The sequence below is a fragment of the Melanaphis sacchari genome, unplaced genomic scaffold, assembly GCF_002803265.2.
Source record: "Melanaphis sacchari strain LSU unplaced genomic scaffold, SCAv2.0 Contig36_pilon_pilon, whole genome shotgun sequence".
Taxonomy (NCBI): domain Eukaryota; kingdom Metazoa; phylum Arthropoda; class Insecta; order Hemiptera; family Aphididae; genus Melanaphis; species Melanaphis sacchari.
The window spans coordinates 250,653-322,741 of NW_020271232.1; the positions used below are offsets into that span (position 1 = coordinate 250,653).

At 28.7% G+C, this 72,089-nt stretch overlaps 1 protein-coding gene and 1 long non-coding RNA gene across 3 annotated transcripts; both read left to right on the top strand.

Moving 5' to 3' along the window:
- The first annotated feature begins 6,679 nt into the window (after positions 1–6,679).
- Positions 6,680–26,842, top strand: LOC112597075 (phospholipase B1, membrane-associated-like). Of its 2 annotated transcripts, none has more exons than XM_025342998.1 (8): positions 6,680–6,786; positions 15,789–15,969; positions 16,505–16,781; positions 18,045–18,271; positions 18,598–18,757; positions 21,982–22,127; positions 23,179–23,347; positions 26,533–26,842. In XM_025342998.1, the coding sequence occupies exons 2-8, from the start codon at positions 15,853–15,855 to the stop codon at positions 26,700–26,702; spliced, it is 1,266 nt and encodes a 421-aa protein (XP_025198783.1). In that variant the 5' UTR covers positions 6,680–6,786; positions 15,789–15,852; the 3' UTR covers positions 26,703–26,842. The 2 variants fall into 2 exon arrangements, with proteins under 2 accessions (XP_025198783.1, XP_025198784.1); XM_025342999.1 differs by lacking the exon at positions 6,680–6,786 and adding an exon at positions 10,429–11,115.
- A 20,104-nt stretch (positions 26,843–46,946) lies between these two features.
- On the top strand, positions 46,947–51,570 carry LOC112597026. Its single transcript, XR_003114818.1, has 3 exons — positions 46,947–47,901; positions 50,193–50,469; positions 51,407–51,570. It is a non-coding gene; the product is annotated as an uncharacterized LOC112597026 (long non-coding RNA).
- Positions 51,571–72,089: the final 20,519 nt, after the last annotated feature.

Genomic DNA, 72,089 nt, shown 5'->3' on the forward strand with positions numbered 1-72,089 from the left:
GTTTAGCTAGAGTAAGTAGGTCATTTTGAACTAAATAAGGAATACCAAGCACAAAACAAGCAAATCTCTAAAATCGGGTTTTTTTCAAAATACGTTTGAATTGATCAGAGTTAACCTGCACATTATAAGGATCCCGAGTACTGATCTGTACTCTATGTAGGTACTCTAGAATAGGATATACTATCACACGATACAATGATTTCAGCGATTTTATTAGTTTAAATTCTTTAAATAAACGCAACGAACCTTGAAACTTTGAACGCTCCACTAGAAATTATTAAGATTTGTGGACTAGGCTTCAAGATAATCTAGAACAGGGGTCGGGAACTTGCGGCTACTTAACATGTAATCTGTGGCTCTTTGGAAAATGCATCAATATAAATTATATTATACATTGTCTGTGCGGCTCTCTGGACATCATGGTTTAGTAACTTAAAAAAAATGAAGAATCATTGATTTTATGACCTATCTTATCACACCAGTTGGCAAAACAATCAAGGCTATTTTGAAGACTAACACAGTCATCATTTGAGCTTATTTTCATAAAAAGCTTCAAATCATCTTTAATTTGAGTTAATTTGAACCAATGCCCGGTATTTTTTAGATCTCGCGCTTAAAAGATGGGTAATAAAAATAACGAAAATCGAACATCCGCGTCGAATGTTTTCATATAGCAAACATCGAATATATTTTAGATTATTCACTTTTACCATCCATAATATTATTCTATTTGACGAGGACAAATTTCTATCGACTAAGTACGCATTTATTTTTATCACAGCATCAGTTACAACCGTCGTGATGCACATGAGTATGTATGTATATATATAATGATGTCACATATACCCATGTATGTTAAAGTGGGTTTATGAGATGGAAAAAAAATACAAACCCAAAATAATACATTTTTGTGAAGCATATATAAGGTACCTTGTGAGTTGTGATTGAGTGCCGCGCAGGCGTAAGAAAAATATAACGCCGTATAACGATATATCTACATGTCATTACAAAATTCATTAAAAAACTATCAGCTTCTAAAAATCGTCGTACACACCCATGTTTTTGGTCGGACGTCTATAATATGTAATACCGTAAGCATTATAAACAATCATCACGATGTTAACGAAGGCGGTGTACGGTGTATTATAATGGTTTTGCTATCTCCACGTCCGTGTTATTTGAAAACCGGAAAGTAAATAGTAAACCGGCGACTACGACGACGTAGTGTCTCGACAAGACGCGGTTATTTATCAGTTATCAAGCGTTATTACACTGGGAGCTATACTGCAACAGTGGCCTCTTTCCCCGGGCAACGCGGATAGTCAAAATTCTTAGTATGAAAACACTTTTTAAAGAAAAACGAGTCAACTATCATTGTGTATATTATATATATATATATATATGAAAATAAACAGCTTTTCGAAAACACTTTATCGTCGAGACTATTTGAAAAGCCAACACAAACGCGTAGACCTATAAAACAAAAGCTTTAAGATAGTTAGAACCCGATTTGTACCGGGATTGTCTAAAGATCGAAAAAAATCGATCAATGACTCACCGCATCGGTCTTCCGTTAAAATTATCAGACGCGAATTAACTGTTATCCATTAAAAAAAATATTTATTAATTTACCAAATAAATGATAAATGCTGTGTATATGTTTAAATTGTAACCGTTTACTGGCGAGTCGTCGTTCACTTTATACAAACCGTGCTATTGTAATTTGACAGAATCAATGGTTAATTGTAAATAGAAAATTAGAATATTAGGCGATCAAGCTTTTGAGAAGGTCAAAATAACTATTGAACATTTTGAAAACCGTTAAACAAATATACACGACTAACTAATTTACTAAAACTTCCAGAATTATGATTATTGTGAAGGGCTAACCATAATCACAGGTGCGTCTATGATGCATACACATCGGTTATTCTGCATATTACGATGTGTCATCTACAGATCAGTATAGATACATAATATTACAACGTAATATTTATAAATCGCGGTATAGGTACATATTATATAAAATTGAAATGTATACAAACTGTATTTGGATTTGTCGTGAGCATACATTATAACAACTGTAGTGATGTATAATAACTCACCTTTGCGGAGATGCATATCTTACCTGCTTTATGTGAGTTTATTTACATATAATAACTTTTAATATTATAATGCTGTAATAATTTTATGCGGTTATTGATTGAATTAAAGCACACATTAAATCAAATATAGTAATATATATCTACATTTTTTTTTATTTGGTAATAGTTTCTGTTGAAATATTTGTAAAATTTACGTGATTTGTGTACCTAATATTATGGTATTTTTATGTATGACACGGTGCAGTGAAGACAGTTGCGACGTAGAACGTCGGATGCCACATATCACACAACGTTATCATTTAAATGCATATTTCACAACAATTTATTCTCAATATATTTTATATACATAGTTATATAGTCGTAAGTTGTAATAATTATTACATAAATGTTATTATATACTACTGTACATAGACGTGTGGAGTATATTTTAAAATTTAATAGATTTATATGATTTTTTTTTCTTTTTAGAAACAAACACTTACTTATTTATGAAAATTTATATATTTTATATTAAAGCGTTGTTGTAAATTTTTTTTAATGTTATACCGCCTTCCCAAAAAATATATATCTACTTAATAAAAATACGTTGTAAACCCATGGATAAAAAATTGCCACCTGCAATTGTATCATCTTAAAGTTAATCGATAACCTGTCGGAGGTGAGAAAGTTACGTACGATAACTGCGGTTTCTATGGGTTGCTCCATGTTTTTTGTTTTGGAAGTAGAATATTATCATTAATTCATAAATCTTTGTTAATAATATTTTTATCTAACCAAGACTTAATGATTCGTCAGAGATTTTGTAATTATATTTCTAATTTTCGGGGAGGGGTGAATGAACTGCGAAAACTAACAACGCTTTAATTGTTTTTTTCGTAATGTGTTAGAAAAATATTTTTTTTAGTTTTGATCAAACGAATCAATCCTATGTAGTATTTAAATTAGTCTAGTAGATAATATGACGAGTGTCTAGAAAACTGTCAAGAATCTCTTGACCCCCTCAATCATGGATGATACAAGCGTTAATGAATACTTAGATGCGATAATTCAAATCATAACCCGGAGTCGGTGCAATAAATCAAAAAAAAAAAAAAAAAAATAAAAAACGAGTCTACACTTGATGTGTAGGTACACGCACCGCTTGCGCTTCGCACTATATCGCGTGTACGGTCATAATTATTATTATCACGTTAATTGTTATACTGTAATGTAACGTCCTAACGAAATATTCTCGTTAAATCGTAGCGATACAAAATAATAATAAAATATATAATGTATAATAACTATTTTCGACTAGTTTTTATTTATTTATTTATTTTTAATGTTATCGCAATACAATAATAATGACATGATAACGTTTAATATGTATATGCGCGACCGCTGTCGTCGTCGTTTCAACAAAAATAATATGCACGACTAATTTATTGGCCGTACTATTAATTATTTAATTATCACGATGTGTACACATACGTATTACGATATTTTGCTCATGCGATGTTTGTTTACGAAATACTAATCACCGGCCGTAAGTTTTTACATAGGTACGCGATATTGTGTCCTATTAGATTACTCATTTAAACGCCCGTCTAATAAGATGTGTAAGTGCCCATATTATACATAATATTATATACACACGAATAACGACCACTATGGTAACAAGTCCATGATAATAATATTGTGATTTGTGACGATAACGATGATAATATTATTACATACGTGCACGCCGATGCTATATTTACACACCGGCCCGGACCGTCGGGCATGGCCGCATGGGTCACGCGAAACTGTGTCGTCCGAGTCCACGTTACAGTTTCGGCGGCACGGGATCTATCGATCGCGGCTGTTGCACCGAGAACTGTAGCAACGTATAATAACACCATGTACATATGCTGCACACCGCCATCGCAAGACTTTTACTTCAATTTCCCAATCGTGTTCGCTAGACGACGCTATATTACCAGCTATTTCATATAAATATACATAAATACGTAGAATATATTATGTACACACTTTTTCGAACGTTTAAGTCATGGGGAAACTTCGAGCTGCAACGTTGCAGTTTGTAGCATATTATTGTAGTGTATGCATAGTTGCGTTGTTTTGCGTAGATTCGCATCATTAATAATATACCTATTACCTATATCATTATAATGGTAATAATAATAATAATATGCACTATTCTTTCGAAACGGCGAAGGGTGCATTCCGCAAATGTATACGGCTGTACCTATAAGGTATATATATACAGGTCGCGAGTATGAACCCGTCCACATTATAGTCAAGACATTATAATAATATTGTGTTGTATTCGCTTTGAATTTATGGTTTTTGAATTCCAAATCGTGTTTATTCGAATTTCAATCTACGATAAAACCGCAATAATATTAATCAAAATCGTTCGCAGAAGAACGCTCTTGTCCGTCGTACGTGATCGAGACTTGACGATATATACAGTGACCAATCAATAGCTAATTGGTAAGCACCTACATAATATAATAATATTATTATATACTTGTAGTGGATATATTATATGAATGTTTCAAGTTATCGCGTATTTTTGTTATTTGAATTTGACACTGCAGCGCAATATTATTATTGCAGACTGCAGTGCCAGTAGCACAATTTTCTGCTGTAAATGTTGTTATTTTGAGCGTTACTATTTCTATATTCAAATCATTTCTACTTTCTACTCGATAAAACATTTTTATTTTATTCCACTCTGTAATCAACTAGATGTGTTACAAATTTAACAAATTCAGTAAGCACCCAAACAAAATACAGAAATTACATTTATAGATTAAAAAAAAAGTATAAATTACCGTGTAATAGGCAGATTTAACAGTAGCGTTTGTAATTTTTTAATCTGACCATAGCCTATAGATAGTATTCTTTATAAAAAAATAAATAGATTGTTGTGTAACGTTTGTTTTTATACAAATAACGTTGATTGTAGTGAACTTTATTTTTATATTGTGTGGTGGCAGCATAGTAGCACACTGTCTTAGAATTTTTAGAACTTTTAGTAGTTTCAGTTGAAAATAATTAACGTTTTAACTTTACATTTGCGCACTCGCCGTAATGTCGACTGGTAGACCAACTGTCAAAATTCAAATATCGATACGTCCGTTATTTAGACTGATTGTTTCATGTTTTAAAGCTAAAACCATCGAAATAATGTTCAAAATTAATTGATACACAAATAACGGAAATCTACTGTGTAGGTATTCATTCGATATCGGTCACTTACTGATGGTGATTTTTACCCGGAGAATCGATTCGTGCCCTGGTTAAACACGTTCCTGACTTCCATTATGTACCTAATACCTACTGTAGTACCACGGTTTTAATGATTTTAGAAAAGATATACCTAGGTATAATCAATGATTTTCTATGTGGAATAGGTCATCACTCATCAGTTACATTTTTTTATGATTGGATTTTAAAAAGCTAATACGATTGCATTTTAGTAAAGTAATCTTTTAAACTACACGTGTAATCAGATCGACAACTAACCTCATTTGGTCGCTATTCCGATCGCAGAACTCCGTCACTCGCATTTATTATAAGCCCTCGTGTATTATTTTTTATGGTTTCATTACACACTACACGGCCATTTTGGTGACGATTTTCGATCTCCGCGTTGTGAATAATATCATGGTCGACATATACGTGGGACATTTGGCGAAAGTTTTTAGAACTAATACGTTTTACAACTTTTAAACGTCGACTAGTTGATTATAGTAAAGACTTAACTGGTTTAAATCGTAATTATTGCGTCAACTTCACTCCTCTCACGGTTGATAACATCCAATGCACAGTTAAGTAACACATTTTAATATTGGTGCCATGCATCGATACCGCGGCACAAGAATAATGATTGCCGTCAACTATTGTACATATCTTATTATACATCGTATGTTTACTTTTTAATGTTACCGTGACCCATTCGCGATTATAATTATTAATTTGTTAATTTAACCACGATACGTTTTTTTTACACAATGTTTTGAGAGAATATTAAATCGGGTTTAGTGTTGTTATTATTTTTTTGGTCTTATATGCGTTCGCGGTGTATTTCAATGACGTACACGCGGTAACGTTGGTACCGGATTTCGAGCACTGGACGTTATGGCGCGCACAAAAAAAGAGTTGTAACCCGCGCGTGTAGAATAAACTCCTCTAGCGACGCACAAACCCGATTTATCCTTTACCGGATTACCGGAAGTCCGGCGTGCACACGCGCCCGGTCGAACCGCACCCCGCGGGTCGAAACCGCTAGCCCGCAACCCAGCCCGACGACTCGGTTCGACGGTAGCGAATTCATATGCCATTATTTTTTATTATCATAAATGTTTTATCGTCATTTATCATGATTGTAATAATAATTATGGAAATTTTTTTCTTTCATTCGTAATTGCCCCCGTCCGATCACTCTGCGACCAACCGGCCGGCGTCGTGCGACCGACGCACGCGCACACTCCCGGCCCCTCTGCGTACCATAAAAGTCCGTCGACACCGCCCTTTCACCCACCCCGCTCGACCTTAATATTTTTGAGTGTGAATACGAGTCTGTTATAGTATCTGTTACCTGTGCGCTGCTATCTCTTCGCCGACGACGTTATTTACCGTTCGACTCTCATCGCGAGGACCACGCTTCATGGTCGGCTTGGATCTCGATCTGGTAAGTACTCGCACAGCGGTTTTTGTACACAAGTTTAATATCTGTTTATTTAATTTTTACGACCCGTACCTATTATTTAATCGATACATGTATTATACTAACAATAATAATAAAATAAATGATCGCCTTTTTCGCGAAACATAATTAGGTATAAAATTGTTATCGTTGTCGCGAGTAATTTTCAAGCGATATCTCATGATTACACGTGCAGATTATGCAGTTCCGGAGTGCCTACATTTTTTTAACACGTCTGTCTGACCGTTTTTCTGCAAGGTTAACCTAACTTTCTTGATTGCCACGAAAATGCTTTTTTTTCATTTTTTCATTGGTGTAAATACAGCTCATAATCTATTAAGAAAATAAAATTTTTTCTTCATTAATGCGGTCTATCTATACCATCAAATGATAATGCACACAATGTGCAACGCGTAGTTATTTTTGGCGTTTTAGCGATACAGTGGTTTTTTTATCGTTATAATAAATGTTATTGAATATTCGATGAGGTTCTGCGGTTCCAAATCACGTCCGTGGGATATCGCGTAACTATATAACAATATAATAATGCAGTTATCGAGATCAACACATATATTTCGCATATAACCTTTCTAATGTAAAATTGTATTTTAATTTAATTATTACATAAAGAATACGTTATTATATGCGTAGATCGTATACAATCAATTGTTAATATGTCATGACCGTTTATACGTACACAGTGTTAACCCATACACCGTGGCACATAATAATGTAATGTTTTATTATTATTAAATCGATTGGCCGAGCCGTATAACACTCGTACGACGTACTTTTTTTTTGCAATTTATGTTTACACGTGTATACAAAAAAGTGAAAAACGAAACGTCTTTTGCGATCAGGAGTCTAAAAACTCCGTTACCGCGGCCACTTATACAATATCTATAATGAATACGGAATAGGTCATATTATGTCAACGACGATTGTCGTTACTTAAAAGTTTTCGAACTCGTAATATCTATGTATAAGCGTTGTTTACAACCACTACAATGTCTGCAATCGTTACATTCTTATAAAGTTGGGCGTGGGAAGCAATATTGACGAGCTTTTTTTTTTGTTTCCCTTCGTTTCCGATTTTTTTTTTCACTTACGATCTACTGTATAGAAATATACATACTCTCGATTTTTAATCATTCGAACGAACCGGTTTCGGTGGATAAGATGTTGAACCAAAAAATAATACAACATGCATGATATATGCACCACTATAACATAAATATATTTAGCTGCAGCGCCGGACGGAACATAATACAGACTTACTATTGTACATGTACAGCCAGTCAAAACCCGTTTTTCCTTTAGTTCCTTACAAACCCCCTTCCCTGACCGATGTATTAGGGAATATATATTGATCAATGGTCATCGTTTAGCGGCGAATAAGAACCCTATAGAATAATCGCCATGGCCATCTGCCATGATGTAGCTGACATATAATATAATTCGTCGGACAACCGGATAGAAAGTGAAAAAAAATGGAAATCACACATTATTTCTTATATTCCGGTTTTTTCCTTATTAATATTAAAATAATAATAATTATTATTATTAACCTAACCTCTGCGCACGGATCCTAAACCCATTAAATCATGCGTAATGCGTATTGTAAAATACGTCTGGGCGCGCTACATGGATGCGACAATTTTGTGATATGTCGCTTTTCGTTTTCGTCTTTGTAGAGAATACTTATCACTTCTTCGGTCTTCCAGTGTATAATATAATAATCATAATCACATAATTACACGCAACAATTATGACCAAATCGAGTTTGCGTTTGATTACAGCAATATGCTCAACGAGTGCAGGTACAAAAAAAAATATATATATTTCTGTACGATTTCATTCGCGAATTTATCGGTAAACGTGTGCAATTATACAATAACTGCTTTTCTAACACACACACATATAAATATATATAATATACGGCACGGTGGCGGCGAGTATATAATATATATTATACCTATAAATATATAATATAATGTATGTATGCCGACGACGCGGTGATCTGGTTTCGTCGGGTCATCGTTTACATAACCGCGATCTTACAAATTATCAAAATTATTATTATTATTATTATTTTTCTTAACAGACCAACCGGTCTGACGTCATAAGTACATAATATAACCCAACGAGCATAATATGTTTAAGGTAGGTATGGCGAGCATATTTAAAGGTTTTTATATACACGTGACAGCAGATACGCGGCATACCTACCCGGACTCGGTAAATACAGTATATTGTACAATAGTAGTATCATTTTGTAGTGTAATGAATATAATATTATTACAATCATAATTAAGTACAAATGGTACAATCCTCACGGTAAACCGTACCCGTGCAAACTTCTTATTCCTCGCTACCTCCGGGCCATACTTTGAGTCGCGATATTTTCGGGAATTTGTGGCACAAAACTTTCCAAACGTATACGTCGCATAACGTCGTTTGCATAAATTAACACTTCATAATAATTACACTACGCATTCCGATACAATATTATATTATTATGCATAATAAACCGAACCACCAAATTCGTAAATATATGTATATACGTATAAAATATATAATATGCATCTATTTTCAACGAGTTTAGCGAGTTTCGTTTGAGCATATACATATTACATAAGTATATGTAATATTATGACACATATGCCTATACTACATAGATCGAAATTTAAATGCTATGTGATTTATTATTTGTTGCATATCAACAATGTATCGCATTTATAATTTGTATTATCTATAATAGTACCTAAATATTTTATTTTTATAGCATAGGTTTAAATATTAAAGTATATTATAGTATATTAATTTTTTTCGATAAAATTTATGTTTGACAACGGTCAAATTCACTTATGTAAAAAACTATAAAAATATATTGGGGAAGTGAACATTAACGATTTAATACCATAATTTATTTTTATGTATATTAGTACATTATATAAATTAACTTGTCAAATGTACCTATAAACCAATCTAAAGTTTTGAATTGGTTATCTACTTTTGGTAAATTGTATAAAGTATAAGTTCCTACACGTCGAATGCATTTCAAATATGGTTATAGATGTTATAGTCAATATCACTTAAACTGAATTAATTTCGTTTATACTATGGTACCAGCCGACTACCGAGTTATTGCAAAAGGTCGTTGGGTTATTTTAATTGTAATTCGATTGAGTTAAAATGTTGGCTGTTATAAGAAAGTGAGCATTAGAATTGGTACTTAAATTATTAAACTTGCAGACGATCAGAGATCAGAGAAAAAAATATTTTATGGTTTAGGGATGGGACATGAATTGAAACTATAAAAGAAATTCGCATCGCGTCTGTTTGAGATTAAATACAGCGGTGTTAATGGATGAGAGTGCGATGGGAATTGTGGCGGAAAGCATTTATTTGGTTGAAGACGTTATAACATTTAATGATGCGGCTAAAATATTGCGAACGAAGGGCGTATAGTTGTTAAATCCATTAGAGAAGTCTACGTGCCTACGTAGAAAGAAATTCTGCTTCTGATTATATATATATATATATATATGATACAAATTACAAAGCCAGGTTCGCACATAATATTCAAAATTATTTTAACACCTAACGCGATATTTTTGCATATGTTTTTTTTCAGTATTGATGGAATCGTAATAATAGCTAGTAATCACTAATCACTTGTTTTAAAACTATTGAACATAATTAACGCTGAAAATTTTATTTGCTACTGCAGTGGCTCACGCATACGAATCCACCGTTTGGTTGGGTTAGGTATACTTTTTTTTTTTTAAATATTTTTCAGGTATACTAACTTAACCTAACCTAACTTGATGTATAGTATTGGCCACAGGGCAATTATGCATCAAAACCGTAATTATCATTTTATTTTTGACGTGTACAAGCGCGTTTATTATATGATAATATTGTACGTGTGCGCCGCAATAATATTTTCGTGCATTTGTATATTTGGCCTTACTAAAATATGTTCACGTTTGGAAAGTATTGGACCGATAATATTTATGGTCTATGTATTGTAACGATTGTCGTCTATCGACATCGTACATTATTCCTTAAGTAGGGCACACGTTATTAAAATGCTGAGTGTGAGGAATGGCAAGCGGGGCCGACTGCTGACCTAAGGCTTTTAGGCAGCAGTTAAAAGTATATAACAAGGACGAATACGTGTAGTGTAAGAGAGTGTGTGCGAGGAGTGTGTGTGCGACACCAGGAGCAGACAGACGACCAGAAGACTCCTCAACGATCTGTGCAGCCATCCACCATCCACACTCACGGCTTGTCAATCTACCCGGATCGGTAACCTTCATTCTATTATATAAATCTTAAATTATCTGTTAAATATACGTTACATTTTATACAATTGTGCTTTACTTAAATAAGGTAACCCTGATCTAGTATATTAATATTACACACCGAGGTCGAGTCCCCGAGACCTCGTTAATCAAAACATAACTTTATAGGCAAGACGCGAGAGCGTCGCAAACACCTATGTGAAGAGGGGACGTTACAGTATGTATATACCGATTCCACTTCCGGTAAACTCAACAGGGGGACGAAAATCCTGTTTCTGATCCGATGCGTTATACATGTGCACGCATTATAATGTAATGCGGCTATAATCTGTGATATGCACACATGGTGCTTAGGTAAATTATACTATTATAACTATCTGTTAAATACGTCACATAAAATATGTGAATACGATACAAAATTGGCAGATCAAATAGATATCTGTAGTATTCTGTGCTTAGTTATTTTTTTCGTATTTACATCTGGAACCGGTTGATTGCTCGTGGAATTCGAAGAAGCAAATAAATCGTTCCATTTTTCATGATAATAAAAATATATCACTATAATAATATAACTGCCGCCGTAGATTGCAATGTCTCCGGTGGATTAGATTCGATGTCAAAGCCACAATCATGATTACAATGCCGCGCGATGATCTGCATAATCAATACTAGCATATATTAAAATTATAACTATACTATAGTGGTTTTCAAACTGTGATCTTTGGAACCTTAGAATTCTGCCAGACTGGGCTAGGCGTTCGTGAGCCGTAAGTACGTTAAAATTAAGTCAAATTCACTGTTATTATTGTTGAAGCCGAAATAACGTTTAATGTCAAATATTCGACAGACCGATATTACGGCAATTAAACGTTATCTCATTATTATTTTATTATTATCTGTATCTTCACGGTCGGGCCAGTATAACGACAGACCTAAATTGTGTGTTGACCTTTTAGTAGCGTCATAGCTAGTTAAAGTGTTCACATATATTACCTTTTATTAATCATGTTTATCAATTACTATAATTTTCAATATTTATACAATTTTTAAGTGTTTATGTTTTACGCCAATAAATTAAATACTTTACTGAAGTACGGTCATAAGTGATTTAAAACAAACCTCACTTCGGTCCTAACAATTATTTATATATCACGATTCGTAATAGTTTTGATTTAAAATCGATATTCATTGTTAATGGGGGGGGGGGGAAGTTCCCGTATAGATTTATCCAGAAACTCGAGGGCTCTGCGAACAAAAAATGTTGAGAACCGTTAATGTATAATAGATCCTAATGTGGAAATTACTCGGGATTCGCGACGGTAATGATTGATATTGTCGTGGTCTGTAGCCGCCGCCGACGTGGTCGCCAGACGGAAAATGACCGTCGCTGTTACGTATAGAAGTACGCGTAGACACACGACCGTGATAATGATTATTATATATACGCAGACTGCATACTATATACACAATACATGTTGAAGTTCTCACGCGCGCTCGTGTTGAGTGCGATTTATTTTTACCACGCGCGTAATTTGTCTTTGGAATATCGAAATAGTTTTGACTTCGAGTTTCGTTTTACGGTTAACGCATACCATATATTATGTATATAATAGTAATAATTGGTGTACACAACGAAATCCAATTAGTGGATACTGCGGTGGGGACCGTTATAATAATACTGTATTTATCATTGTTGTTGCAGTGCATTTTTATGGTTTTCTACGTTCATTGATATAGGATGATTTTTTTCGTCATTGTCGTAAACCGTAAATCTTACAAAATTGTTGGTCTTATTGATTCGATGATGATGTAATATCGCGTGTAATATAATTTTTATCTTAAAAATCCAAAAACAGTAAATAAACATAGTACTTACGTAAAATCGTAATCGTAATATTATTCATACCTATACCCAATCGACGATAGAAAACAAATAGTAGCCCTTTAGAATATGTGTAATATTGTATACTTTCGTTGATGTCTCCGGGGCTGACGGGCTTTAGGGTTTCGTTTCCGATAGTCTGACCATGTATTAATGGCAATCGGTGTGTTTCATTTATTTTTATTTATTTTTACGATCTTAGAAAACTCATTAGAAAGCTTGCGGTTTTCTACGTGCATGCGAATCTCGACCCCAACGGCGGTAGCGGTACGCGACGTTTGACAAGTGAACGTGTTTTTTTATATTTTTAATGTCTTCGACAACATTTAACGGCACTCAATTAATGGGCCATTCAACCATTACTCTTTATGCCTATAAAACGTTATACCGCGATACAAATAATAGGTACATAACCTCTTGAGGTCTGATACATGTGCCCAGACCGGTTCGGATTAAATACGACAATGCTACGGATATACGACAAATTGTAACTAAATATTACCTATACATCAATATTTTAAAGACACGAAAACTACTAGATCGTTTTCAAAAAAGTTATATCAATAGATTCCTTGACAGTTGCGTAGGATTTATGGCTTCGTTTTTCAATTCACATAGATTACATACATTTTGTTTCGGATCACGAAAATCAAATATGTTTTTGTTTATATAATATAAGGTTGTCATTAGTTATAGATAATTATAAATAGTTATTATCGTTAGATAAATTTTTATATTTTTTAATTAAAACTAATAAAGCTATATTCTATATAAATGTAGAATTGAGTATAAGACAAATAGTTCAGGTTTATTTACTAAAAATATTCTCTTTCCTTTTGACAAAAAACAATAATAAATATTATTAGTCAAGATATATTTAAATGACGCATATGTGAATTCATAGTTTTCGATCAATTTGCACATATATTATTTAGAATCTCGGATGAGTCCTAAGAATATTAGAATAGAAGTCACGGTCATTAAAGTAACAACATTATCATTATAAAAAGCAAAGTGTATGGTCCAGTCTTATAGTATCGAAAAATACTTGACTGTTATTGATGATTCAAAGAAGGTTTAGATAATAAATTTAATCAGTAGCTAGTTTTTGGGGTTGCTTATTTGATATTAATTATCTTAAAACATAATCGCATATTCGTTTAGTTTTACTTGAAATTGATTACATGTAAGAAAAATAGGTTACTTATTAGTTATTACTATACGCTCTAGGTGGATTATCCATTTTGGTCTTATTTTATCCCCGTTAATGCAGCTAGTTATTAATGTTTATATTTTATGCATATTACAGATAAAAAAAAAGTAAAGCAAAATTTGTAAACAAAAGCATATTGGTTTTTGACCAACATTTTGTAAAAAAATTTGTTTGGTTAAGTTAAGACTATTTAAATAAGCAACTGAAATCCGTTTTTTAAGTATATTATTTAACTTATATAATACATTTGGATGGATTGAAAATGCATCATTTATCGATGGAAAATAACGATGATTATCCTATGAAATAATCTTATTATTTTAGGCATCAAACAATTCAATTTATTCGTGGAATAGAGAGCATGTCTTAAACCACTCATTTTACTGTAAGGATTTTAAAATAGATATGTTTTTAGAAACTATAGTGTATCGTTATACTGATGCTCTTGTCTCTACGACAGATTTGTATAAATATTATTGCGCGTGCAATAACGTCGACCCGACTATGGACTTTTGACAGATGACTGTTTTTGACGATTTTTTCTCTTGTCATTTAAAATATTATAAACACTTATAACACATGCGTGATTTGGCCGAGTATGTGACGCCAAAACGGTAATGCAATGATGTATAATACCTACACAAATTACACGAATGGAATCAGAATTTGGAACGAACTGAGTGGGACGCGAGTTACGCAGTCGGCTTTTGTCTCCTCGCTTCGGGTCCGCGTCGTTCCTGTATAAATAATATATAATATAATATATTATAGAATAAAAATAAAAAATGCGTTTTCTTGTTGTAAGAACGCACGAGTATGTATTTCACGACAACTGCGACACAAATAAACGTAATTAGTTGGCAACGATTTGGACAACTACTCGCCCAGCGTGCGATGTATTATTTACACGGCTTTATTATTATTTTTTTAGATTTTTAGTAACTAAGCCACACTTGTTGACCGAGTAAAAAAGAAACGGAGAGTAAACCCATCTTTCATAACTAAATAAGTACAAACCAACACATAATAATAACGTCGTTGGTACTGCTGGTAGCCATTACGAAACATTACGACGATGTTCGCCTAGATAATAATAATATATTTAACCGGAGAGGTAACGCGCATAATCACCCATATGCGACAATAATGCGTATGTGTATAATAACATAAACTTGATATACATAATATATTATTCCACTCTAGTCATCCGTTGTCTGTCTAAGACGAAATAGAACGAAACATAATTAATATTACTGTGTACTAAACGTGCGAAGCACACGACATGATAATGTAATTTTAATAAATACACTATTGTGATCGTTAAAAAACCGCGGCCGTTTCAAAAGTTAAATGAGTACCTACTATATATTCTAAATTCTAATGTATTATGTTTGATAAAACCACAGTTCTATATTTTTTATTATGAGATAATAAATGAGATTCAGATATGGTAGCCGCTGCTGAGTCAAACGCAGTTTTAATAATATATAGTATGATATGTGATTTTTACCTATTTATGTAGTTTATATTATGTATTTTATTATTTATTTTTTTTAATTAGTTTTCGTTTAATTTGTCACAGTTAGATTAGAAAATGGACTTACGAGAAACGTGACCCACGATGAACGACGCCATCAAACGAAACTATGTTAACCAATAGCTACGTCTTGATTTATTTCTGCGCGGTCACGTGGTGCACCGCCCAAAAGCTGACCTATCAACAGCTTTTGCCCAACAGAAACAATGGCAGAAACATCCGAATGGTACGCTTACATGTAAAATATAACATTATGCATACCGCATATCATATTATAGCGATTTATACCGAATATAAGTACATGCAAAAAGTTATAAAATGTATATATCTATCAATGATTTTTTTCTTCGGTACCTAGTTAAATTATTAGGTACGTATAAGAAGTGACCAGATTTTGTCAAATTTATTAAGTTTTAACAAAACAACATTAGCGTAATCCAATACAATTAATTACTGTGGTACCACAAAACTATTATGTTAGCTAACGAGAATATTTGGAGAACTGACGATTTTAGTTGAATTTGACTTTTTGTAAATCGATAGTGTAACTTTATTTTTCATCGATATTTGCAGTATAGAAAAATCAGGCACTCACAAAAAACAAGCAGTGACTAAATCAAAGTTCATTATTAATATAATAAAAATATTTATTTTTTAAATGTGTTTTATTTACTTATTATCGATATGTTATTATACTGACTTCCGGAAGCGTTAAATGGCTGTAATTAATTACGATTAATACTTTATGTTTACTCTTACAGACGCCAGCCGTGAGCGAAGACATCGTCATGACACCTGGACCCACGGGAATCAGGAGGCAACCGTCGTTTCCGGGATCGATGCCGTTCCCGTGCAAGAACATGACGTCTCCGGGAATCGGCAGAAGCTCTGTTCGGCCGACCAGCGTGCACAGGCTCCGGCCCGGTGACATTGACGTAGTGGGCGCCATGGGCGACAGTCTGGTGGCCGGGAACGGCGCTCTCGAGGAGTTTGCCATGGGAACGCTGATCGAGTACAGAGGAGTGTCTTGGGCAGCAGGTACGGAGATTCACATTAAACATAATATAATATACTCGATATACATATATCATGATACTTTATCCATATTTATACATAAACATGGATACAATCATGACAAATTAGATAGGTATCATTACAGTAGTTGTACTAGTTTTGCGTACTACGCGCATCTCCTTCGCCTCCGGCCATATCGTAGTTCTTTATTTCTGATTGGTTGATTTTGTTTTCCATGTTATTATTAGATATTATAATCAACTTTCAATTTTTGTCAATTTTTTTTTAGCAAAAAACACTAGCTGAAACACAGAATAATTATATTATTCTATTTATAAATACAATATATTATAGTGATTTTTTAAGAACGTGTTGACTAAAATTGAAATAGGATGAGTTAGAAATAATTAATAACAATTTTTACAGCTTTTGAGGACTATATCGTGTTAAATAATATAGAAACGATTGTTACTAATTTTTATTCATACTCATACCGATTATATCTAACTGAAGTTGAAATTCAAACTCTTGAGTTATTCTGTAGCCTTGTATGCTATATATGTAATAATACATGGTTTAGATATACGTTTAGTTAGATTTAAGTTAACGCTCAACGAGCTTTATAAATTCTGCTTAGAATTAGGAATTTTTTATTTTATTTCATTGATTCAGGTGAACACCGTTCTAACTACCACAGACTATAAATGTTGAAACTTTTATCTCTGTTCTGGTGTGCTATTTACAATCAAACTTTTCATATTTTTGGTAGATCTTACAGAATCCAGAATTTAATCTAAAATTGTTTGGTCTGTATACAGAAAGAGTATATCTATTATAGTATTATATATTTAATGGTTGTGTTCAAGAACTTGGTGCAAAACTCAAGATACTCTATCTTTAGAATACATTTATTCATTTTTGGTTGAATTTATTTTTGTACATTCGTTGTGTTTTCATTACGTCATCATATCCACTTTCCGAAATCCTGTGCGATGAATACATACAAGTAAATTACATTATTGATCCGAAGTGTAAATATTTTTTATGAATAAGTATTATTATGGAGTTAAAAACGATGCTTCCTCGCTTAAAACACGTATTTTTATTTCGAAATTCTTTACAATCATTAATAATGACGTGTTTGACACGGTTAGACTTAAATTTCTTACGTTGTACACTTCTGTAAGTATACGATAATAATAATAATAATAATAATAATAATAATGACGTGTTCGTATATAACACCTACCTACAAATTTCGTTTATGTGTAATAACCTAACCCGCAGGCGGCGAAGCAACATGGCGGAACTACCTGACGCTGCCCAACATTCTCAAGGAATTCAACCCCGGGCTGAAGGGCTATTCCGTGGGAAAAGGCGAATTTCTCGCGCCCAACTCTCACATGAACGTCGCTTTCCCTGTGTCGGCTGACTACGACGCTTACAGACAGGCGCAGTTCTTGGTGAAGAAAATGAAAAAAGACCCTGACGTGGATTTCAAAAACGACTGGAAGGTACATGCATAATATCATAGGTCGAGCACACTAAACTTAAATAATATACTACTTTAATTCAAAAAATCAGCAGTTATTATTACTATTCAATCAGTGCAATACTTTATGGTACATCTGTAAGGTTAGGTTAGTTCTAAATTATTATTTTTTTTTACCTTTGGAGTGCTGGACCTAATATAAACGCCATAATCAACATGTAATTTAAACATCGTTAATTTAACACTGTTATCAACGTACTTAATAAATTAAATGCGTATTAATTATTTATGATATTATATCATGGAATGTGCGAATAAAAATGTCTTTTTGTTTTTTCTGGTGTACAGTTGATAACCATGTTTTTCGGCGCCAACGACTTATGTTCGGGACAGTGTTACGACAAGGATGGCACGACTCCGTTGCAGCATAGTAAGAAACTGCAAAAAGCGTTAGACTACCTCCAGGCCAATCTTCCCAGGACGTTTGTGAACCTCGTACCTGTCCTAGGTGTGTTATTATAATATTCCTTTAATACTATGTAATTACGTTGTGTATGTAGATTGTAGGTATACAGAAGAGTGCGTGATTACGATAACACTATCATCATTGGTCAATAACTATCAGTTTAACGTATAGACATAGACGTGTCAATTTCGAATCGAATCCCTGGGATAGGATTTAATAGACGATGCGTGCCGACACACTCCCATTCCAAAATGTTTCTTTACCCGGTAGTCTGTTGCAGTTGAAATATAGTGCACAGCTCAGATAAAATTTAAGAAATCTAAACATTTTTATCAACTTGACTCTGGCCAAGGTATAATAACAATATGTTTGTCTAGTTTCAGTTAAAATGTATCTACTAGTCTAATGCATCCGCCATCAGCAGTAGGAAGTGAAAACAGCGTTCACTGTTGCACGTACGACGTATCTATACGAACAGCAAGGTTAAAGCGTCGATAGGGTAACAGTGGATATACGTGTTATAAGGGCGGAGGGGGGTACCGCATACTCGCGAAACACACTATACCGTAAACCCGATTAAATCGAACGGGTCGTTCGATCCAGGCATATCTACCTATAAATACTTATATGTATACGTGTGTGTGTTATTATTATTAATATACGCTCGTTATGAATGAGAGTCGCGCCAATTCACTTTCACGACGCAGACCCACAGAATAATACATGGAAAAAAAAGCACTGTCATCTTAACCGTAGTGTTTCGTTCATTCACCACGGGCGTCATTAAACAATTATATAACGTTTCAGACCCGGGGTATATTATATTTTAATTTAATAATGTATTATTTTTAATGCGACCGCATTACGTCAATTGTTTTTAACGTTAACCGTGGTTTATACTGCCAATCATTTTATACCCCTTTTTTTTCGGATCAATTTGTGAAATTCTACGCGTTATAAAATCGACGATAAATTGCTATTCTACAGTATCACATATTTTATATCGTCAGTGTGAGATGCATGAGCGTATACAAACGGGAATGCATCGGTCGTAGTTCGTCGACAGATATCAAGTTTGTAGATAGTGTGCTAATTTTTTTCACTAATCAACACCATACACGCGGACAACTGCGATGCAGCACAGTATCAGTCGTAATGGGAAAATACGTTCATATTCCAATCGTATCGTTTCAATCGGAAAAAAAAAAACGTAAATCTTTTGGTATCTAACGTCGAACTGCAGAACTAATCATAACATAATACTATGAGAGTTACATTGTTGTTTCGATATTATAATAATATGATAAAATATCGCTGTTTTCAAAATGTCATATTCGAATATTTCTCTCTTGTTTCCCTTTTCTCTATTTCTCTAAAACGTCACAGATATACGAATAGGCATGACAGATCAACATAAATATTATGTTGAATAATGTTAGTAGTATAATATTGTGTCTAAACCTGATCTCTATTAGACGTTTGAAGGAGGCCAAACCCAAAAGTATAATAGTTTTCTATAATTATATGATCCTGACGGTCGCCAAGTTCGAATTTCCAATTATCATTGTTCATCGTCGCCACGCGGATTACTGGCGAGATCGATTATTATCGTTATTAGTTGACGACGATGGCGATGTGCATCGGTCGACGCGTGTTCTGTAGGTCGGTGATATTGTTATTATACTTATATTATTATTTCTGGTGTCACGTTCAGACATAAAAAATTATTTATTTTGACACTATCGAGTGACCGTTCGTCCTTTTTCGCCGTATCGTTGACGTTTTGAAATCGCATCTGGAAAGTGGGCTGTTGTATCGCGATACCGTCGCACCGCGGACAGAGGTGGCATATTATTACACATTGTGTAAATAGAATCACCTCGAAACGCGCTACGCATATGAAATGAACTTCCAAAAGAGCTTGTATCGGAAACGAAAGTGAAAGCCATTTCGCGCGCGCATTGTCAATGCGAACGTATTCGTGTCGCGTATAGTGGGTAGGTATATATAATATAATACAATATCATTGTTTTTAACGTACTGTAATCATGTACAATGTACACGAGTGAAGGAAACTAATATATTATTCGAACGGTTAAAACGTAATGTATCTCACGTAATTTATTAATATTAATAGACAAATGAAATTATTGCGGGCTGTCGATGATTACAAATGAATCGACTATTTCGTGTTATTTGTAGGGCCGACCTATTTTTTATTTTCACAGACTTGTGCCCTTTTAAATATTACTCTTATCTCTTTGAAATTTTTTTCAATTTATTTTAATAATATAATACAAACATTTGATAGATTTCTATTTGAATATCGACCAGTGGTTTTCAACCGGTGTGTCGCGGCACATTGGTGTGCTGCGAGCGCCTTTGAAGTGTGCCGCAATAAATCTATTAATGGAGTTAATTTTGAATATATATATATGTATTATATATAAAAATATATGCTTCACGTATTATATGAAATGGTGTGCCGCAAAAATGTTGTAGAAGAAGAAGTGTGTTACATTGTTAAAAAGGTTGAAAACCACTGATATAGACAAAACCATCATTATAATGTATTACCGATAAAACAGCAAAATAAAATGTATTTAATAATATATTTTTTAAACTAATGTTTCACATAAAACATTCTATATCTAGAAATATATCCCAATACAAGGCCTTATATCTAACTATTCTTACGGAGGTAACGTGATATAACATAATGCGTATACATATATAATGCATGAAACTAAAAAACTGTGAGCAATAACGTAATTGCATATTATATTTTTGGATTTAATAATTTCTAATTAAAGCATGGAACACTGACCGTGCATATAGTCACAAATGATATCGTATTATTTTACAACAGTTTTCTTATTTCTTTTCTTTTTACGACTCTGATATGGTGTGCAATGCTATTATGTGTTTTTCTTGCAAGTAAACGTTTTATAAACCACCTACTATGTTTAACGGATGAAACTATTTTCATATGTAGATATTGCGTCATAATAATAAACTCTATAAACTGTAAATTAATATTTATCAGTTATCACTTATCACTATTCGAATAATAGAGCCCATCACTAATACAAATACGTACACATTATAATATTTTATACGTTCAGACGCACGACCACGCATAATGTGTATAGTATAATATTATTAGCATATCTGACGTTTCGTTTTCGAAATGATGTCTTATAATAATAATAATAATAATAATAAATCAATATTATAATAACTGTTTTTCTTGTTTATCTGTGCAGACGTGTCGGTTAGCGTGCGCGTGAAGAGGTCATTCATGTGCCATATGCTACACAGATTCTTCTGTACTTGTTTCCACCAAAAGGGTAACGAAATGGATCAGATAACGCAAATGGTTCGAGATTATCAGACTGCTGAACAGATTTTGGTTAGTTTATTCCAAGAGTTGTACCCTATGTTTGGAAAACCAGTTAAAATTTTGGTTTTTTATATTCTAACACAGTAACCAAAACCGGAAGAATAATTATCAACTACCCATTTGCAAAAGTGCAAAACCCAAATTAAAACCAACAAAATATCTAATTTTTTTTCAAATAACTTAGCACATATTTATATTGTGCTCTGTTGTACATATTTTACTTATATATTTTTTTTAAATAAAGAACACCAGTGTTACACAGCTATTATTATTGTGTTCAATATTGATCGTTTAGACTGTTTAGAGTGTGGCCGTACAAAAATTAAAAAATTAATATTATTTACAAATAAAATATTAACGATAATTATTGATGTAATAAGTCTTTATTTTTTTAAATAAATTAATAATTAAAGAACTGTATAGCTAAAATAAGAACATAATTTAATTCTATTAAAAACCTTAAAAGTTGTTGCCTGTATATTAATATTTTAAAAACTTTCTTTAACATTCATTAAAAAAGTAAAAATATAAAATGGGTAAAATATAATGAAAAAAGTTGATTTATTATATTTATTATCTTATAAAGTTCATCTTCATAAAACTGCTTATTAATGAGTAGAAATGTTGCAGTAAAAATATTATTGAAAATAATTCAAATTTTTAAATGTGAAGTAAAATCCAATCATTGTAAAAAAATTTAAAAATCGTTTATAAAATCATCAATGATCAGTGGCGGATAGAAATATTTTATATTACCGAGAATTTTTAAATAAATAATATGATGGTGCTAAGATTAGGATATCGGGGACATATGTGGGTCTACCAGGAAAATCCTGATTTCTCTATAAGCTTAAATCCACTACTGCTAAAACTGTAAAATTTTAGAAAAAACGTTCATTCAACTAAAACCGTTAAAATGTATTTCAGTTTCAAGTCCTGTTCCCGCTGAATTTTTAAACAAAAAAAAATTGTTTAAACATAATATTGTATTAACATATTCACCTTTATAAATTTGTTTTTATACATACATTTTTATATACCTGTTTTATTTTTTTTGTAGATCAACAGTGGTCGGTATAACAAAAAAGAAGACTTCACCGTAGTCATCCAACCGTTCATCAAACTGTTCAATGCACCGCTGGACAAGAAGCGACAGTTCGAAGAAGTCATAGACATATCTTTCGTCACCTACGATTGTTTCCATTTTAGTCAAAAGGGACACGCTTTAGGTGGGTATAACGCAGCGTTCGTCAAAAACGCACACGTCCAATATTTTTCACTCTTGCACTATACATTATACATTTATACAATAGTTGTCTTCAACTGGTTGGTCACGACCAAATTGGATCACAAAATTCTCTTATTAAGTGGAAAAATAATTGAAATGTATTTAATTAAATTATTCAAATAAATTAAAATGTTAATAATAATAATTACAATGATAATTTGATTAAAGAATAGATCATTTTTGTTTATGTAAAACTTATTACTCATTTTTTTTTTTTAATTTTAATACATATGAGAGTCACAAAAATCAATTATAACTAAAATGGATCGCCAAAAATAAGATTAAAGACCATTGATTTATATACTGTAGGATAGGTGGATTTCATTATCAGCTACACGTGACTTAACTATAAAATTAAGAATTGATTAACACTTAGACAGTGTAATTCTGTAGATGTGTATTGTTTACTTGCCGTGTACTAAATGTCTACTATATTAATAATATAATTTTCATTTTGTCATTCTTACATTCTATAATTTTTTGCAGAGTGTATCATAAATTTTGTGAGATGTTTCTTGGAATTACATATTTCTCTTACCTATATAATATATATGTATATCAATTTTAAATTTTAAATTTTTTTACATATTTCAAATATTAATAAGTATTATGTTTTTAGAAAAGAATTCTATTTCAGGTTAGGTCGGGTTAAAAATATAAAGGTTTTCATTCAAAAAATCGTAGTGTTATAATTATTTTAAAGTTCAAACTATCCTTTAAAAAAACAAAAATAATTGATTTATATTAATTTACAAGCACTTACATATTTTTATTAAATCAGAATAAGCTATAAATTTGTTTTGCGAATAATGAGGCATTTACACTATATACTAGCTGGCTATTCCTAACAAGCATCTATTTTTCTGTCCCTAGTACATTTTTTTCCAATTCATAAATAATTTATTTAAATACTAACTTAACATATATATTATATATATAAAAAATAAAATCATATTCGCTCTTGTCATTTCGGTATTGTCTATTGTTTTTTATACACATTTTTTGACCTACGCGTACTACTTGCACTAGGTCTATACGCTTTCAACGTCCTGAATATAATATGATAATTATTAATTAGATTGGTCAAAACCGAATTCACAGAATTAGAATAATGTGCAATATATAATTCACAAACGTAATTTTAAAAATGATTAAATTTTAGGTTTAGTATAGTAATAATAATTTGTATTGTTTTGATAATCTCATCGTATATTTAATGACTTCGAGTTTAAAAATCTAATTATTGTTGTTTATTATATATTATTGCGTTGCTATCGTAAAGGTTATACTTATACAAATTTACAATACGCTATTATTATAAAGTATAATTAAACTATTATCTAAAACTAAATGTTTATGTATCTCCATAAATACCATATCAAGGACATTTAAAATATGGGTTTAATTGATTTTATTTTTTTATAAAAATTGACTTTTGTAATAATATTTAATAATATTTTGACCATCTACACTCACTTTGAACATTTCAAGTCACCAATTGGTAGTAGTCTACGGACCCTCTCGCACGTAGTTGCATATTTTAATCTTACCAATCACTATTCGACATATTACGGCAATAAGTCGTACCTCACAAGTAGTGATGATCAAAATTAGTCTTGGTCTTGCGGTCTCGCAACTCTTGCGGCAAGACCAAGACCAAGATGGTACTAGTCTAGCAAGACTAAGACCAAGATTAGGCTTGCAAGACCAAGACCAAAACAAGACTATCACTGCAAGACTACAAGTCTTGCAAATTTTTTTTTTCCCCGAAAACACATTAGTTTATCTAGATTTCATTAACTAATAATTATTAATTTATAACTAGAATAATAAGAAAATATTTTTATTGTTATTAAATTTGATCAGTATTCGAGGAAATGGCGAATTATTAAAAAAAAGATTAGAAATAATTGGAATTAATATTACAAAATAACATTGTTGTTTCATACTAATTAGCAATTACTGAAAAATTAATTTATTTTCCCAAAATCGATAAAGACGTCAAATTTTCAAAAGTTGCCATGCTAATAGGAATCTACTTTGAATCGAAAATACTAATAATAATTGCATTATTAATGCACTATTCTTAATTTATAAATGATTTAGTTGTTTTTTTTTCTTTAATAAAATTTTAAAACTAAATAATAAAACAAAACTTATATTTAAAAGATGTTGTATACCAAAAATATTGAATGGTAAGAATTAAACGGTTGTCACAATTTTAAAATTATTAAAATTTTAATTTAACATCATTATTAATATTATAATTTACCACATTTAGTAACACATTTTAATTATTGTGGGTTGTACATAACAGTTTTATTTACTAATGTGGGTATGCACTTTATCTTAAATACAATGTTACTACTTAACTTAGTTGACATTAAGATAATTAAAAACTTTTTGTAAAAATAAAATGTACCTAATAAGATTTACACAAATGGTCTATAGCCAATATATTATATTAAAAGAAACTTAAACATTTAGTACTACTGTACTGGACACTGGTGAATAAAAGAAGAATAAAATTTTAATAATAAATATTATCATTATAACAAATATAAATATATAATCATTAAGCAATTTGATATTTGGAACAAACCATACAGTTTTTTTAAATATTATTATTTGTTAAAGTGAACATTAAAAAAACAACAATTTAATTTTTATAAACATTATATTGGTCAATAATTAGTAATTAGTAATAACCTATTTATATTTATTATAAATGTAATAAGAACTTACAAAGTTAATCATGCTGGTTAATTGATTCGTCAAATACAAATACGAGTAAAATAATATACCTAAGCATAATTTAAAATGCAAAGTTTTAAACGAGTATAATAAAAATTAAATTATTTGACTTGTTTTATGTAATGTTTGATTTATGAATAAACCATATAATATATTGAACCTATAGTTTCACCTTAGAGATCATAGCAAAAAACCTACACACAGCTATAACAGGTATTTTTTTTCTTATATATTTTGTGAAAATAGCAAGAGTCTTGCACAAGACCAAGACTGAGTCTGCAAGACCAAGACCAAGATTTTGAAAGTCTTGTTTTGATCATCACTACTCACAAGTATCATATTAATAGTCGGTATTTTTTTTTCAAATTCTAGCTGCCAATTTGCTGTGGAACAATATGCTGCAACCCGTTGGGTCGAAATCGGAGACCTCGATGGACTTCATCATGAAAGACTTCGTCTGTCCGACGGCCCGCAACCCATACATATTCACTGCCAACAATTCGGCGCCATTGGACTATCGAAACGATAACAGACTCAGATGAACAAACAATCGTTGAACGTCGTTCCGGTCGTAAAATATACGCGAATACACACTCGTAGATTATGAATACACATAATATAATTTATAATTATCGTTTTTAAATTGTTTTATACTGTGTATACATTAGTATTTTTTTAATGTTCTCTCAACGTTCTTTTAATATTATTATTATTATTATTATTATTATTATTATATTTTAAGAATCGCATATAATTGTATACTTGTGCGCAAGTGTGTACGTTACACCACGCTACGTCGGTCGACGAGTTCCGAGAGTTCCAGCAAGTTATTATTATTATAGTGATGTCACATAGATAATATAAAATAATATGGACAAATTGCATTTCCTCCCATCGTATATTGCAACGCGTGTTTATCCTATCCGTTCTGGAATTTCTAGCCGTGTTTGATATCAAATGCCAATAAAATACCAGTACCTACGCCCAAAACTTGTTTTTTTTATTATTATTTTCCCCCAAATTTACATGTTTTTCGTGTCTTTTACACAGCATGTGAACATGTGATCATATAAGCAATCACTGAAATTATCCTAGCGTATAATACATAATATGATATTATGATTATTTTTACGATGACGTTTATCGATATAAGATTACAATAAAAACATTTATTATAATATAGACTGTATTTTTATTATTTATTAAATGTTTCATAAGATAACTAAGCGTTTAAAACTGCAGATTTAGGTACTCGATTATTCCGATTCGTAGTTCGTTATAATCAGCGGTTAAAATGGCGTTTAAGAGAATAAAAATAAAATAAATGATTGACGAAACTATAATATTATAATAATTATAACAAGTGGTAATTATGTAATGTTTCTTTATCTATATCTATTTTTTTAATTATATATTTATATAAATAGACATAGACGTATAAATGCTATGTGTAAATATTTTAAATCATTATTAAAAATTAAAATGTGTAATGACTAATGACTAATAGTCGTTACCTATACGGTTTTATTTTTTATTAAATTGAAAAGTTTAATCGTTATAATAGGTGTAGTTACGGATAGATTATAATTCGTGTTTCAATCGACTTCAGTTTTTTTTTTCTCATCGCTGTTAAAGTCTCCGAAATCTACGCTGCGGCACACTGTTTACAGTAAACATTACAATGGTCTCGAAGTCTTATGTTCAGCTCAAAACGCATATAATAATATATACTCAAACGGGAGCCGAATAATCTACATTTTTTGAACTTACTATATAATACAAAAAATAATGTGTACATTGTTTGCTGTTCGTCTTGGACGATCTCCAAATGGAATATTCTGCGTATAATTGTGTGTGTAATACATCCGGAATGATCTGTCTCGGGAAAAACGCGCATGCATAGTCATTATAATATATTACATTAGGTAATTTGCATTGTTATTTGTACCTATATTACCGTCTGGAGTTGTCGTCGTCGCGTAGTCGGATCACGAAAAACAACATCAAACGACTGCGTAGACATAAATCGCGATAACATAATGGAACAAATGTTTTTTAAACCGTATTTATATATATTTTTTTTTTTTTTAGGTTTTCTTCGTTTTCCCGCGTTCGTCATAATATCGTAGACCATTGTACTCGCCATACTCGCGTACGAAAAAACCCGAGCGAACGCTCTCGAATGTTCTAGATGGAAAGAAAAACAAACGGCACGGAATGCATCTGCTACGTCGTCATAAAAACGGGCGGATTGCGAGCGGCCCGAGATTTTTCGTTAATTATTAAACACAGGACAATACCGGGCGCCCTTGAATGCGATGATCTCGTCCATAATATTATTATTATTTACGTACTATTATGTCTACGTTTACTCGTGCGGCGTTAGTGGTCGACGGCTATATTATATCGTGTAGTATTATGATATAGAGCCGATGTCGCGAGAATCCAGGAAAACGGTTCATGTGCCGCAAATGCGGATGTGAAAAATAAATCACACATGCAGCTATATAGGTAATAATACTAATACAATTATTATGACGGTTGGGCAATTTTTACTACATATACCTAATCGTCGACATCCGGGTATGGAATTACTTCTAGCCGCAGCGGAGATTTGCCGATTGCGCTTGATATGATGACCTTTTTACAATGAACCAGTTGCACTCGTTTATTTTCAGGGTTAATAGATCAACTGCAAACAAAAAAATAACCGTTGTTAATTAATAAATTAATATTTGAAACAATATTTATTGCATTTTGTATAAATTTAGTTATTTTACTTGAATAAAATCAAAATATACAAAAATTAGTACTTGGTACAAACACACAATAAAAATAAACGATAATAATTGTACATGATATTATATTATATCATCGTTGTGTTACTCCATATTATCCCAAACTAATTAGACCGACAAACATAATAATATAATAGGTACTAGCGTTAATGAAAACTTGCTTTTATTTATAATAGTATCGTATAACAAATACATATTTGATAATAATATTATGGTTGCGATGTTACAATATGACGTTTCATAAAAATCTTCAACATTGTTGTAGGATAGATTTTATTTTTTTTAAACAAATACTTAACTCAGCTCAATTACTAGTAAGTAGTAATCAATTTATTTATATGATGAAATTTTTTAATTTTAAATTATTTGAATAACCATAGTGTATATTAGGGTGGTCCTTATTTTTAAGCTTTCAAATGTTTTATAGAGCACCCGTCCATTTTATTCATTATTATAAGAAAATAATTTAGGTTAAATTTTGTGATGATATCTCACCCCCTTCACGTGCCGCAAAAGGGTTGAAAAATGACTGACGAGGGTTGATTTTCGGTTTTTCAAATTTTAACCAAAAACTATAAGACCCCCATAAAAATGTATAGAACTTTAACTATAGAATATTATATTACCTACAAAAAATATTCTTACAAAATTTCTCGTAAATCCTTTATTTTCCGAGAATTTGTTTAATAACCCGATTTCATATTTATTTGGAAAATTTGATTTTTCTATGGTTATTCTAATATATTTGACGTATGGTTGAAATTACGATAATGTTTTTTATATAAATAATGTTTAATATATAGTTTTCTAGAAATAAGTTTATAAGTAAAATTTGCATTAGACCAATAACTTTGTTTTACAGTAGGATTTATGAAATATTTTATTAAATAACTCTTTTTACCACCACGAAGAACCAAATACAGCGTAATTATTATTTTATTTTATTGATAAATAAAATGTTACTTCATAATATATAAGTATGATATATATATGATAAACCAATGTATTATATTAGATGAAAACATCAATTTTCTTACTTGATAGTAAAACTAAAAAATAAACCTTATTATTTGTTTACATACGACCATAAAATAATTTAAGAAGTACAATAATATCGGTACACTGATCATACAGTACAAATAATTTTGTTTTAGATGCAACTGATTCGCGTGCTCGCTGCAGCAATAATATTCGATATTAAGCCGTGATTATAGGTACTATTAACAACCTATGTTATTTATCTTTTTTTTTCGTGTAATCGTGTCTTTATTACGTGCAATATTAATAATAATATCATTATTACTATTTGCTCGTTCACATTCGATTTTTTAAACATCTCTTACGTTGGCACGCTGGCCTTGTCCACGGCGGACACACGCTAAATCGACGCGAAACATGATATTATTCTGCCACCGATTACGTCTTGTATAGCTATTGGGCAGAAACGGCGCTAGAGTTTGCGGGGCCCTGGGAAAAATAAATCACTACCTATGTTGCAGGGTCTTTGAACCTCTATCCACGGGGCCTAAATCAACATTTTAAAGTGCGGGGTCCAGGGCAACTGCCCATATTGCTCCCCTCCCCTCACGCAATCCATGCTATTGGATAAATGAAAAACATGTAAAATGTATAATATTTCAAAAACATATTATTCATTTATCATTATTTATACAACTTATTAATCTAAACCGATATATGACTTATAATGATTCAGAAAAATTTAATGATACCAATGTCAATCGCTGTATTATGATATTTTACAGATTCAAATATTACGTGCGATAGATAAGAGTAATTTCATTTTTAAACGATCAATATTTTTTTTTTTTTTAGTAAATCTGCTTTAAAACGAATTAAAAATGTCCTATCAGCGCTCGGGGCTTTTGCGTAAAACCCGTGTTACTTATCGGCAGAAATTTCATGAGTGCTTTTGACGTCACATTCATAAGTTTGCGGTATTAACCAACACTTAATTGGTCTATAAACCCATGTTATACGTTTTTACCTATGGTGTTTTACTCACCAGCTGGTTTTTCCAGTATGTATATTTTATACAGTTAGCTTTGTTATTGTTGTTGTTGTCAAATAATAATACATCATTATTTTATTACTATATAATTTAAAACAATATTATTGTTACATAAGTTATGCGCACGACCTTGTCGGGGAAGAGAGTGAAGAAGAGATGAATATTATTATTATCACTTATATATATATATATATATATATATATATATAAATTTACATATGAATGCGTTAATATTTATTTATATAATTAATTTAATAATATTATGTACAAGATTCGTTACCACCGCACGCCGAAAACACGTTGAAAACCCATCCAATTACTATAATCATAATTACCCATATTTGTGTATAACGCATCTCCGTGTTTTATAAAATTTATACGATGAATGATCTCGTATTGATAAAAATAGGAAATAAAATTACGATGTTTATCTGAATCGAGTCATAGGACGTCATAAGACGTTTTTTTATATGTTTTGTAAACAGCAGTCTGAAGATGCAATGTTGCTCGGTAATAGTATAAAATTAGTAACACTAAAATCAGATGAGGATATTTTTATTCCGTAGGTGCGATTATTCAGCAGTCAATGCTCTTAACCGGTTTTAACAAAAGCGAAGTTCCGTTTTAAAAAGGATTTTATTAAACCATACCATAAGAGATCTTGTTATGCATATTATTTTATAATTGGTACAATTATTAAACGATTATTTAAATGTATCAAGCTTAATAATCATAACGACTTCACCCCAGCAATTTAAATTTAAAAATACGTAACTATTATTTTGGAATGTATAGTGTGACTATATTTTAATTTTATATGTTTATAATTTGATTGTATTATCAATATAAAAACAATATTTTAAATGAAAATCATGTTGTTTTAGCCACCCAATTCTATTTTTATAGCCTATAATAAATATAGATGTAACGGATTGTGAATTTTAAAATACTTTTAGCAAGTAGATAGGTACGTAATTTGATTGGATTACGTCATGTCCGTTAAATTTAATTTATCGTACGACACTCATTTGTATTTAAGCTTTAAACTGTTTCTCGAAGTTGACCTTTGTACAAATTTTTTTCTCATATTAATATTAAAATTTGTGCATTCAAAATTTAAGAGTTGTAATGACATGTACCATAATTATTTGATAGAAGTTCTACCTCACGAAATAAATACATTTTATTTTTTATTTTTTACAAATAATTATTGAGTTTTTGCGAATTTCAATTTATTTACCATTATCGTGTTTTTCTTGTTTAAAAATTCAAATGTCCTTTTCACATTTTCTATCCACACCATATCTTCTCATTTTTGTATTTCCCGTTATTATAACTTTCTCGTGTACATAAAAATCAATAAACTAACTGTGGTGATATGATATACATGATTACATAATCAATTATATATTCACAAAATAAAATATAGTTTTATGCTTTCTTTATTTCACTAAGTTGAATAAATCTATATTTTTTCGTTGTACTTTAATATATGCTTATTTAGGTATATGATTATTATTTATTATAAATTAATAATACTTAAAAAATGAAAAAAATAAAAAATGATACCCGCGCAATTTTGAATATTTTCGCATTTGCAATTTTACATGGTTTTATTGTAGGGATTAACAAATTAGAATGGTAATTCATAAAAGCATAAATTATAATTTATTTATTTATCGAGATGATATAATATATTGGAATAACGAAATAGATAATGAATAATAATATATGTCATATCAATATGGAAACGATAGAAAGATACGTATTATTCGTATTTCTGATAAAATGTTCGTATTATTCAGGATCACACTTATTAAAATGGATACCTCTAAATTCGAATATTATCTTTATTTTTAATTGCACACATGAATATTTTCATTAGTCAACCTGTTGATGATTATGTTATAATTTTAATAAACAAATATTATACAATAGATATATTATGATTACCTATAAATGCTTGTAACGCATATGATTTATGTTGTTCCCTGTAAAAATTATGCTTTGTAATTTTGTACATTACATGAAGTACTGATACTGCAGGACAATGAATATATTATTATCTATTCTTCATAATCAGTTGTATATTATAATATTATTATTATTTTTAATAATCTAGAAATCTTATAAAGCTTTATTTGGTGAGTTAATTTCTATTATGACAAAAGAATCGTGAAATTATTTAAATAAATTAAGAAGCTAAAATTGAAAATCCACCTCTAGTATTATAGTTACACTATATATCAATTATTACTAATTTATTAATAAATAACGTTTAAAGGGTGTAATATAGGTTTATAATTTTATTAAGGCTCGAAAGTTGATGTCCTGAAAAAATACTAAATTTTAAAAATGGCTATTAAAATTTAAGTTTAAAAAATATACTCTTTAATCTAAAAATAATATAAATAATTTTTTTTTTTTGATAGTGCTTAACAGAATTTTATGGGCTTTTGCACGCTTCTATTAAACCTTTTTGTCTCTCACGATCTCTTGTCATTTCTATTGTTATCCTATCGTTTATTTCTTTTGTGAGTTTTATGTCCATAACTAAACTCTATCTAATATTTATAATAGTATATTTAGTTCAGTGTTTTCCAATCTATTATAAATATACATGAAAATAATTTTAACAGAAAATATTTTCTTATAAATGCCTAAATTATATTTTATTTGATACCTCTATAGAGAACTTATAATAATAATGTGAAGTCTCACTAATATTGTAGATTCTACAATTTAGATATCAATATATCATTAGTAAAGTTTGTATTATATTTTTATCTTATCGGTATATGTGCTAATGACTGTCGATGTGGTATCAGTCAATTTCCCATACAGTTGAGTAATAAGCAGTAGGTACTTATAGAAAATACGAGAGAAAGTACAAACGAAAAGTTTTAGTTTACGATTAAACATTCATTTTTAAATACTCAAATTTTGTATAATGTATATCAAGTTTTAATTTCTCTAATAAATAAATTTATTGTTTGTATAACCATATACGTTGATATCAGTCAACCAGTTCTATCAAGCAGTTCAATACAATACACCATTTTCTTTTTTTAGTGTTGGTGGGGGTAGGTCGTGTAACCAACAAGAAGTAAATTTATGGGTCGTTATTACAAAGAGGTTGGGAAACACTGCTTTAGTTAATAGATTGTAATACATTTAGTTTTATAAATCAGATATTATAATGTTAAATAATAAAATAAAACATAATTAATATCTATAGTATGAACACTTTAAACTACAATACAATTTCTACAAAAATGTTTATTAGTATTTTGTCTGGATCAGACAGCCAAAGCAATAGGTAGTGCATAAACGTTCCGCAATGCTTCGCATATCATATCTCGAGGATAAAAAAAAACATGTTTTTTTTTGTCATAAAATCGTTTCGAAGTGTTAACAACAAAAAAATAAGACAACGTTTTCATCCAGACTAAATCTCAACTGGTTTCACCATCGAGATCTAGCGAGACCTCATCAATACCAAGTTATGTCAAACTTTAAAACGTTATTTTAATAAACGTTACCAATTTTTTTGAACTCAACAAAGATGTGACTCGTAAGGATGGCCCAGAGGGTTTCACATGAAAAGTTAATAGATCTAATTTTACCGTACAAACAAACACATAAGTCGACTTCATGGCCATTAAATCGTATATTATATAGTAGACGCCAATTATAAATATCATTCATATTTTCACTGTTTCTCCCAACCTTTCTCTGTTGTACTACACGGACTACACCACCTCCACTACTCCATTTTTACTGTGGACATTGTAAACTGCCTAAGCAACCTTGGACATAAAGTTATCAGTATTTAAAATATACTTTATCGTACCAACAAATTGTACTTCCTCTGTTCGATGTTAGCCTAGCACGAAACATTAATAACTGAGAAATCTTCAAAACCACCAAAATATTTAACTCAATTGTAAAATTCGAAAACCCAAAGAGAAAATTTAGCACTACTGTCAGAGGTTCGGACACAAACTAAACTATTCCGATTTTTATTCCGGTTGCGTGAAATGCGGATCAGAAGAAACCACTGAAAACTGCTCTAAAAAAGAGGGGGGAGGAACCCACAAAATATGCAAACTACATTAAAATTCACACAGTCAACTATAGAGGATGCAAACACTACAAAGACATGCTCTAATTACAATTAACAATATGAAATCATAAACAATTTTTATTTAAGATCCAGAGATAATGCAATAATACTTAATAAATTATTCTTTATTTTTAAATATATTTTAAATAACAATGCATTTTTTAAATTACTAGTTATTAAAAATAAAACTTTTTATTTAAATAAAAATTACAAAAATGTTACTGATATAAAATTATACTTGTATGATATATTTATATTAATTATCATTTGGTTCTATAAATCTATTAAAATGAAATAAAGTATCGAATTACGAGTGATCTATTAATTTTTCTGCAAACAAGTAAATTAAATTACTCATAGATTAAATGTAAATAAACAAATAAATTACCGTCAAATTACTTAAAAATGTATTTTTGTTACACTAAAAAACTTTAAACTTGGGTAAATTAAATTACTCGCAAACGTGTATAATATAATAACACAGTGACTGTTGAGTAGGCTGATATTTTGAGCCATACAATTATAATTTATACAAGTGATTCGTCAGGTGCCCATAGAATAATATATATGTTCAACACACCTTGGCAAGTAAGCATAATATAATTTAAATTCCAAAAACGCAACTATAAGTTTATTGTGATAAGCGCGGTATATTGATGAACGCGAATTACGGTTCGAGGTTATTCAAACGAATCGCGTATCGATTAAACACGAACTTACAATATTTATTTTTTTGTTTAATTTTTAAATCACGATTATAACAACATGTGATAAAATATTATTGATACGATTGTTATCATTAATCGTATGCTAACGATGTATTTATAATGTACGCGTATTCGTGAGTATACGGCGTGAAAATTATTATTCTTTAAGTACGTGTCCTGATATTGTTTTCTGATTTTAAAACGCGAGGCTGCATAATAATTATAAATAGAAGAAGTTTAAAATGTATTAATTAGAAAAATGATTATCAACTGATTTCGCCTTATCCGTGTTGTCAGAAAAACGTAAAAAATATATTATAATAATACAGCAGGTGTGTTTTTCTTACTTTAGAGATGACCTAGGTAACTATAATTAACTCGATGAATTGTTTTTCACTAAACATTTTTATTTTACGTATAATACGAATAATTGCTATTGGTCGTTGTAAAAATAATTTTCTTTCGTGTAATATACAAAGTAATTAACATCAAACAAATTATTATTATTATTATTTTATTAATTATTTTTTACAATATTTCAACACATTAGGTGCTATTACAAGTATACATTTTTACGTTTAAATTACTGGTAAAAACAAAGGTATAATAGTTCGTAGTTGTAGGTTTTTTTTTATTGTTAAATATTTTCATCTTACGATGAGAGCTCTTCTGTGACCGTTTGGAGGATGTTTTGGGGCAGTCGAGATCGCAGTCGCCTATTTCGAGTTTTTCTTCCAAATTAAAAATGACGGGCTCCATTCGGGTTTTCAGCTTGGCAAGAAAGTTAGACAAATTATTATAAATTTCTAAAAGCTCTAAGTGCAGTATTTGATTTTTGATTGTCGCAAGGGTATTAGAGAGATATCATATCTGAACTATAAATTGAATATTATATTGCCATTATAGGCATGAGCAAAAATATGTTATGGTATGTACCGTGAAGAAAATTGGGCCACTTTCCCTAAAACGAACCTTACTAAACCTAACCTTATCATCCCCCGTTCTCTTCAAAAAATAAATAAATTTAATGCAAAATATCGATTTATTTAAACTGTTTATATGTACATACTATGTACGAAATCATGATCTTAAAACCTATACATTTTATAAAACAGGTGGTATTTTTTAAATATTTCATATTTATTGAAAAAATACAATAAATTATAATACAAATCTTAATTTTAGATGTGTTAAGTTAAAAATAATTATTTTGTTGACTTATAGGCAGTTGATCATTTTTTTTTTCTAAGATTATTTATCTGCATCGATTGAAAAACTAAGTTAACCAAAAATAATACAAGCAATTATATGTTCATATTGTATTAAATTTGAGAAATAGTTTTTGTAAGGACGAACATTATTCTATACTCATTTACAGTTACTTTTTGTAAGGTGATAATCAATTGTATTGGTAAATAGAACACATTATTATAAGTCATAAGTCATAAATCATAATATATAATTATTAGATTTTTTTATTATCAACCAATTTTAAGTTGTAACACTTCTTTTCACTTGATATATGATTTAAAAATAGAACACTAATTTGATTATAATTGTTTAACTAGATTTTAACATTTCATTAAATTACAACATAGAAGAACTGTATAAATATGTATATTCCTACTGATAATGATTTTAAATGGTAGATTTCTTCACGCAGAGGTCATTATAAATGTATTTAAACATAATAAATATTACCTACTTAATGAATTATACCACGATATAGTATAAAATCTACATTGAGTGGTACGATAACCATTTATATCTGTGATTGATGACCACTTGTTGAGTTCTTTTAGAGTCTTATATAAAATAAATACACAACCTATAAATAAGATGATTCACCGAATATGCAGCTCATCCAAATCGTATTTTTAAATAATATATTTATTCATATTTTGATTTTTGAAATTTTCATAAATAATTGAATAGCGAGTATTAAAACATTATACGAGTAGATTAATGAAACATTAGCATTACTTTCATAATTCAAAAAGTACTTAGTTGAACTTCTATGTAGATTCATATCAAAAATTGAAAAAAATTATCTACTTGACAATTTATTATAATTAAAAAAAGACGACTGTCGCTTGAAAATGAAGTAAAAATACATTAATAAACTTCTACAACAATGTGTAAGTAGATAATAATAAGTAGTGAACAGTTGGTATTATAATTTATAGTACACGTACACTGTCGACGTCGTATTATATATGTAAGTTATACACTTATTTTAAATTTACGTGAGACCTATATTATTATTTATCGCGTATTCGTCGTCCCGTTCTTATACGTAGGTAAACAACGTATTATAATATTAATATATACGCTCGAAAACATGTTGAAGTACTATGCTTGCGTTTGTTTTAAGCGGTACACAACTACATGAGACTAAAAAAAAGAATGAATTTTAAATTTCACTTCAAACGCTAACATCGCTGAATAGGAACAGCTCAACCTGCGCGTGTGAATCATTTGTTATTAGACAAAGTCGAGATCATTGTGATTTAAAAAGTTATGTTCCTCGAAGTCAATAGATAAGTAGGTACATACCGCTTTAATTTTACTAATTGGTTTTTTCTTTTAATATTAACAATTGTAATGTTTATTGTATTATTATGTACCCAACTCAACCAATATACAACTTAATATTATATAATCGTTTTCTTAGTATATTTTTACTTGGAAACATTTTTAATAGAGGAAAATAGTAAATGTTTAAATGTGATGCGCACCTTGTAATATCGTCGTAAGTCAAGAATAAGACAGCACGCGATAACGAATTCAATTCCGTAAGTCGTATTAACATAGTTACATAGTGCTCGATTTTATTTTATTAACTATAAAAGTAGAAGTTGTTAAATACTTAAATGTATTAATGTATAATGTGTTATACTTACGATGTTTTTTTTTATATTATTATGTTATGATTTATGGTTTATAATAATGATATGCATAAGACATTAAATTTACCGTAATAATTATGTAGCATTTTAAAGCTGCTGATGACTTTATATGTGCATTTACTTAGAAAAATAATTATTCGACTTTTTGCAATTTTTAACGCATATTTTAATATATTCATATTTATATTGTATGTTGTTATAAAATTTTTATTTTTATTACGACGGTGAAGTTATTTTATATTATTTTGAAATTACAGTTTCTATAAATGAATTCTATATCAAAGCATTATATATTGTATTTCCTATTTATTGGACAAGGTAGTCGATCAAGTAAATATATTATTATGATTACATTTATGGATACTATAAAGTGTACAATTACGTTTATTCTATACACCTATACGTTGGGAATGATGGGTATGGGAAAATTTAAAAAGATAATAAATTAATGTATATAATTTACTACCTACACTATTACACAGCCTGTTAAAACATTAGGTATAATTTAAAAAAAATCATCTGGCGTATCATATATTGACGTCATTGCTACGTTAGAATGTTGTCGAATATAATCCATACATATGTGACGTAGACATATAGAAATGAAATGAAAGTTTAGATTCAACGTTGCGCTACTAGTCGTAAACTTTCTCGGTATGGCTTAAAAATTGCAACGGGGCATAAAAAGCAATTTCATAAACAGAGAGATTCACCAAGGATGCGTTCGCTCAATTTTTCTTTTACAAAAATGCAATTTTGTAAAATTTAATTTTTGGAATTCTCAAAATTATTTTATGATCATACTTTTAAATTCTTAAGATTTTTTCTACTATTTATTTAGGAAGGAATGTCTTGTGGAAATTCAGACTTTTGTTTTTCAAATGTCAACCTCTCATTTGTAGTATAAGTTATTAAGCAGATGATTTTTCATAAAATTTTGATCTATTAATATCAAAATTCGAATGAGAAGTTTTTGAATTATTTAACTTAATATGCTAAGGACTATATGCATAGGCGCAAATAGGGTGAGGCGGGGGGCTTAGCTCCCCCCTGATTCTATTTAAGCCCCAGTATTTACTCTCATATTAAAATTTAATGTATTAATAATCAAATGTGGTTTTTGACTGCTCACTATGGCTGTACACAATATCGTCAATATCAATTTTTTTTTTTTTTTAAATATAGAGTTAATTTATTTATGAAATATTGGAAATATAAATATTTATCTAAGATTATAAGACTTATACAAATGGACAATTTATAGTTAAACGATGATGGTTATCGAAAATGTCTTGAAAGTTAATATTTATTTGGAAGTTCTTAAACTTATTGAATAGTAAACAAATCTTTCCAAATGATTATTAACTATTTAACATAGCAAAAACTTTGCTAATTTATTCCGCTACTTGCGAAAGGTTATTTTCCGCCATGAGGAGATTGAAAACATGGATGAGTTCAACAATGTTTTCCAAGAAAGATTCAGTAGCTTAGGGTTAATTAATATTGAAAAGGACATTAACATTTACACGTTATCAGTATTAAATGACTTTGCAAAATCCAACAGGAGAATAAATTTAATAGTGTAGTTACCTATTACCTAGTAAATAATAAATATATGTGTATTAAATAATATTTTTATTTGATGTGGGGGATTTACGTTGAAAATATTGAAAGGCTTGAGCCCTTGCCAATGTAACACCTTATTTGCGCCTATGACTATATGTGTATGATAATAGGCTCGAAAAATATAGGGGTTGCACTTAGAATTTATAAAATGATCCAAGTATAATAAATACAAAATAGATCTAGCATAACATATTTTTGTAAAACTCTTTTTTAAACGTTATCATTCTTATTATAAGAATTCTATTAACTACTCGTTAAAATATGTACATCAAAGTTTAAACAATATTATCCAATAAATAGTTTATAGTAAAAGAGCAAGATTATTATTAAAAAAAGAATTTTGTATCATCACAGGAAAATCCTTAAGTAGTAAAATAGATTTAAAAATATTTTAAGTACATTTAGAAATTCCAAAACTCAAAATCTTAATAAACTTGTTATTAAATGAAAAATGAGGCTGATTTTGTGTAGTAAATCACTTCGTATAAATTATTAAAATATATTATTATACGACGCGTTTTAATGTTTTCCAAACCATAAATTTATAGACTAAAATTATCAAGTACCTATTATACTATTTATATTAAATAATAATATGTTAAGTTCAATTAACCATTATTATTTTTGTTAAATTTGTACACAAGACAGCCTCAGCTGTTAAAAAAAAATGTAATTGTTTTTGCTTTAAATATTTTTTCTTACATTTTTCGATAACTGGTTTTTTTTAAAAGCATTAAAAAATTACGATATTAAGGGTGATACCACGGAGAACTTTAATAGCATACTATACTAAAATCCTAAAAATTATCACTGTAAGTTAACCTATGCATACGAACAAATGAAATACTTACATATTATTATAATGCTATTTTACAGAAATAAATGAAACATGTCCAATTATTACTATATTATTATTTATATATAGGTAGTTTTTATTTACGTTATCTATATTAAGATACACTGGAATAATTAAACATACAATTAGAGTGCTCATCAAAAATAAAACGATGTTAATTATTGTGGCGTATTTAAATTAGAAATATTTATTATAATTAATTGAATGTGAATATTCAATCAGTCTAATGGTTCTACATATTGTTTGGTTTTACTCCAGTTTTTATAAATGATAGAACTATGAATGATTGAGAAACGTATTACAAAATGTCAATAGCACGGTATGTATAAAATTAAACTAAATTTATGGTAATTTGTATATGTTTAGTATTCGTTTTTCATATACAGCCATACAAGGCGATTAACCACGCATTGTTGTCTATTTATCATTAAATAATGCATTTATTTAAATTCTAAGTAGCGTATAAGTGTTAACATGCCATTATATCTATTGTTAATTTTATTAAAAATTTTATAAACTAAGTTTTCCATAAAAGATAATATAAGTAAAATTGAAAAGCATTATAGCAAAAAAAGTAGCTGTTATTTAATATGAATATAATAATATACGAGAAAAGAATTAAACATACAATTAATCATAATTTAAAAATATAAAATTTAAACGCCGAAGTTTAGGTTTACGATCATAATTGAAATTAATATCATCGAATTTATTACAAGACCGAAACATTTGACTCTTAGTAGATTCATTATAATTGTAAGATTGACCGTGGAACGACCCATAAAAAGTGTTTCTTGAACTAGTATAAAAAGTGGGAATTGGCTAACCTATTTTTTCAAGATCTCTGGACAATGAATATATTGTTGTTTAAGACCTTAAAAATAAAAGACACGTCATTAAATTGACGTCTGAAAGAAAGTATATGTAGATCTAATTTTAATGCAAATTCTTTCGTGGAAAAAAATCTTCGCAAACTCTTAGGAAAAATAACTTAAAATTAAGGTTGAATACTATCTATGTGGCCTAAAAATCGAGATGAATGTGTTAGTACACCAAAATTGGAATTTAAAATAGTAGTTTCATAGTTACGATTTTGCATACAACATAAAATAGCTGTAATATTTGGTTAGCTTATATAATTATTATACTCAGATAGCTTGTACAAATCATAACATTTTAATATAAAAATCTCATAATGCAAATTACTTACTATAAAATCACCAGTTTAATAAATTGGAAACTACGCTTCTTCAGATTTTTTATCGAATGGATAATAATATATAATTAAAACAGGTAGTTTACATTTGACAAAAGGAATTTTGTATTGCTTCGGAACACCCCTGAAATAGCACAAATATACGTTTTAAAAATAACAGATCAATATAATAAATTATTTCTATCTGAACTTTATTCAATACATCAAGGTCACAATTCGTAGTTTTATCGACAATAATTTAATAATTACAATATAAAGCAATCCGCAGAGTATAATTATTATTGTACAACGCAGACGAAAATTAATAATGACAAAAGTACCTGTACGGCTTACGCATATGATAAGGATGATCCTTCATAAAATTGTTCAATATGTCATAAAAACACTGAAACGCAATTAATACGAGTGATATAAATTTACATATTATAGATTTTTTATGTGAATTCAATGACGATTTAAATATTTTTATATTCACTTCACTTCTTACAATTTCATGTGGTTAACCATATGTACTATAGCCAACCACGACGAAACATCATATTATTCCATTGTTTAATTTATGATTTCAATATGTTTTAAATCATATTCTATTATTATATTGCATTATTGCAGTTATACAATTCGAGAAAACCGATATATACCAAGCAATCCAAGATTACATAAAAATATTTTTTGCAATTATTCCTATGGATTTATTGTTTTTTTTTTTTTTTTTTTATTAAAATACTTAAACCATTTCTAGTTTACGTTATATTACGATTCCTACAATACGATACAATATAATATTATTTCTTAATCTATAAAATGTTATTAATTTATTAATAATAAAATTATTACTGTTTCTAAGTACGACTGATGTTTATTTTGCAACGTTTGTTTTATAGACCGAATTGTATAATACTACTATTGATACAATAATTATTATTGTACCAGAAAGCGATTATTTTAAAACTAAACTCTTATTTTTTTTAAAAGATTAGATTTTATTTTTATTTTTTTTTAGATAATTTTAAGTCATTAAAACTAATGGTTTAAAAAAAAATCGTTATATCTAATTTTTGAATTATTTTTTAAAATCTTAAAAAATTTAAATTACATAATATATAAATTAATAATAACGCTGTTTACTGATAAAATAACTACCTTGTATACTTAGTTTATAAAAATGTCAATCAATTTATTTTGTTATGAAAAGAAATTTTTTTTAGTAGTTTGATACATTTTTATTATATTTTATATTTTAAAAGTAATACCCTAGTTATATTAATTATGTCACAGTAATTTAATTAATTAAACAATAATAAAATTTGAAAATGAATAGTTTTCAAAAGAAATAATTTTAGGGGGATTGAAATACGAATAATTATCATTTTAAATATCACAGATTTTTAATGTCAGGACTTAGGTCGCATGTGCATAATAAAATAGGTAAAATATCTTGTTAATGTGAAAATAGCATGTGTGTGTGAGTCTATGTGGGTTTATTATTGTGAAATCCTAATACTAAATTGATAAACAAAACATGGCAGCGCTTTCTGTGGTGCATAAATTATTTATAACTTAACTTTAAATGTATAGATTTAAACGAGAGATATAAATAAATAAATTAACTTTAAGTTATTTGTTTGTTTTTCCGTTTTCGTATGAATAAAGCGATTACATAATATTACGTATAATTAATAATTATAATACTAAAATAAATCATGCTTATGTACCAAAATAGAATAAAAATTGATTATCATAAAAATGTATCGATGCATAGTTTTAATTATGGGCAACACGAAAACATTTTTGATCGGATTTATGTTATAAATATAGTTATATAATGAGTTGTGACATATCTACAGTAAAACAATATTATATACTAATAATAATTATTATTAAATCATCATATTAAAATATTGCATTCCTATATTACAGTGTATACTATTCCGTCTTTATTCTAATAATTTAATATATTATATAATATTTAAATCGCATTTTCCTCGTGATGAAACCTGGTGATGTCATTGAAAATGTGAAAATTTAAAATTTATAATTAACAAAATTACATCCAATCACATTATTTTTACTCTCAAACGCAAAATTTAGCTCCAAATTATATTTTACAATACCTTACATTTCGACAAAAATTTTACCTGTGCCACATACACCATATGTCCATATCTATATAATACCAAACTCAAACTAAATTCACGTTTACCTATCCTGGTACGCTTAAAGTAAAATCAAAACTAAATTTTTACGGAATTTTTTTAAAATAAATTAGGGTGTATAGCGTCTAAATTTAGGGTTCGGCATAAAAAGATTAAATTTAATAAAATCTAAATAACCTAAAATAAAATTATTGATTTAATAACAAAATCATATTTCTATATATCTAATCAAACACTACACTAAGGCTTTAAAATGAACACAGTGCTAGAAACTCGATTATTCAAACATTCTAGCATAAAATCTAATTAGCGAATGGTCAGTAACTCATCCTAAATTCTAAAAAAAAAAAAAAAAATGGTACTTTCTTAATCAGTATTTAAGTATTTGATGCAGCTCATTCCATCATGGCTTCATGTTAAACCTTATTAAATTACCATTTAAGCTTAATATACAATAATTGTATACATCGTTTATTCGTTTAATCCAACTAAAAATATATATTATGTATACGACAATATGTGATTTTTCATACTTTGAACTCTCTTTACGGTAGATATTTTTGTAAAAAGGAGTTACTTATGTAGTTATGTATAACTTTCGTCTTTGACGTATTATTATACATTTTTATGCAATACCTTTCTAGAAACAAGTAAGAACGAGTATTGCAAATATCGATTTCTAATTTTAATTCATTTTTCTTTTCTTTTCATTAAATATTTTCGCATTATGATTTTGTACTACAAAACAATATATTTTAAATGCCAATATGAGTAATATGAGCTTAATTGTATCCATCAAACCCGTTGACGACACCGATGGAATTTTGTGAGAAAGATTTTTACTAAAAAGAATATCAGATGACCTTTGCGTTTCTTTCAATATAATACGAAAGAAGAAACGTTCTGAAACCTTACGTACGTACATATTACACAGTTGTCCGGTTTCATAAATAATTCCGGATTTACAGTAATATCTATTGAAAAAAAAACTGCTTATTATTGATGTATAGCCATTAGGCATGCAAATTATAATTTATAAGTACCTTTGGACATATGCCCCAGCTGTGGCGCTGTGCATTTTCTTCTCCGAAAGTATGGTAATGCATGTATATTATTTAAAAAAAAAAAAAAGTAATGCGCTATTTCTACATGTTATTATGTATATATAGCGAGTGACTAAGAAGAAAATAACAATAATAAGAATCGTGTTTTCCGGAATACCGGTTTACAGTGGTTGTAGTCGAGTGGTTCACACAACTTCCGTTAGAAAACGGAAAAACCCAGACACTCCTGGATTCTCGAGTCACCAGGAATAGCGCGAGAAAACGTTACTTTCGCATTCGCATATTTTCGAATTGAACTGATTAATCATTAGTGTCTGATAAAACAACAACCATGTTTACAGAGGGGATTATAATAATAAACTAAGGAATATTGTGAGAAAAATTAATATCTTATAAATTTTAATGCACTTTTTTTCTGACATGGATACACCACGGAATAATACCGAATAATAGTACCATTTCTTTCACTAAATTCACATATTTTACTTGATGAGGTTTCTAATGATTTGATTGAGTTTTACCTAATATGTTAATAAGTTAAATTACCCACAATAACTTTTACGAGCGAAACTAAATTAATATTTTTATCATAATAATTTTGTGATTCTCGATTTGTCAAGTCTTAAAAATACTAATTATGCTCCAAAAAATATACAAATTAAATTTAAAACTTTCATACTATGCAAAAATATGTAAAATTAAATTTCGTATACTGCTTCGTTAGAGTATGAAACGAATTTTGGTGTAAACTATTTTTTGACCAATCAATAATAATGCACAAATGCATACAAGTGTGGGCTTAAGCTATAATATAATATCAGTGTACACTAATTTTACAGTTCACTTTAATAAAATTATAATAATTATCAAGATATCGTTACACGATATTATATTTTCATTAAGTAGTTAAATATGCGAACAGGTTATATCTATTTATTATTTAACAAGCAAATACGTAGACTCAATTAATTGTAATATTTTTGTGGAACTCGATACTTATTAATTGTACAGTTTTTACTAGTAATATCATCAAACCAACGGGAATTGGGATGATAAAAATCTTTTTTTTTTAACATTTTCATGTAGCTTGTAGGTAATAATAAATAATAATAATAATAATAATAATATTGATACATGCGTACAACTAACGATTAACGAGTCTCACCACCCAGCCACCGCCGCCGTTGCCGCCATCAACCACCTCCACGACCGCCGACGTCGGCGAGTGATTGGCGCACGCGCGGGCACACGGTCAATGCGATATTTCTTTTTATAAAACGGTTAGCGCGATCGCTCGTGGTCAGTACGGAGTTCAATGTCAATATCAGAGGAACTGCAATTGCCATCGCACTACCGGGTTTCGCAATCACAGTTTTTGGATATTCGGCTAACGCGCTAACGTAACATAATTTCCGTACGCGATATTTATTATTTCTATTCCCGTTACTACCGTTTTCCGTCGCGTGTATATTATTATACATTCACGGCAGTCGTTGTATCTTGAATAAAAATAAATTACGCGACAGTTTGTTTCGGCATTTGTCGTCGGTTTATAACAGTACACGTTATACATTAAAATAATATCAAGGCGTCTTCGTATCGTCCGTCCGACATGTACCCGAACCCATGGATCAGAAAACACTCGACCATCAGACAGGTGATAGACAAGCTGTTGTCGATCAACACGAACAAGACGAAGAAGTTTGACGCGATGTTGAACAAGAAAAAGCACACCGGAAGTAACAGGACGACGACGACGGCGGCGGCGGCGGCGACGGCGGACAAGCGACGCAAACATTAGCCTCGGCCGGGCGTAAAACGAAATTCGATCAGCGGTATTTTTTTTCGCGCACGGCCGTGTAGAGTAACGCTACACTCGCTATAAAAAATGTGTCCGTCCGAAAATGTTCCTACTTATTTATAATGTATTATTGTATTATTGTATCATACCATTTGTGACGCCAGAGAGACGCGCTGCGGCTCTTTCCACCGCCGAAAAATCCGAAGAATATAATTTAATATATACCTATAGCGTACATAATATACGTTTACTTACGTTACGTACCCTCGTATCGTGTTAAAACTATAGTATAGTATTATATAGCTATATAGTATAAAATAATCGTGGCTACAAACGAAGACACCGTGTTCAATATCAATGATAAATAATAGCTATTATATATATGCCGATTGTAAATATATTTATATAATATGCCGTACAAGTATACCACTACGTCTCACACGAGTTCACGAGGTAAGTCATGGACATTTTTCTCTTATTTTTAAAACACTCGTTTAACGGTTTTTACCCAAAATTAAGTACAATAAAAGAGTGTTGTATGTAGTATGTACACTGCAGCTACTACTTCAACTGCATTATTTTTTTTTTTTTTTAATAAATTGCACTAAATATATATACGTATATCATGTTGTGTTATGTCAAAATACAAAATAAATTAAAATTAAAAGGTGTTTAGTGTGTCTGATATTGGTCTGCTCGGTTTTCCGTGTAAACACATTATTAGACCTTTTCAATCACGTCCGTATGCTTGTGATAGCAGGGCGTCGGCCCAATAGCTACATCCGTAGAAGGTAGTGATCGTGATAATAAAACGTTATTTACAATAAATATTGATATTAAATTACATAGTTTTGTATAAGTATTATGTACACGTCGCAATCAAACCGAAACGAAAAGGTCGTCACATACGTGTGAGCAGTCGAGACACGTTGGACGTACGGATCTATCCATAACAACTGATCAAAATCGGTCATTTTTTTTAGTTAATAACTTATTATTATTGTGTAAACTCGCGAATATCCTGTAGATCCGTGCACATCATACAATGTTAAAAACGTCACGCTTGTTAAACTCCCGACTCGTGCATTCGTCCGTTTATTTAAAGCCCATTTCTACATTTCTATTCTTCCAATTGGTCTCGTTTTGACGATGCTTTAGAAAAAAAAAAATCCTGAGACCTTAAAACCTCGACGGAAATTTATTTATTGTAATACCTATACGACAATCCGTCACATTTTAAAATCAATTTACACCTGAATAATATTAGTAAATTTATATTATAGTTTTATCTATATAGTTTTACCATAGAATTTTTATCGTCGATTACGAAAATCAACGCTGATTTAAAAAACGTTTACATATAATATAATTATTATGCTATCTCGCACATGTATGATATAAATGCAAACGATGTTTTTCCCGTTCTCGCACGTTCGTTTTGTTTGTTAAAGCAAAATATTATTACAATTTTAATTAGGTGCGTGTAATCGAAAATCAATTAGTCCTGTACGTGGGTTCGGCGCGCGTTAAGTGAGGAAATGGATCTTCGCGAAAAATACGCGCCGGACCCGCGCCGATGATAACTTTTAATAATTATTATGTTAATAATAATATGATAACCATATTGCGATATGTATAATAAACGAACCGCGTTGGTATGCGCGCATTGCATATTTGACATTTTATCACGAAACCAATTTATGCGGTTGATAAGGACGGGTTCATATGGGATATTTTTAGTAATACACATACTTCTATAGCCCATTTACCTATATTATTTACAAGGGTTTCTATAATAAAGAATACAGTCCCGTCTCCGTGGAGGATCCCCGATGAAGACGACATCGCGGTCGTGATGGTCAAGGATTCTGTGACGAAAACCGCTAAAAATGCAATCGCGTAGATTGCAGGTCGCATTTCTCGGAGACCGTAGCCGGTTTTTTTTTTCTGTGCGGTTTCGATGTTTTTATTGTTTGAAAATTATCATGTAATTCTCTAAAAATGCGTCTTCCGTTGCGTTGACCTCTAGCGGAGAATGCCGCCGCCGCCGCCGCCTAGAAAAATCCAAATATTATACTCCACGTGTATCCATGTAATATGTATATGTGCGGCGTGTGTGTGTAAAAATGTTAAACTTCATAGAGGTAACATAGTTACGATTTCAAGTAAAAAAACTCGCGATTATCGGTGGTATATGAATCTTCGAGGTTCTAAATCATATAGCATAATATAACCACAGATACCTATCAAAAATATAATAGTTTTTAAATACCCACAAAAATATTCAAATTTTCTTCCATACGTGTTATATATAATATGTTATAACTTATAATACAATTATGTGTTCAACCGACAGATATTATATACAAACATACAATACATTTTTCTAATATTGATATTATATTATGTAGAATCGAGTATAAAAAAAATGCATTCCAGCAGACATATTAAATACAACGATTTCCGTTTAAATTCTTTTACTTTTACTTATGTAATATGTATTAGATTTATGTTGTGCGTGTTTTTTCTCTATAGTTTATCTATTTTGTGTTCCCTGATATATCAAATTAATATCTGTATCACTTTGCATGTTTTTTTTTTAAATGTCTCGGGTCACAATTCACGTATAGTAATATTATGACTGTGACCTTTTTTGTGGAAACTATTTACCTACTCCGATAACATCCATCACGATTGTTTTGATTGTGTTACTGATGTATTTTTTTGTTTTTTTTTTTTTGCAGCTATTTGTTGGTCGTTCAGATATTTAAACAGTACAACGTCTGGATTGAGATATAACCACATCGTTATATTATGTACTCACACGTTTTCTGTTGGTCCGCATTACCGTAAATTTAGTCAAAACGGATTTGGACTACATGTATAATATCATAATCACCATCATTGTCATCATCATCATCATCATCATCATATTAAACTGACGATCGTGCAGGTTGATTCGCGTTCCGTGGAAAAATGAACGACACATCATCTACAGCTATACGATTTACGTCAAAACAGGTGAGGATTGTTTAAGGCTATATTTATATATTCAATATTACTATATAATTATCAAACATCATTAATCGTACGGAAAAATATAATGTATGTTTACATCGATCGATACGATTTCGCTGCATTCCTATACGTTTTCCTTGTCATAATTATGTCTCATATAAATGTGACGCGTTATTGTTTTTAAGCTATATCTTTACTGAAATTTTGGTCAATGACAAACGGGACTGTCGTTGATTGTATAATTGTATAAAAAATTTTAAAAATAAAATAGTTTTGTTACAAATCACGTATTATAAAGTAAAATTCATGTTAACGAATATTTAAATAATTTCACAAATTGCAGCAATTTCTATATTCTTTCAATATCTTATATTGTCGACTATCACTGTGAAATTGTTTTATGGGTACATTGCTTTTCGGAGATTTCGTACGATGTTAAGTTATTAAATATGATTAAATTCCTGTACAAACATTTCGTATACGAAAGTCTGGTTTGAATCTAAAATTCGGAGGGGGAGAGTGCCAAGAAAATTCCCCAGTTATCCTTAGACTAAACTTGATACATGTATAATTGTGTATATAAATTATGAAATACATATAATATACGGCGTGGTGACTTTTCGGACGAATAGACGACGCACGCACGTGGACTAACCGAAAACAATGAGTCAATGAACGGGCAGACCTGTGTCTTTATAACAATATTATATCACCTTAGCGTATTTGGAGTTTAGATATCGATTATATGAAATTCTATTTAACCACAGTAATTTCAATAATATTATAAAACTATATAAGTATATAATTAATAATTCGTGGATCGTTCTCACGGTGTAAAGATCGTTTGGCGTGTAATAATTCACTAATTCGTATATAATCTAAATATTATTGTTTAACTTATATTTTTTATTGATTTTATATTTTATATGTTTATTTTCAGATTAAAATTGTATTTATTTATACCGTTTGATCAGAAAACCCATTGGAATTGCGAATACTACTTGAAGATGTAAACAACGACTTTTAATTTATACTGTTTTCGACGTACGTCCTTATGGCATTGTTTTATTTTTATTTTTACGTGTAATATTTGTATTATTTAATTAGTTTTATTGTATTTGTATAAAGTTACAATTTTTGATATTTTTATATAAAATATACATATAATATTTTTTTAGAAAACATCAATTTGTATTATGTTTATAAACAATTTAACGTGAACACGTATTACTTTATATCATTATTATTTAATATTGTTTCATAGTCGGTAGCGTTTTCCCAGTCAATCTTTGTCATTAAGTCGAAAACCAATACCTTTTGTGAAATTATTTATTTTATTTATCTTTGTGGACTTTAATAATAATTGTATAATTACATACAGAGAGTATCGAAAAGGTTTTACATTTTTCGATTAATATATACGCTACCTAACTTGTGTACAAAACTATAAAACAATACTTGTGGTACACTTACGGTGTAGTATTTTATTTTTGGCAGATGCCCGTTACACACGGTGTCTAGGTGTCTAACACACCCCTTCTTGTAAAAAAAAAAAAAAAAATTAAAAAACGTCTTTATAATAAATAATAATATTTAAAATGATTTACATTCATTGATCTAACATCCATTAGTATTCAACAATAAGTGACTTGATCTATATATAATGCAACGCGCAGTGTGCCCACTATTAATCGTAGTTTGTTGATAAACGATAATCAATATCTTTACGTCATTAATTTATACATTAGAATTTAGACTCTTAAATTGCTTTTCTATTCATCGATATCGAAGATGCAATCAAATGATGCATACACATCACTTATGTATAATATTTAGATAGCAAATATAATATTAATTGTGATTAACTTTCAGCATGAATATAGATAAATACTTGCTCGTATTGATTTAGAATAACAGTTTTAAAATTTTAACATCGTCTTGATAACCTAAATAGGTACTAGCTATAATAAGATTTTCCGATACAAATCATTAATATTACATATACTACGGGTATTATGTTAAGTTGCAAGAAATAAAAATATTCCATGTTAATTTTAACCAAGTTTTGAATTTATGATTTTCTACATTCAGATAAATAATTAACTGATTATTACCAAAGCATTATGATATATATATATATACATATTTAAAAATTACGTTGAATTTATATAACAATGGTAAGTACCTAAAATTGTTTTATATACATTCGAAACCCATGAAAGTATCATCGATCTACGCCAAAGCACTTACGTTCTATATATTATTATAATATTATAATTATTACACATTCCTTAAACAATCTATACGATAAAAACAAAACAAGAGAAATAATTACCAAAACAATAACGATTTGGATATCGACCGAAAACCAATATGTGTATCTGCATTTTGTGATTTTTTTTTTTTTGTCCGAGTATAGCATGATCGTAAAATTTTAAAACATCTTAATGGTAAATAGATATAGAATATAGATAATGTATAAAACCCACGCGTGTAATATTTTGAGTTATAGACTATTTAACATATTATTATATACATGTAGGACCGAAAACGTCAATGCCGTTCGTCTGAAAATTTTTAGACCTAACGAAAAAATTTCGAGGTTATTTCTTGCTAATACTTTGGACACCTGATAGCTGTCATATACTGCAATGATTTGTTAACGTTGTCTTCTCGATGGTAAGTGGAGTTCAACAGACATTATAATATAATATAGGCGTATATAAGCAAAGTTTCTATTTTTTTTTTTACCACACAGACTTACTGTAAGAATATAGTACACACATGTTTTTGTTTTCTAACAGTTAAAAATGTATAATATAATATTATAAATGTTGGTAGATTGACGATTACAGCAAGAAAAATTGCGATTGAATCTCCGTTATTCATATACATCATAGTAATAAAATATTAATAAATAACATGTTAAATTATTTCAATCTACGCTTTTTGTTTATTATATACTAATATAGTGATAGTTAACTGATATGCTCATACACACAAACGCCAGCGAGTGAGATTATACGTCGTCTGATCATTTACAAGATAAATGTATCATTTCGGAGTAAAGTCCTAAGGTTATCCGAGTCTGAGACGTAATGATAAAAATAATGATAATAATAATGATATTAATAATAATAATAATAATAATAATAAAAGTTCGAATTCGAACAAACTCGAGTATGAGAAGACTCAACAAATAAAAAAATATATCTATGTCCGGGAATTAGAAACAGTTCCGTTCAAACATAAGGAAACGCTTTATAGTATTGTAACAGTATCATATGATTTTAACAATATCATGATAAGATAGCTGTTTTTTAATAACGGATGGAACTGAACGTGTAGAGTTAGGTACTTTATTTTGAATTATATATACGCCTCAGTCGTGAGATTTTCTTTAAAAATGTAAAAAGTCAGTATAAACCGTCAAGGCTCGTGATTTCATGATGCTTATACTTTTTGAAAATAACATTCATTTTAATTTCATACTTCAACATGCAGAATACTTTCCTAATAATTTAAATACATAAAAATATATTTTCTAATTAGTATTAAATGAATTAAAGGCATTTTAATATTGTAAATGAGAAGAATGTCATATCATCTAAAAAAAAGAAAAAAAGATGTTCTACTACTCAGCCTCTCAAAACTTAAAATATTAATAAGTTATAAGTTATAACTAATTTACTACGTATCCGAAATGTTTGTTAGGTATATATATATATAATACATACGATTCTGATAAGAAACATTTTCTTAAGAAATAGAACTCAAAATGTATTTTTTCGTAAAATGAAATGTTATTTTATAATTTTTCAAAATATATTAAAAAAAATTTCCTACAACGAAAGTACAAGATAATATTTTTTCCAATGAATGAATCACACAGTAAAAAATATTTATAAATACATTCAGATCTAATAAATTATGTTGTTATGATATTTTTCAGTATATGAAAGCTAAATCATAAATATATAACGTTTTAATAAAAATAAAATTTTTGAAAAAACAGTCATACTTCATTGTTAACCATATGATCTGAATTATACCTACACAATGAATACCTATCTGTCCAGCACACACTATTATTTATTTATTTATTTATTTATTCCTATTATTTGCGTAGGTATTTTATATTAAAAACGAATTAAAAAAATATAACTTTATGTTTATATTTAATATAATATATTGTTAAATAAAAATAAATTTGAAAGAATTGCTTGCAAAATAATGTGATATTACGTAGAAGCACGTACATTCTTACTGCGCAAATTACTTAAAAGAATGTCAGTGCGCAATTTGTTTTCTCTCTTTAGCCCACGCGCAAAACATAGACATAGCGCATTACGCAGAATCATTTTTTTATGTTTTTGAGTAATTTTAGAGTAAAATCATCCATAACAAAAATTATAGAGAATAATATTTTTGAGGGAATGACATATCGATTTGTTTAAATATTGTGTCAAAACAGTTTTAAACATTATTTTAATTTATAATTTTATTTTTTTATTTTAAAAATTGAATACTCGGTCAAATAATAATAAAATATAAAACATATGTGTTAAACTCTCAAAATTATTATCCTCTATAATTTTTATAGTATGTGTTTTTACTGTATGATAAAAAAAAATAAAAAAAACATTAATAAAAAATTATAAATATATAATTATAAAAATATCAAAAAAAAATGATTCTGCGTAAATGAATTTTGTTTATGTTAGGCGTGGGCCAGAGAGAAAACAAACAGTGCGCTAAAATCCTCTAAAGTAAGTTAGTTATTGTAACTACGTAACATCACATTTTTTTACAAACGATCCTTTCAAATTAATTTTCTATAGAAAATAAATGTCTATGAACGATCCTGGAATGGAATATATTCATTATCAGGAATACCATAAAATGACAATTTTTTTAGTTATTTATTATTATTATAGGTTTTATAAACTTAATCACATCTTTTGATTTATGAATATTTTTTTAAATACGTAAAATATTATATTATAAATTATAAATTATAAAATATTATTATTTATCATAATATATTATATTATATTATAATGTCAATAACCGTTTTATTATATATCGTGTGCGACTCTAAAATTATCAAAGTTTAATCCCGAGACAATTAACCGTCTCAAAATATTTTATCTGAACATTGGGACAATATATTCAAAATCAAAACCTATTTAGTCGCAATCAAATCAGTTAATGAGGTAATCCTAATTTAGGGTCGGTTCTCCATTAATTTTGTCTATTCGGTATATCATAGTCCATGGATTCTGACTTGTAATTATAAATTGTACCTCGGATATAATATTGTAGGTGTGATGCTATAACATAGACTAAGGTGGTTTTCAAGTATTATTGTCTTGTATTCATTAAAGTATACTTCAATGTTTAATGTGTAGAAAACGTTTATTGGGATTACGAGATGTCTCAGAAATATAATTAGTTTTTATAAATTCATATGGCATGATTTAATAGTATTTATATTACTTTTTTGTAGTATTACCAATATTAATTATAGATACCTATATTTTTAATAATGATATTTTGAGTGTTTAAAATCGTTAATAATATCAAATAAATAGAAAAAAAGTTGATTTATCAAAAAAAAGAAAAAAAAGAAAAAAGAATTATTAACAGTTATAAACAATTTGTTAATTGGCACCAAAGTTTTTATTTGATTTTTGTTGACTACTGGATGGAAGACGATAGAAAATCGACAAATACTTTTATTAAAAATGTTTTTAGTTGGAATCTCTCAAACATGATTTATAAACAAATATAAACTATTCCATACATTTATTAATTATTAAAAATTTAAAGTCCTAGTAATTAATGTATAAAATATAAATAATTAGTAATTACATTGAAATACACAAATACACAAAATTTGATGATATTGAGGTCCAACTTTAAAAACTCCCTGATTATTAATAATTAAATATAATCATTAGTTTTCTTAGTTTTGTTCGAATTATTATAATCCGAACAAAGCTTAATAATTTTAAAAATTGTTATAATATGTATTTAAAATTCTAAAAAATCATGACTGCTGTTTAAGATAAATAAAATAGTACTTATATGTAATTCGATTTATTTGTTTTTTTGATATTTTAAAGAGACCAACGCCCAAAGTTTTTACGTGTATATACTCGTATATGATATTTAAAAAAAAATTTTTATAGTGTAAATCATTAGAACTTAATTTTTCTAAATAATTTTATATAGGAATTTAATATTTAGGTATATTATTTTTTATCAGCATACTTAGCATTTTTTTTAATGAATTATAGTTATTCAAATTTAAGTTGTTTTATAGTTTAAAAATATACTATTTAAGTCAGCATCGATATATTTGACCGTATATATAATCATTCTATTTAAATATTTATTATTGTACGATGTACTATTTAGGTTTGGTTGATAAAAACAAAGTTATACGAAAGCAATTTCATCTCGGTCCTTGGTAAACCAAAGATGAAAAAAGGGTTAAGTTGATAAAACTTAATATTAAGAAACAACATATCGTTTTAGTAGTGATTGTTCATAAATACAGGAATTAAATCAGCAACGGTCAATAAGCAATTTAAAATCTGACGAAATTATTTACCGTCTTACTAGATTACTTTGATAGGAATTTAATGTTTTACGTAGTACATATTTTATAGTTCATTTCCAGCTAATAAAAGAAATAATAATTTATATCGTATACATTATAATATGTGTATTATCTCTAATATTTATTTTAATCAATCTTTGTTTCGCTTCGAAGATTTGAATATTAACGCTACATGCATTTACACAGTTACACGATTGTTATTACATCATATTTATATCGTTAAAACGTCAAACATATTATTAATGGAAAATAAAATTTTTATCTGCTATGTAAAATTATTAGGATGAAATATTATGTTTATTTTTTGTTTTGCGTATTAGTAAATAAACTTGTATAAATAGTATTGATTTATTCATCTCCTATATAATCTTAATATGTTTTTTTATAAATATTGTAATAACGAGAAAAAATATGAGAAATAGATGTAGGTAGTAAAAGAAATGTATAACTGGAAGATCTGGACGATATACTCCTTCACTTAAAAAAGTGCTAGGAAAATATGATTACTCATTTTTTAAAATTTTTTTTTTATACAGTAAGATATTCCTAGCTTGCGCTATCTATATTTAGAGATATTAAAATAAAAATACATATTTTGACTTGTTAAGTGCGATAGCTAAATTTAGTTAAAATTGTAGGTTAAGTGATAATAACTAATAGTAATAGACTTAGATTAAATTAGAATGTTTCTTGAGGGAGCGCATGTAAACTCCGCCACAAGTACCTTTTTTTTTACTGTAAACTCCGCCAGAAAAAAAAAACAGGTAAAATTGGGTTCATGTAAACTTCGCCACTGAAAAAAATCAGGTAAAATTGAGTTTATGTAAACTCCGTCAGTGAAGAAAATCAATAGTAGTAAAAAATCAATATGATATATTATTAAAAAAAAATTATAATATAATATCATATCATATCGTTCACATTAAATATTTAAATCATAGTATAAAAAATCATAATAAATAATCCAAAATCATATTTTTTATAATAATAATTAATAATCGTCCACATTAAATATACATAAATCGTAGTAAAAAATAATCGTTATGTCTAAAAAACTGTTGCACTGATCTGGTAAGAAAAAAAAACCTGGCAGAGTTTACCATAGACCTATTATTACCTTTTTATCTCGACCGATATTCTGGCAGAGTTTACAATCGCCCTCTTGAGGAACTAGGTCATGCGGGCATCCATGTTGAAGGCGGCGTTGTGGAGCTGGTCTGATGTTGAGGTGGTAGTAGTGTAGTACATTGAGCCTGTTGAATTGTGAATGGATTCGAAGAAGCCTACAGCCAAGTGTTTGATGTGGTCTTGGAGGTATGGGATTTTGAGGTCTTTATGTATGTTTAGGTTTCTTACAAACCATGGCGCGTTAGTTTTCGTTCTAATGATCACTCTCTAGACACGTCTAATATTAAAGTCAAGTTATTACCTTCCTCCTGATCTTCGGAGAGTTTTCGCGAATGTGATCAAATTTTCATAGCACTTATAAGTGTAGGAGTATATGGTTCAGATCCTCCAATTATACATTTCTTTTTACTATATCTATTTCTTATATTTTTTCTCGTTATTACAATACCTTCACTAATCACTCGTAATCTTGTTTATATATTTTAAAAGGTATTTAATAAAATAATATAATTTATCTATAATTTTAAAATAGTTATAAAGTACAACATTCAAAAATAAAAACCTATAATTCTTCAATTCCTCAAAAAAAAAGAAGAATCTCGCGTGATCAAGTTATTGCAGTAATATGGTAATACATTTATTATTTATAACGGCAGACATTTTAAACAATATATTAATCATATTATTACCTCTATCTGCTATCATATATTTATAATAATGTGTAGAAAAATATGTATATCATTGAATTATTGACTTGTAAATTATACAGTACTTACAATAATTGCAATGTCTGTTTCTATATAATTAATAATTAAATAATAATTAACTATTAATGCGTTTAAATGGAAATGATGATGGATGTAAACATTGAACACGTATTACTATATTTTAGTCTAAAAATATTAATTAGTTCGTAATCAAAAGTATATTAAAAAATAACAAAACAAAAAAAAGATTTATTTATGTAATTAAATATTTAAATACAAAACTTTATAAAATTAACAAATTTAAACATACGTATATTAAAATTATATTTTTATTAAAAGCTTAAAAGTTATTAGTTATGAAAATGAATTGAAAATGTAAATCAAATGTGATTTAATGTATTGAAAACTTTAGGTATAGGGTAATAATAAAAAAAGGTCCATGTTTCTTTAAAATTAATATTAATTAACGAGTTAAGACATTCGATAAAGTCTTATATCTCAACGGAATAAGCATATTATTGTATGCATTATTAATTTTTATACTGTACCATTATTAATATGGCATTAGTGATCAATATAAATCAAGTAAGTAATGTGTTATAGATATATAACTTAAAAATAACCTTACTAAATTTAGTAATAAATATTGTTAGTTAGATACATTTTTTCGTTTTATCATTGATAACAAAATATATAATAAGTTGGTCACGACAGTATATATCAGACACATATTCATAACAAAATAATATTGTATTACTGTCTTACTGTTTATGAGTTTATATAATGAAATGGTAATATATGCCATCATAAACAAGTAATTAAATTGGTTCTCGTTTAAATGTCACCAAAATTATTAATGCCTTTCTACTGTGTTTTAATTGTGCATCTTTGGTTGTATTTATTTCTTGGAAATTCGCATATTTTGAATTAGATGAGTATACCAATATTATACCTTATCGAATTTACCTAATATATATATTTCATACATAACAAGTATTATAGAGCATATAATATATAGTTCTATTACTGAATAGACTAGACAAAACATTAAAACTAAACACTACATACTTTCAACACGATAGCTATTTTAAGAGATTATAGGTCAAGACAGCAAAGCTAATTAAGTAGAAAAAATATATATGATATCAAAAAAACAAAAACAATATATCTATCTAATAATAATGACTTGACAAAAATTTAATCATTTTCGCTTTAATATTACACAGTATTTAATATTATATATCATATCCATACAAATATAATAAATATTATTTTTTATAAATTATATTTATTATCAGATTTTGATTGATAGTATTTGATACAACTATGTAATAATTTACATTGTACCTTTACAGTGTCCATGAACTATAAATGGCCAATGGACTGTTATAATATTTCGTTTTTATTTACGCAAACAAAAAATTATTTATCAAGTTTCAATGTTGCTTTGCAATTTAATATTTCCCAAATGTAAGTCCCCCAATAAACTTAGATTTAAGTTATTGTGTTATTCTAAAATGACTGAAATGTGGACAAATGGTTTTTAGTATATTTTAGTTATACTTAGAGTAAATTTTCCATTTATCTAATTCTGTTTTAAGTAATTTTATTTATAATTTCAAGCGTTGAGTAACAGAAATTGAGCGTTGACTCGTTGTTTAATCATATAATTTGGCTATAGGCTTAAGGATTAAGCTGAATTTCTACTAAAACCGTATCGCTCCATGTTCTGTATATTTCATATGTTGGTAAAAAATTCCGGTAAAAAACTTTCTATAAGTTCAATATACTTACGTATTAAACTCTACCCAAGACACGAGATGGTCTGGGAGAAATACCCGTTCTCAAGTCATCGTGTACTTATGTGCGTTACGTCAAAACGCCTCTCCACCAATCCTACAGGCTACAACGTATAAATATCACAGGAATATAGAACTAGGAAATCACATATTGTATACATGTATATAAGTATGACCTAACCTAGCCGACCACGATCGTAAATTGAAGGTTCTAACGTATAATCATTGACTATTATTTCCGTTGTCGCACCAAACTATTATAATATAGGGACGTGCTGAAAACACATCATTGGTATCAAATACAAAACGAAACAACGACATCAAAAACATCATTATTTGTATAAAATGATCATAATAATCAGTGCAACTATATAATATTTTGCAATATAAAGTCGAAATAATTCTGCAGCTGTAAATTGATTGTACGTCAATAATTCACATGATTTCGTTAAATATATACTCTCACGGAACGTGTAACATAATTTCCGTTAATTTTTAAAGTCAAAACTGTCGTCGTTTTATGGCACGCGCGAACATCACAACTCATAAGTTTGAGTTTGTGTACACTAATACTCATTAGTGCTGTTCTCGCGCGGAAATCGTGTCTTCAAGGTTCCTGGGTGTGTAAAATATTATATTAAGTTTTTCGTATCGAGAAATTGGAGAACAATTATTTTTATAACGACCGGTTGGTGTTGAATTTAAATCGAAATACCCGTAAACAAATAATAAGATACTATGTTATAAATGTTATAATACGAGTGTCAAATATAGTTCCGATTTAAATTGACTAGTTACGTAATAATTTTTTTTTTAAGTGTTTAACGATGTCCTAAAATTACTTAAGGATAAATGTACTTTGATATGCATTTAAATATATTATACTATTATTATGCAATGCCACGTTAAAAAATTTAAGGTTTTATATTACCTATACGAAAAAAATATATCTCGTGTACATGAATTAACTAGAAAATATTGTGTAACTGTTTTTCTCTCTGAATCTTTTAAAATGCAATCTGTAGTAAATTGAAAATCCTACCGTCGCCAGGTCTTATAAATAAATAAAGTACAACACAAAAGATATTTGTAGATTATGACACTTTTCGACATCGATCAACTACAATATTTTAATCATGCTAAAGTAACATAAAAGAGGTCAAGCAATATTAGGTTTTGAGAGGAACGGTGAGTGTTTTGATTTTTTAATGACATATGTCTTTTTGTGGGGGGGGGAGGGGGTCTTTCATAGCTTTTTAGAGCAGTAAAAATTCTCAAGTTCCAATTTGTTTCTAAAAGAAAATTGAATTTAGTTTGTTTAGAAGGGACAAAATTAACAAATTCCCTATATTTTTCTTAATAATTTGAGAAAACTTTAAAAAAAAATAATTTAACAATGTAACACCAATTTTTGACAAATTTGATTATCTTATGTTATTGTTAATCAAAAACAAATAACCGCAGGCATCTGACATTTTTAATAAAAATTGTGATTATTATTTATATAAAACATGATGCAATTATTTTTTATCTATTAACTTATACTTGAAAATTTAGTTTTTTTCTACAAATTTCAGTGAAAGTTAAAGCTTGAGAATATAATATGAGTACAAGTGTTGGTCCGCAGTAAATTTTTTTTTAGCGTTTTAAGTAAAAATTTTGACAAAATTGAATATTCAAACTAAAATTGATATTTTTAGTCATTTTATTTAATTTGTTTAATATCATTCACAGGGATTTGAAACTTTTTACCATTACGTGTATTTAATATTTTCTATATGCTATATTTAATAAACTTATATACATTTAAAAAAATGTGTACTATAAACCCACTTACACTGTGGCCATGTAGGTCGGTAATTATTTAGAAGTTAATAACAGCTAATAATATTATATAATAATTACTGTATAACATAATTAATATAATGCCATTTGATTTTAACAAAAAAATATTCAACCTATCATTTCACCAACAGAGAAATAAATTACTATAGTAGCAATATCAATAAATCATAACACATGCTTAGATTTATAGACTGAATTCATTCGTGTTGGTTTTAGCATTGAATTCGAATTTGACATTCCCATTACAGTTATGCCAACGCAATGACATGGTATACTAGGCACAGCAAGCGAGTTCCCAATTTTTGTAAGGTTATTTGAAACCTAAACGATTTTAATAGGTACATATATTACATATTATACCTATGTATTATCAGAAAATTTCTTCTTTGATTTTTTTTTTTTTTTTTTTTTTTTATTTGTGATATATTACTTAAATTTTATATTATAAACTATAATATCATACCATGCTAGTAATTTACCTGTATTGAAAATTACTATGTCTTTTATGGTATTATATTAATTTATGGTCAAGTTTAAGGTGAAGTGTGGAAAAAAATTCGTAGATTATATTATTGCGCAGTTACATTATATACCGAGTGCCATACTGCCATGACCGGACTTGTGAAATCGATCAAAACGTGAATCTCGGCCACGATTTAGATACTATCAATTAATGGTCGTCGATTATATCTACTGGATTATCGTTGTACTGTTGTTGATGTCAAAATAATTATTGCAGGTTCATGGCGATAGAGACTTTTCCAGTTTATCAGGGTTGTAAAAGTACAACGCTGGCTAAAACGAGAAAACTTCGCGATGAAAACTTCTAAAACATACACTCCGAGTACGGGCGTGTAGCGACCGGAAGTCCTTGAATATCATCGAGTCGTCCGACTATAATACCCACATATTATTATCCCGGGGAAATACCTACGCTACCGTTATGGTTTATTATGAACGTGCGGTATAGGTAATGCGATTACACCAAGTATCACGCTACAGCGTACATTTATTATACATAATATTATGTGTATGTCTTAACTTAATACCAACGCATTATTTTCGCGTGATTGCTGCGCCCGAGTAGTACAATGTAATATTAAAATATATATTACATTTATATTATACACAATGAGATTGACTCTGCGGAATCATAATTAATTTTTGATTACTTACTCGGTGTTGTAAAAAAAAAAAAAATAGTAATGCAATATTGTACTAAACTATTATACTTGCATGTAATGCCTACGCATAAATAATTTCAATGGCGTATCTTACAAAGGCGTTGTGAGGGTGTCGCGTCTTATCATACCTACATAATAATATTATGTGTACACGACATTATATTTATCGAGCATGATTAGCCCTTTCCACTTTTTATCATATTATATCGATGAACTTATTCATATTCTGGTATCAAGAATCTGTAAATACACTTCAAGTCCACATTTTCAAATATTAAGATTATTATCTCGTTTGATAAGTTGTCTGCTGCACCGATATAAGCTTTTTTTATTCAAACAAGAGTTATTAGTTTTTACTGCGAATTGTTGAGTAGAACATTTTCACTGTACATATTTTTGCATCTAAACCGAAATTTTTATGTTTGATATACATAAGTTATTAAACTTTATATATTTAATATTTACTGACTATAATAACTGAGATTAAATGTTTAGTTATTAGTTTAGCTAGAACTTATTATATTCTCAACATTTTACAAATTGTAAAATTTAAATGGATTAATATTAAATTAATCACTATTCTCAAACATCGTAGTCCCCATTATGTCTTGTAAACCTATTATCACAGGACATTAGTCTTAATATAATACAAAGTTTAATGACTCAGGAAATAGTTAATCAACATTTTTGATTCAATCAAAACTTATTTTTTAATACTTAAAAATAATCTAAAATAATTCAAAAATTTTAAATGCCTATAAATAAAGCAAAATTAATCTAAATATTTTTAAAATTTCAGAAAGTATAGGTATTTATAATTTAATTAATGATGAAATATTTTATGTTTTTATGAGATCAACATTTTTCGAATAACAAAATATATACATGAATATTTAATATCAAAATTTGATTTATAATTGTTCATTATTGTAAGCCAAACCCGTTTATTTTTTAAAAAAAATACAATAAATGAATACACTTATAACGAATTTCACATCAAATTATGAAATCTTATATATGATGAAATTGACTTAAATTAGGTACACAATTAAATTATACAATTTTTGATAAATTAATAAATTTTAATTTTGAATGATTAAATATAAAATAAAATTATGACTTTGCATTTTCGATATTTTTTATTTGCTGTTAGAACAACTTACAAAAAACCTTTCATTATATTATTAAGAGTTTTTACTTATAAACAAAACTTTAATCGTGCAATATAAATAAATACAAACTAATGTTTTCTCTAATATATTTTTTAGATTCTCAGCGGATAGCGACGAATGTAATGACTAATAATTTTACAATAATTCATGTATTTTTTTCTTTGTGTCATCACTTTTTAGGATAGTAAAAATTTTTTTTTAATAGAAAATACCCTCAAAATTAGTGAACTACTTATTTTTTTTCCTGACAATTAAAAAGCATTTATCGATCAAAAAAAATATGTACTGTCGTAGGTTATTCTTTTAATAAAATAATTTAAGTATTTTAAAGTACAAATTACTATAATATGAATTAATATAAAATAAATAGTTTAAGGGAAAAATATGGTAGTGAGCATGCTTGATGATTGATGAATTATTCCATTTATTATTCAAGAAATGTTGACCATTCGTTGAACACTTACACTAGTGCCATGCATGTATTTAAGTATATAATATGTGTCATGTATGTCTAGTACGTACTTGTTCTACAGTGGTGACAATCAAATGTCAATAATAAGTATTGGTACCTTTACATAGTACACAAGTGAAAATGTTTTACTGCCATGCAAGTTAATAATAAGAATTTAATGTTTACGCAAACATATTATTATCTTAAATTATGTGGTTTTGGTACGATATAGTGGTTTTCTTTACAAACGTTATATCCGCAAACCTCTTCATCGTGTTTCGCGAAAATTCGTAGCGAACTGGAAACATCAATGGACAATGATTGACGTTATGAATTAGGACACATCTCAAATTTGTATATGTGAACTCTCCGTTACGATTGCGTTCAGGGACTAAAATGTATTATGTACCTAGAAACGTATTCAGGGTAAGAAGAACATAAGTGAAACAAACGGCTTGTTTATTTTTAAAAAGTAAAAGACAAATATCATGATATATTTAGTGTTTTTATTATATTTTTTTGTTTGTTTTTTATCACATTTGCGAAAAAAGTTACTGCAACGATTTGGCAAGTAATATGTGATCGATAAACAAATGAAATAGTACTCTATCAAATGAGATTTTTTTCTAAAGTATATTTACGTATAGAACTAATTGAGTTAGTGAGTAATATGTATATTATTAGTATGATGGTATTATATGTTTTATGCGCCTAAGAACGCGGATATTCTTCACGGTCTTACGATACATCATAATAATTAATAGTATATTATATATAAACATAAATCAAGGAAGATGTCTTTATACGTTCACTTTACATACACATTAATAGTCTCGGTACTATTCAAACTATAAAAGCCGCCTATAGAACGTATGTTATAAATTAGATCGTGTTTAAGTGTACAGTTTACGCGGAAGTCGGCTTTGTTTTAACGATACCTACTATAATATGTATATACAGGACTATTCACTGAACATTCTCACTCCCACCATTTTCCTTCAGTAATTCAGTTATTTAAAGTCTGTTTTTTATAGTTTTTAAATTAATTTAAATATATATTTTTTAAATTCTTGAGATTTTTGTACTTTTTATAGAGTGCTTTGTAAAGATACATATACTTCTGTTTTTCAAACGAAAAATCCCTTCCCCTTTCCACTAATGAATATTTATTTTTTTAAATTTTTTTATTTTTATTTTATTAATAATTTGTGGAAATGGTCTAAGTATAATAAATACTAGATCCAACATAACATATATTTTATTTTTTAGGAATATCTTATTACTAGTCTATTTTAATATGAATATAAATTAACTATATTATAAATATAAATTTAAAATATAAAACTGCGTTTGAATTTTTAACTAGGAGCATAAATATATTTAAAAAAATTATTCAATAAATAATACATGGTAAAAAAGAAAGGTTCTTATTTAAAAAATAGAAGTTTTTATCGACACAAGACACCTCTTAAGTAGAATAAAATACCTGAATTATTTGAAAATATGATCTTTAAAAGTTTTAAAATTCATAGTTTGAAGAAATTCATTATTAAATAAAACAATGGGGTGAGAATGTTTAGAGAATCGTCCTGTATATCTGATATAAAAATATATTCTCAGGTTTCAACTATAAACATATTAATATGCTAAACACACAGATATACGTTTTTAATGTATCTATATCGTGTGACATTATGATATATTACACATAATATATTAGTTCAGTAGCAGTATATAGTCTCCTCTCTTCACTACTACATTATGCTACCATTTAATGTTATTAAAATATTTAAGAAACAAATTTACATCGTAATCTATATAATTAAATCTAATCAAATGCCAAGTTACATTGATAAAATGTTATAAAGCCTTGAAATGTTAACGCTATATAGATGAAAAGCGCGTCCCTCGTTCCCCGCAACGTACTAGAAAATATTTTCCTATTTGCCTATACTATATCTCTATAATACATATTTTATATTTATATAATGTACAATGTGTTTATACGCATAAACTTATTTTTTCCTTAAAATCTATTTCTTTTATAAAAAAGACACACCTAATACAAATATATGTAATGTATCTTTACCTAACCTAACCAGTGAAATGACTTAAAAGATTTATGATAAAGTAAGTATAACTATTCCGAGCTCCTATTATTTCGAAGGTTACCCGTCATGGCTAGAACTTCACTCTCTCACATTGTATCTATGTTATATTGTATTAAAATAAATTATTACACACACCGACTTAGCGGTTTTATTTTGGATTTCGGACTTCCAATATTAATAATATGCAAACAAACCTTAAAATGGTTATATTCTATTACAATTACATGTCACATATAACATATAACCGCATATAAAATATAAGTAATTTTGTTGAGCGTCATAAAATTTTATCTAACTAAATCATCTGTATAAATTTATATGTTCATATATTATGTATATATATGTGAGTGTGTATATGAACAAAATAACATCGCCAAGTTAGTTTAACCCACATTTCACCTGAAAAAAAATCAAAGACTATTAAAATTTGGCCAAAAATATTTTTCAATTTATTGCGTATTAGTTTATTACACATCAATGATGATGACAATCCTGGAAAAACATTTTTACTCAATTCAGGCGTGTTATAAAATAAAAATAAAAATTATTTCACCTATCTATTTGTGTATCATACGATTCAAAAGTATACTTTATGACAACATTTTACTTTTTGTGTCTGATGCAATACCATCCACGGCGAAAACAGGACAGTCTAATACAGTATGAGAACTTAACCAAAAACGGTGCATATTGTGTGCTTGGCACATGAAGGCCATGTAAAGGTTGGCTGAAGAGTTTTGAATGTTTTTTTTTCCAAAAAATAATATTTTAATATTAAAAAAAAAAAAATTAGTAGACAGGTTAATCGCTTGACCGCACCCAAATAATATGAACAGCCGCCTTACCGATTAGCGGATATACTTCTTAAAATTACCTGATAATTTGATTGCCACAGTCCACTGCAGTTAGCCCAACGTCTGTCAATCATGGACCGTCATCTGACTTCTAGACAGCTTTCGCGACTGGCACATTCCCAAGTTCATCGTTCTGTCATCATAACATTGTACAGGAAACAACACTGCTCTGAATACAAACGAATGCCAACACAGACGCACTGACAGCGCCTGCTGAATGATCCGTGGCCTAAGTAAAATTGTTGAACAACACGCCTATTATACTAATGCAGAACTTAGCCACGTTTATTACATGTCTTTTATTTTCTTGCAGCATTCGAATGCCATCCGATCGCACATATTATACTAATGTATCACAAATCTTGCGTGAAAAAACGTCATACTGTTTGTTATTCTAATATCGATGTAGAACAAAACAGTATAATGGCATAAAAAAATCAAACTGTTTTGCTTAAGAATAAATTTGATTTTAGTTATTATTTCTTAACCAATACAAGATGTTTTTAATTCTTATTAAGCCATTTAAAAGATTTTCATTTCAAATAAGAATGTATTTTAATTGTACTATAAAATTGCATTGTAAAAATTTTAATATTTACTCGACGATTTTGTTGAATGCATTTTAAGCCAAAGAAAACATTTTTAAGAATTGCTCTAAAGCATAGATTCTTAACCTTTTCTAGTCCATAGACCCTTTTGAAGTACAAAATATAATCACGGACCCCCACCAAAAAAAAAATAAATATATATATATATAGGTATATATAATATATGATTAAATAAATGCAGGTAAGACATTATTATTGTTATATTAAAAACGCTATCGAAACAAATTCATTTATCAGTGGACCCCCGGTTAAGAACTTACGCCCTAAAGTATCAATTCGATTTTTCTATCTATAAACATTCTCGGAATTTAAAATTAAAGCATTTTTACTGTCTCAAACTGCGATAAAAAACAGAAAAAGTACACATTTTTTTAAAACCAATACATTTATCGTTTCGCTAGGGATATGAAAAGGGTGACTTATAAAAGTCTGTTAAACTAAAACGTTTCAGTGATTCACGGCGAGACAAAAATCCATAAGCCCATTTATACATTGAATGAATAGTGTTTTTCTTTTTACAATCCATGACATTGAAAACGATTGTTTACGGTGGAATATTATATTATGAATTATGATTAATAATACAATCAATATAATGTTATGAACTTATCCAACAATTTTCTTAAAACCTTAAGTGGTGTATTTTTTCACGTCATGATTTGGCAACTACAAATTATTTAGACCGTTAAAAACCACGTGTCTGTGGTTAACTCTTAAATCAACGCATTGTTTTGGGTTAACTATTTTTACAAGTAGCCAAACAGCAACATGTATATAGTAAAAAAAGTAAAATCCTACTCGTGGCTCGATACAGATAAACAACTATGGACATAATAATAATATATTGTATAGGCAACCAAACATAACAATCTTTTTTTTTCATTTATAATAATTACTGTAACATGGTCGCGTGGTTATCGTGTATTATTTTCTATTGATCAGCTTTAGTGTTTTCTGTTGTCTTCAATTGATGTTATATTAGATTTATCTATTGTGATTTTCTCAAGTGTAAAAGGTAGCGTCAAGGAGAAAATGCTAATATATATTATATATACTCGTATTTAATGAGTTCGATTTTGGTTATTTCATAAAATAACTACCCAATCGAGACTTGAAATTCCTTTTTAATTATAATATATGTATGCATTGTTAATTACAGTATGAAGACATAATATGTATTGTTTTATTATTATTAATTTTATATAATTATAGCCTTAAAACTTAATACAAGGTTAATAGAAATTAACTTGTAGCTTTGGGTTTCTGTGAGATTTATTCATATAAAAATGTAATAGCCATATTAAAATTATCGATTTAAAATTTGAATTTATCAAGATATTCAATAGTATTATTGAATATTCGTTAAATAATTATGTATTTATGTATAATACTCGTGATATTTATCAATTAATTTATCTTTCTCTATTTATTTTTTTCTTTGTCCAACTGTAGGCTTAAAATCTTCTAGAAAATTTTCAATAAAAATTATATCAATACATCTTCTTCATAGAGATATTTCAACCCAGGTAAGTTATTAAAATGGCTGAAAAATAAAACTTTTTCTTCTCACGAAAAACGAAATTTGTATATAGGATTAATGTATTAGTTTCAACTTACAGAAAATAAATATAATTTTTATAATTATACATCATTTTTTGTACAATATTCTAGTATATCATTTAAACTAATCAAACTGTTTATATAAATTTAAAATTGGGGAACATCTTTGTTATACAGAAGAGGAAAACTCTATAGTTGAAATTTGTATATTAAAATCTTCTCGAACAATATTGACAAAAACCAATTAATAATTTATAATTTTAATTAAAGTAAAACAGAAACGATAGATATATCGATAATACTGATATTTTTAGTCAGATTATATCTAAATGAAACATATGAACTGAAAGTTGTTGACCAATTGGCATTATATTTTACACTCATATTATTTAGAATTTAGAAAGTCATAAAACGTTTACTTTTTATACCTAATAAGTAATATTTGAACATTTAATACAAAATTCCTCATACGTACTTCATGCTGAATTCAAATAATCTAAAAAATATATAAACACAATTATTTTATATAGACATTATTTGAATAACATTTGAATGTCTTTAATAGCTACTTCAAAAATTAAATCCTGAAATATACTTAGTGATATAGGTTGACAGACCGCTTTTGTTCAGAATCGTTTTTCAAATACAATGATACATCATTAAATTCAAATTTAACACGCCTATTACAGTGATCCACTCGACATCATTTTTTCCGAGTGTGATGTAGTTAAGTTACAATACAAGTACATTTATAATAATAAATAATACTGTAATCCTATATGCACATACCAATATTAACAGCAGTAATCCTGCCCAGCTTCTATATTGTGGAAACATATACTTAAAATGTAATTGGTAACATTATATTATCTTATAAACATAGCTGGTGATATGTATGTGTAGGTGGTTGTACTATAAGGAAACTAAATATAATATAAACTGAACAGTCTACTATAATAGTAATAACTTACAAGTTATAACTATAATGTTCTTAAATAACATATATGTCTATATATCAAGTGTTAATCATATTAGCGTTAACATCATTAAAAAATAAAATTTGTAACAAACTACTTTTAACACATTTATAACCTCATTAATTTATTATTATTGCTTTTTTTTTACGTTTCAATTATTAAAATTATTAAATAATAAATTTTACTGTACATAAATTATTAATTTACATGAAAATAAATTTTATCACATTACACTCAACATACAACTGTACATGGTCAATATGAAATTGTTCACCTACATATTATATGAATGTGATTTGGCATTTAGTTTGACCTAATTAATTATACATAATAGTAATGTACACACTATATACAGTACATTCAGTATATTAAATATCATAAAAGTTTATAGTTGTGATGTATTATAATAAAATATCGATTATTAGCTCAATTATTGTTGTTGTACGATATTAATGTGATACTCATTGTTATTATAATTTTATTATCATAATTAAATATAGGTACTTAAGAAAAATAAAAGTCTTTTATTTTATTATTTTTTTTTAAAAAAACTTGTATTTAAATTATAATTAACGTTATAATAATTTTAAATATTTATT

Excerpts from the sequence above, each read along its gene's own strand:
- LOC112597075 (XM_025342998.1), top strand. The coding sequence starts at position 15,853 with ATGTTAACCAATAGCTACGTCTTGATTTATTTCTGCGCGGTCACGTGG. Across the intron at positions 18,272-18,597 it reads ATTTCAAAAACGACTGGAAG|TTGATAACCATGTTTTTCGG; the intron begins GTACATGCATAA and ends TCTGGTGTACAG. Across the intron at positions 23,348-26,532 it reads TCAAAAGGGACACGCTTTAG|CTGCCAATTTGCTGTGGAAC; the intron begins GTGGGTATAACG and ends TTCAAATTCTAG.